General features: G+C 37.1%; 6 protein-coding genes, 1 long non-coding RNA gene, 1 other non-coding gene and 1 pseudogene across 9 annotated transcripts in view; 6 read left to right on the top strand and 3 right to left on the bottom strand.

Annotated features, from left to right (window-relative positions):
- LOC122318143 (kinesin-like protein KIN-7C) overlaps nucleotides 1–1,893 on the bottom strand; it is a 7,264-nt gene extending 5,371 nt beyond the window's left edge. Inside the window, exons 1-7 of the mRNA XM_043135323.1 lie at nucleotides 1,442–1,893; nucleotides 836–925; nucleotides 651–751; nucleotides 455–568; nucleotides 284–365; nucleotides 97–164; nucleotides 1–8 (exon numbers count right to left, since the gene is read on the bottom strand). The exon at nucleotides 1–8 is cut by the window's left edge and continues 58 nt beyond it. Coding sequence (XP_042991257.1) covers nucleotides 1–8; nucleotides 97–164; nucleotides 284–365; nucleotides 455–568; nucleotides 651–751; nucleotides 836–925; nucleotides 1,442–1,631 — 653 coding nt within the window. The 5' untranslated portion in view covers nucleotides 1,632–1,893. The remainder of the gene's footprint in view (nucleotides 9–96; nucleotides 165–283; nucleotides 366–454; nucleotides 569–650; nucleotides 752–835; nucleotides 926–1,441) is intronic.
- Nucleotides 1,894–12,765: 10,872 nt separating this feature from the next.
- LOC122318974 lies at nucleotides 12,766–20,857 on the top strand (annotated as a pseudogene).
- LOC122274343 lies at nucleotides 15,339–16,460 on the top strand. Its single transcript, XM_043083391.1, has 3 exons — nucleotides 15,339–15,716; nucleotides 15,840–16,034; nucleotides 16,188–16,460. The coding sequence occupies exons 1-3, from the start codon at nucleotides 15,339–15,341 to the stop codon at nucleotides 16,458–16,460; spliced, it is 846 nt and encodes a 281-aa protein (XP_042939325.1).
- A 20,074-nt stretch (nucleotides 20,858–40,931) lies between the features above and the next one.
- LOC122318556 (uncharacterized TPR repeat-containing protein At1g05150-like) lies at nucleotides 40,932–44,031 on the top strand. The gene is made up of 2 exons (XM_043136019.1): nucleotides 40,932–41,132; nucleotides 41,264–44,031. Exon 2 carries the CDS (start codon nucleotides 41,320–41,322, stop codon nucleotides 43,711–43,713), a length of 2,394 nt encoding a protein of 797 aa, XP_042991953.1. The 5' UTR covers nucleotides 40,932–41,132; nucleotides 41,264–41,319; the 3' UTR covers nucleotides 43,714–44,031.
- A 1,209-nt stretch (nucleotides 44,032–45,240) lies between these two features.
- TRNAE-CUC lies at nucleotides 45,241–45,313 on the top strand. Its single transcript has one exon. It is a non-coding gene; the product is annotated as a tRNA-Glu (tRNA).
- Nucleotides 45,314–46,767: 1,454 nt separating this feature from the next.
- On the bottom strand, nucleotides 46,768–51,455 carry LOC122318821 (protein LTV1 homolog). Of its 2 annotated transcripts, none has more exons than XM_043136467.1 (5): nucleotides 50,889–51,455; nucleotides 50,248–50,679; nucleotides 48,417–49,022; nucleotides 47,992–48,128; nucleotides 46,768–47,013 (listed from the first exon to the last, which is right to left on the bottom strand). In XM_043136467.1, exons 1-4 carry the CDS (start codon nucleotides 51,339–51,341, stop codon nucleotides 47,997–47,999), a joined length of 1,623 nt encoding a protein of 540 aa, XP_042992401.1. In that variant the 5' UTR covers nucleotides 51,342–51,455; the 3' UTR covers nucleotides 46,768–47,013; nucleotides 47,992–47,996. The 2 variants fall into 2 exon arrangements, with proteins under 2 accessions (XP_042992401.1, XP_042992402.1); XM_043136468.1 differs by having other exon boundaries at nucleotides 48,001–48,128.
- Nucleotides 51,456–54,108: 2,653 nt separating this feature from the next.
- Nucleotides 54,109–59,873, top strand: LOC122317858. The gene is made up of 4 exons (XR_006244674.1): nucleotides 54,109–54,486; nucleotides 57,544–57,646; nucleotides 58,848–58,960; nucleotides 59,770–59,873. It is a non-coding gene; the product is annotated as an uncharacterized LOC122317858 (long non-coding RNA).
- Nucleotides 59,874–61,554: 1,681 nt separating this feature from the next.
- LOC122274342 (protein FAM98B-like) lies at nucleotides 61,555–62,190 on the top strand. Its single transcript, XM_043083390.1, has one exon. The coding sequence runs from the start codon at nucleotides 61,555–61,557 to the stop codon at nucleotides 62,188–62,190; it is 636 nt and encodes a 211-aa protein (XP_042939324.1).
- A 4,054-nt stretch (nucleotides 62,191–66,244) lies between these two features.
- On the bottom strand, nucleotides 66,245–67,895 carry LOC122318283 (B-box zinc finger protein 21-like). The gene is made up of 3 exons (XM_043135512.1): nucleotides 67,440–67,895; nucleotides 66,887–67,342; nucleotides 66,245–66,773 (listed from the first exon to the last, which is right to left on the bottom strand). Exons 1-3 carry the CDS (start codon nucleotides 67,623–67,625, stop codon nucleotides 66,516–66,518), a joined length of 900 nt encoding a protein of 299 aa, XP_042991446.1. The 5' UTR covers nucleotides 67,626–67,895; the 3' UTR covers nucleotides 66,245–66,515.
- Nucleotides 67,896–71,287: the final 3,392 nt, after the last annotated feature.

The following is a 71,287-nucleotide window of genomic DNA, read 5'->3' as shown; positions in this document are numbered from 1 at the left end:
TCAATTGTCTGTGGAAGAGATATAGAATCCAGCAATATCGTTTAGGATAAAAAATATTGGAAAAGAAAACAACTAAGAGTAATTTGCCGCGTATACCAGTCGCAAAATTTGATGGGATCTGGAACTAGTTTCATTCAGAAAGGTTTCTCCTACCTTCCTTTCAGCTGCAAGCAAGCAATGGCCAGGTAACAGCATGAAAATACATATTATGGAAACATTATGTGAGATAGGAAAAACTTCATTCTGATAAAAAAAAAAAAAAAATACAACATAAGCTCATCACCTTCACACATGGAAAGGAGTTCATGCAGATGGTTCCGGTCTTTCAAAGTGATCTCTGCGAGTCTCTCAACAACAGTACCTTTCTGTTGAAGTGAAAATCGTCTTGATCATTCAATTAAAATTATCTTCAATATGATTGTAACAGAAGGAAAACAAAACGTGAAATAGTCACCTCTGGATCATCTAGAAGTCGAAGTGGAGCACTGTCTGACCTCAGAAGGTCTCTGACGGCCTCATTATAGATCTCCATGCCAGAGAACTTCAACACAAATTCTCTTTCTTTATGCTATAAGATGAGAAAACATGTGAAACTTATGATACTTTGCGATCGAAAATAGATAACTTGTATGTTATGCATTTGTACTCACCATATGCATGTAGTTGTATATATCTGCTATTGCATATTCAGTGATTCCAGTCATAGTGTATGTCTTTCCACTGCCGGTTTGCCCATATGCAAAAATGCTTGCTGTGCATATTCAATAACTTGTATATTATCAATCATACGAATCCCCGGATTGAAATTGAAGATGAGGTCAAAAAAGCTACTCACAGTTAATACCACCGAGTGCAGAAAGGGCAATCTCCTTGGCTCCTTCTTCGTACACCTGCTTTGTGAGGCTGTCACTCCCAAATACTCGATCTATTCCCGCGGCATTGATTGTCGAAAGTAAGAACAAAAAGGAAAACGGGAGATAATTAATAAGAACAAATTAAAGCTGATTGGAGAGATTCTATAATACGGAATATTTAAAAAAAAAAACCTTCATGTTATTAGAAAAGCCTATCCAAGTCTTGCATGAGCTTGGCAACCCTTTCAAGCTATTGAGTTGGCAAAATATTCCAGCCTAAGCACTCTCATTAGGTTCTGGCCTTCGTCTGTTATATGGAAACTTATACATATTACACAAATGGCTCATTAAAGACACCTTCGGGCTTCGGTTCTACAATTTAAGGCATTCGACATGATAAATCTCAAGACCATATAATGTTATATTATCATTCTATTTCTATCACATATCCTGTGATAATCATCAAACATTGGACTCGATGATTCACACTGATCACCCGTATATATTCCTACACAATCATATATACGAGAGAAGAAAAGGCAGTCAAAACTAACAGATAAAAGCGTGAATAATATGAATTTAATTACCGAAAGTATAAGTAGTGGGACCCATGGCCCGGTCCGGCAGGGCTTGCTTGAATCGGATGGTGTTGCCATCGACGCATTCCCAGTCGGAAACATTGTTCGCCGCGATTTCTTTCTCATTCAAAGGCCTCACCCTCACCGAAACGAAAATTCTCTCTTCTTGTCCACTCCAGCTCGAAAATTCCCCTTGCATTAGTACTTGCTCCTCCTCCTCCTCCCAAATGATCAATTGTGAAAGAAGAATACATTCACCTCCAGAATTTATTCTTCGTAGCTTAGAATCGAGTTCTCTCCTCACGAGAAAAGAAGCCTAAAATGGAGAGATGCAAAGGAAGACTTTGAAAATCAAATTGAACCGACATTAAAGAAATGAAAGATCCGCGGCCATTTTGCGATCAAACCGTCTTCTCGTCTCAGAGGAGCTCTGGACATGAAGACGGCCAGATGGGTGGGAATAGAACCGATCTTTGAAATAAAACGGCCGCCGACTTTACCATTTTAACCTCCACTTTTCTGTGTATTAACGAGATTTCTATTTGAATGGATTTATTCTCAAACATTATTGGCGTGGATGGTGTGGTATAACATAACTACCTTTTTAAGATACAATTGACAAACAACATTTTTGTACAGTTTCTTATAATAAAATGATTTTAGTAACAACCAACTATCCAATGTTGAGGATTTCTTTGCAAGATCAAGATCTTGAGAAATTTTATTTTTTAAATATTTAAAATCTAAATGAAAAATAAACATATCAAGTAAGTCTTATAATATCTATTAAGCGTTAAATATTATTATTTTATATATATTTCGTATAGAATGGATCCAAATCCTCTTTTGATGGAACCTTCTTAAAGCCACTTTTTTATTTTTGTTTTTAGTGTTTTTTTGCATGAGAAATACCTGTAAAAACAAAACATGACCTTTTCTTTTTCTCTATATATGAGGGTTAAAATTTGACATGCGTTTTGTTATTTTTCCCCTTTGTTTAATTAAGGTTTGACAATCTTCAATTTTCTTTTGCACTAATTAAAAAAGAGAAATGATAATTACAGTTGTTAATACATAAATGCTGCATAATTATTTTAAAAAATATGAATAAATACAGAATCTATATTAAAAAATTAATTTTTTAATTGTAGCCTCTACTATTTTTTAAAATGACAATATGGTGCTTGTCCATTTAACGATTATATGTAACGATAGTTGGAAAATATTGTACGGAATAACACAAGCATTTGCATGGTTTTGATCGTAGACGTTGTACATGTACAGAAGAATGTACTTGCTAAGCTACAATCTTGACCGAATCAAAAGGCAAATAATGCCCAAGAGGCCAAGACAGAGTGCGCCAATAAATTAGTACAAATATAGAGAAACTAATATTAAAAATTAAAACTCCTATTTAAAGTAAAGACTAATTCCAATTTCGAGATTAATGGCTTTATGATCAGCAGAAAAGTCTGCTACAATTTCTATGAAAAAAAACTACTTAAGGTAAAGATTAGAGTTGCCAAGCCAACAAGGCATGCATGAGTATCAACAATAGAGTACTGCTAAAGTCATCCGAATTGTTACCGAATGTGTATAATTTTTTTTTTTTGATTTTTGATTTTTTTTATATTCTTAAATATATTTGTAACATCACTTAAAAAAATTTACTTAATCACTAAATAAAAAAAAAAAAAATCAATTCGGTAGAATTTTGTGGTCCGAATTGACCCAAGCATTTCTCTATCAACAAATGCCAGATATGGTACATGATCTACCTGTTGGCAAACACCAATATTCCTGTGCCCAAAGTCATGCGTGGCGTCGTATCCGCAACATTAGTTGTACAACTGTGTCTCGTGATCTCTATCTTCCCACCACTTCCGACGTGAAGCTGAATGATGCATTAATTATTGCAATCCCTGCAACTCCTTCGGTTCTTGAAAACCCTCACTCATGTGGTGTTTAGACAGCTAGCAAGCTAGCTTCATAAGCCCAAAAACAATTGCATGCATGCGAGCTGCTTCTCAGTTCTCACTGCGAGTAGTCAAGACAGACTCGTCATGTTCATATTAATCCATATCATGCAGACATGATATCGATCATGTGTATGTTTAAATAGAAGGATAAAAATGATAAATTACATGTTAATGTGTGGTATAGAAGATGATAAGTATGATTTTTTTTATTAATGCTTCAACCATGTCATTAACCGCATGAACATGCACTAAAGCTCAACATCTTATCCTTCTGCTCCTCCTGCGCTGCCTCAAAGGTATGAGGATGCACTACCATGATGACATGGTTTGACGTTGTTTTTTACAGCCATGAACAAGTTATGAGGAACCATCCAACAGAGGATAAGCAACGAGAAGTTGAACCAGTTGATGGTGGATTTCGGGTGTGGATCCCAGGTGTACTGATGCAGTACTTCTACCTTAAGATTGTGGGGATCAAAGTATAAGCTTCATTGGATATTCTCATTGATCTCGACCAAATCGAAGCAAGCATTTTCATACAATTGGATTGAATATTAATGTTGGTTAACTTGGTTTATTTTTTTAAGCTTCATTGAATATTGCTGCTTCTTCATTTTGAATTGCTGGCCAGCACACCGTTGGTATTGAAGTTTTCCACATCAACAATGCTAAAAAATCGTTAGTGTTTTGATTTTTTTTTTTAATTATAACAAGTCTCATTTTAAGTAGTTTGCTAACACATCGACTTATGTATAGCATCTTCCCGAATTACATTTACAAAGTATAGTAAATTCTTCCCTCGAAAGATCAGTACCTATCATTCTTGGAAGATTGTATAAAGTATAAACCAAACTCATCTATTAAGTGGGTTGGAGAATTGAAAGAGGCCCTAGTTAAGGAACTTGAATCACAATATCATGGCAACGAATCTCTGACGAAAAAAGCTGTGCTGAGTGTCATGCACCTCTGTCATGTTGACTGCAGCACAAAAACCAGCAGCCACAAGAGATTGTGGGTTTAAACTTTCACGTGGGTCTCCAAGGACGTACGTTTCCCTCTGGCAGTTGCCCTACAATATGTGTGCATCTCAGTAGAATATTCTCAGGAGGCATCTAACATCTTGCCATCTTGGCATAGAAGACGTGAAGTTAAAAAATTTTATCCTGATTACTAATTTCATGTGCACATTTATATTTTAAATTTCCTAAACTACCCATCCACTAGAAACCAAGCAAAGAGGACAAACATCACTCGCCAATTAAAAGGAGAATTAACTAGAAGGAAATGAGATTATACTCACCAATCCAAATGCAATAAAATCCCCAAAAGTAAATATGTGCATGTTTAGGCATTGCATTTGCATGTGCATGTGTATTTGTAGGAATGAAGCACCAAAGTAGGAGGACAGTCTTTCAGTATTCGAACCAAATTCAAGAACAATTTTTTCCATTTTTTTTCCCTTTTATAAGTAGACAAGACAATCCATACATGAAATTCACGACACTTTGATTTGTAAAATCAAAGACAATCATACTCCTTATAAATCGCATGTCCAATAAGCCATTAACAAAATTCTTCATATCTGTCAACCCCAAAAGTTATAAGCAAATCTGCCTCTAGCCATTATAATTCGAGCACAAGTGGTAGTCTGAAATTTCTTTGCACAACATTTGAAGAGAGTAAAGTCCACACCAAAATGCCTTATGATGTTTTATGGTTGTATAAATTCTAAGTAATTTCTTCTCGAATGGGTAAGCATCTAAAACCTTTGGTTCAAGGCATATCATTTGAAAAATTGCAATTTTGGAAGAAATGATCTGTTATTAAAGGAAAAGTTACTACCTGTTCCAAACTCCAACACAAAATGGCGCACAAACTTCCCAATACTTGAACGCAATGACATCTAAAAGTGGCGTCTTTAATTGTGAATTTCTACAATGAGGAATGTGATTTCAAATAAATAAGGCTAACCATTGCTGAGCTTTCAAGACAGGTTCAACTCAATAATAATAAATTACAAGAAGAAAACTTGGTGATATTAAGAAAATGGAGTGTGCACAAACGGGAATATTGTAATGACAAGTTTACAAAAGACAAGTTATTGATCATAAGATCAAGCACCCTATGTTGCGCCTCTAGCCTGTCCAAAAATCACACAAGACAATAAAAATATAATATTTAAATGGTCGGCAACTTGCCTACGTCCATTGGAGGCAAATTTACTAAATTTGTATAAGTTTACAAACATTTAACAAATCCTATTACGGAAGATCAAGATAAAGATCAAGATCAAGATAAAGATCAAGATCAAGATTAAATTCTTTTCTTTGTAGGCAACGGCTATAATCTGTATTTATCATCATATGCATGTAAACTTACACTATAAATATTCACGTACACCACCCGAAGCATTAACGGTGGTTTTTACAGAACCTTATCATGCTTGGGTTTGTTTTTCCAATATTGTTGTTGGGTCTCAAAGCGAGTCGATTGAGGTTCACATCATTTGGAATTTCTTAGAAGTATTGTTTCTGATAGGGATGTTAAATTCCTTAGCTACTTTTGGAAGGTGTTGTGGGGGAAATTGGGTACCAAGCTCTTATTTTCCACTACTTTTTTTGGATTAACATCCTCAATCCCATGGCCTCCGTCCACCCCACTCTGCCTTTCTCCACCATGGTTCATCTTCTCACCATCAAGTTATCATCCTCCAACTATCTTCTTTGGCGTAGTCAAGTTCTGCCGCTGCTGCAATCTCAGACTCTCCTCGGCTATATTGATGGTACACTTGCCGAGCCCCCTGCAACCATTGTTTCCGATTCCTCTGTTTTACCGAATCCCAAGCTGGCTGAGTGGCAACGCACCGATCAACTTGTGCTTAGTCTCCTTCTCTCCACTTTAACCGAGGAAGCCATGTCTGCTGTCGTTGGATTGCCCACGTCCCGTGCTGTTTGGTCTCGGCTGGAAACTACATTCAGCCATCGATCGAAGTCTCGTGAACTTCGGCTGAAAGATGATCTTCAGACCATGAAAAAGCATGATAAAACTGTACCTGAGTTCTCCCGAGATTTCAAAGCCATCTGCGATCAGCTTGCTGCCATGGGGCGTCCGGTTGATGATCTTGACAAAATCCACTGGTATTTACGTGGTCTTGGTTCATCTTTTTCAATCTTTTCAACTACTCAATTGTCTCTCTCTCCTCTCCCTACTTTTGATGATATTGTGCCCAAAGCCGAGAGCTATGAGATTTTTGTCCGTTCCTTGGAGTCAACTTCTCCTTCGGGCCCCCCTGCTGCTGCCTTTACTGCTTCTCAAAACATCAAGACTGTTCCCCATAACGGTGGACGACGAGAAGGCCGTTTCTTTCGTGGAGGACGTGGTCGTGGTGCCCGCAATCATAGAGATCGAAATCGACAAATCCGGTGTCAAATTTGCCGTGGAGAAGGTCACTATGCCTCCTCATGCCGAGATCGTTATACTCGGTTTTCCCCTGCTGCCAACTTAGCCGAGGCTTTCACTTCTTGTTCTCTTAATGACGTACCAGATTCCGATTGGTATACGGACACCGGCGCTACCGCCCATATGACTCATGATGCTGCGCAGTTGGACAACGCAAATACATATTCTGGTAAGGACTGTGTTGTAGTTGGAAATGGTGCCTCTCTTCCAATTTCTCACACTGGTACCTTCTCTCCCACATCCTCTCTTCATTTAAAAGATGTTTTAGTTGTGCCGGGCCTCACTAAAAATCTCATCTCCATTAGTAAACTCACTTCTGATTTTCCCTTCTCTATTACTTTTACTAATGATCGCTTTACTGTGCAGACTCGCGACACAAGAAGAGTGGTGGCAACCGGTCGACGTGAAAATGGCCTCTATGTGCTTGAACGTGGCCATAAATCCTTTCTTTCTGTTTTTCCTAATAATTGTCCACGTGCATCCTTTGATGACTGGCATGCTCGTTTGGGTCACGTTTCTCATAATATCATTTCTCTTTTGAATAAAAATCGTCAACTATGTGTCACTTCTTTACTTCCAAATCCTACTGTATGCTCTAGTTGTCAACTTGCCAAAAGTAAAAGACTTCCTTTTTCTCTAAATACCAAACGTGCTTCGCATGTTTTGGATCTTGTGCATTGTGATTTGTGGGGACCATCACCTATCACTTCCAATCTTGGATTTCGATATTATGTTATCTTTATTGACGATTATTCCAGGTTTACTTGGCTCTATCCTCTGAAACATAAATCTGACTTCTTTCGCATTTTTCTCCAATTTCAGAAATTTGTTGAAAATCAATTTTCGACTAAAATCAAGATTTTCCAAAGTGATGGAGGAACTGAATTTACTAATCATCAATTTCAAAATCACTTAATTTCCTCAGGCATCCGTCATCAAATGTCATGTCCATACACTCCCTCTCAAAATGGTCGTGCCGAACGTAAACATAGACATATAACTGAAACCGGTCTTGCTATGCTTTTTCACTCTCATGTCCCTCTTAAATTTTGGGTTGACGCGTTCAGCACTGCCACTTTCATTATTAACCGCTTGCCCACACCTCTTCTTGATCGTCGCTCTCCTTTTGAGATTCTCTTCGGTAAGCCTCCTTCTTACTCTCATTTTCATCCTTTTGGTTGTCTTGTTTTTCCCTATTTACGTGATTATGCCCCTCACAAATTAGCTCCCCGTAGTCGTTCTTGTGTTTTTCTTGGCTATAGTATGTCTCATCATGGTTTTCGCTGTCTTGATCGCCTTACAAATCAAATATTTATTTCTCGACATGTTGTCTTTGATGATCATGGCTACCCGTACAAAAATAACAATTGCTCTGGGCCTTTACCTTCTACCCCAATTTCTACCTTTCTAGAGCCCACTGCACCCCCCTCTTCACCACCGGTCCCATCAGAAGCTTCTTTACCTTCTCAGCCCGGTCCTTTCCCGAATTTGTGTGGCCCATGTTTAACTGATCCATCTTGTAGTTCTGTGTCACCTTCAGTTTTGCAGGAATCCACTGTTGATGGGCCAAGCTCCTCCTTTGCACCCATCTCTAGCGCTCCATCTCTGCTCCGGCTCCAGCACCTGTCCTTGGCACTCACCCGATGCAAACACGGGCCAAATCTGGGATTTTTAAGCCATCTACTCGGGCCCTTTATACATGCACAGCTCCAAATTCCAAACTCATTCACTCTTTACTCACCATGCGCGAGCCCAAAGGCTTCAAGTCCGCTGCCAAGCATCCCGAATGGATTGCTGCCATGGATGAGGAGCTTCAAGCCTTGCATCATAATCACACTTGGGATTTAGTGCCCCGACCTTCAAATACAAATATTGTGGGATCCAAATGGGTCTTTCGCATCAAGTATCTTGCAAATGGTTCTGTTGATCGTCTTAAGGCCCGGCTTGTTGCTAAAGGCTACACCCAACAACCAGGTCTTGATTTCAATGATACTTTCAGCCCAGTCGTCAAAGCCTCCACTGTTCGAGTTGTTCTTTCCTTGGCAGTCTCTAATCACTGGCCACTTCGTCAACTTGATGTGAAAAATGCTTTCTTGAATGGCATTCTTCAGGAGGAAGTTTATATGGAGCAACCTCCGGGTTATGTTGATTCGAGATATCCCTCTCATGTTTGCCGGTTACGTCGAGCTTTATATGGGCTCAAACAAGCTCCACGGGCCTGGTTTCATCGGTTCAGTACTTTTCTTCTTGCTACTGGGTTTTCTTGCAGTCGGGCTGACTCATCCTTGTTTGTGTTTTCCAAGGGTGCTGACCTAATTTATCTACTCTTGTACGTTGATGATATTGTCGTAACCAGCAATAACTCCACTCTTCTTGATGCTTTTATTGGCCAATTATCCAAGGAATTTTCCACCAAGGATATGGGCTCATTGAGTTATTTTTTAGGCCTTGAAGCACATCGGACTTCCTCTGGCCTTTTTCTCAGTCAGGCAAAATATGCTCATGAAATTTTGCAGCGTGCCAAACTAATTGATAGCAAGCCTGTGAGCACTCCCATGGTTGTTGCACGTCATCTGTCTACTGATGGTCCTGACTTTGATGACCCCTCACTCTATCGGTCCCTTGTTGGTGCTCTTCAATATCTTACTATCACTCGGCCGGACCTTGCTCATGCTGTCTCTGCCGTAAGTCAATATATGCACAAGCCTTCTCTTTGCCACTTTCAAGCTGTTAAACGAATCCTCCGTTACATCAAGGGCACCTTACGATATGGCCTATCTTTTACTCCATCTTCTTCCTGCAATATTCTTGCTTACTCAGATGCTGATTGGGCCGGCTGCCCTGATACACGCCGATCTATCTCTGGCTATGCTATTTACCTTGGTGATAACCTTGTCTCTTGGCGTTCCAAGAAACAACCTACTGTGTCTCGTTCAAGCTGTGAATCTGAATACCGAGCGCTTGCTAGCACCGCTGCCGAAGTAAAGTGGCTTGGTCATCTTCTTCGTGATCTCAAAGTGACATCTTCATCTTCTCCGATTCTCCTTTGTGATAATAAAAGCTCCATCTTTCTTGCCACAAATCCAGTCTCCCACAATCGCTCCAAACATATTGAGCTTGACTATCATTTTGTGCGTGAATTGGTGGCTTCCGGAGAACTTCGGCTTCAATATGTCCCTACTAATCTTCAGCTTGCTGACATACTTACCAAGAGCCTTGGTCGTCCTGCATTTATATTCTTTCGTTCCAAGCTTTGCGTTCGAGACTCTCAAACGCTAGGCTTGCGGGGGGGTATTACGGAAGATCAAGATAAAGATCAAGATCAAGATAAAGATCAAGATCAAGATAAAGATCAAGATCAAGATTAAATTCTTTTCTTTGTAGGCAACGGCTATAATCTGTATTTATCATCATATGCATGTAAACTTACACTATAAATATTCACGTACACCACCCGAAGCATTAACGGTGGTTTTTACAGAACCTTATCAAATCCTCCCTCACATCCTTTATCTTTCTAATTTTTGCCCACACCGGTTTACACATATAAGCTCTCCTTTTATATGAAAAGTCATGGGAGACAAACACCAATAATTCTTGATCAAGAGGATCGATGCAGCTGCCAGAAAATTATGATGTCTTAATATAGATAAGGGACTTTCAGTGAATGGGTGGGTACACATGAGAATGTAATTGTGCATAAGCATGCATACTTGGGGGGATTCCAACACCCTACACTACATTTCATGAAACATACACGAATACAGCCGCATGCATCCACAAACAGGTGAAAACACATGAAAAGTGAAAGAAAGATCCTGGTCACAATATTTCCTACCAAGGGAAGTGTTTTGCACGTGGAACGAATGCACAAGATTTGCACCGGACTGTTCATGCACAGTGCATCAAAAGTTCTTAACCACTAACCAATAAATAGAGCAATGCTACTTAACCTCCCACCCCCCCCCACACACCATTTTTTTTTCAAACTTTCCAAATTTTTAATTTTTTTTAGTTTATTCTTCTTAAATTAATTTAATTCTTCTATTCACTATTCATATATTAAATATTTGATAAAAAAAAATTAAAAAAAATGTGGTGTGTGGAGATTGTCTGAATAGTAGGAAGTTGTGTAGATTTTTTCCATAATATCATAAATGCCCCTATTCACTGTGTTATAACCAAGTGTTTCTAAACAATATTAGAAGACAAGAAAAAAAGAATTAAAATAACGAACTTATAATAAGTTGAAATTTCGAGCAAAAAAAGCCTTGTGTGTACTGGAATGAAACGACTATATATATATATATATTCACTGCCATCAATAGCACTCGAATGAAACGAGCAATCGATCATTTAGAAAATTCACATGCAAATAATTTCCTAAAACTACTCGGAATGCACTAGTCAATGTTTCTCAATTACCGATCTGAAATTTATAGTTTGATAATTTTTAGCACCTCATCTGTGGCATACACAAAGTAGACAAAAAACAGAGTAACGCAATCCATACACAAATATGAGTCAGCAAAATTCCAAATTCCACAGAAAATTGAATCAGCAATGGAAATGTATACAAAGGTGACAACTATGCATTGCATGCATGTTAATCAAGGATTCAACACATAGTAAATGATAATGATCCTGAAATGCAACGAAATATGAAAAGAAATCAATTGTGAGAAAGTTGAGGCTTTTACCTGATGAGATATCGCACTGCAAAGTTCCCTAAAGTTCCTCTCATCTGCATAAAAATGCCTCCGATACAATATTCGAGAGCACTCGAACACACTCAAACCATATTTTTGACGAAAAAGAAAAGAACCTAGAACAGACCAAATGTGCAGAGCATATTTGTAATAACCAGAAATGTTGCACTACAAAATACAAATTATTCTGTGAAATAAAGATGATTAAAATTAAAAAAAAAAAAAAAAAACCGTTTATCAAATAGTTTAAGCTAGCCTGTTTTCCTACGGATGGGAAGCGAACAACACGATCATTTTTACGGTATTTTTAATAATTAAATAAAATAACTTATAAAAATAATATATTCTTACATAAAGATATTTAATTTAAAATATGATTATGAAATGTGTAGTAAACGTGTCATTTTTTAAGAAATAAAAATTTAAAAGAAAATTAGTTTCTTATTACTATTTTCTTTTTATACAAAAGGGTGGAGATTTTGAAATTCAGATTTTTCATTTATAGAACCGTGTGATCATATGCTTTCATACCATCAAATTTTTGGCATTTTAAAAATACTTGAATTCTATTATTATTTTTTTTTTTAAAGATGACACCAAAATAACCAGATTTTATAAAAATGAATTGATAAACTAAACAAAACTAACAAAAACGTCATATATCTACGAATGCCAATTAATTCTTCCATCTTTGAGATACCAGCAATTTCAAGCGGTCTAGAAATTTCTATATCAACAAAGTGGTTAATCAGCATGAGTTTTGATGAGAAATATTGGATTTATAAAAGATTTTATAAAAATAGATTTATAAAATAATACCTTTTAATACGATACATTAAAATTTACTTTATAATAAAAAGAATTTTATAATCTAATATATTACCTAAGTCATTTCCGTTTAATAAATTTTCTTTTATAACATCTATGTATAAATTAGATATTTATTTCGTAATATCCATAAATTGGGGGGAAGATTCAATTAATTGAAATGAGAATTTCAAAAAAAGAAAAAAAAGAAAAATTGGCATGAGTTAATAAATAATGTCATTAAAGTATTTATGCAGACATTAATGGTATAGACATACCAAAATCAACTACGTAATAATAACTGTACGAAATTATTACGACTTTTTAATTTTTAATCACAAGATATACGGTTCCCTTTTGTCCAACGCCAACGGTCACAAATTTCAAATTCAAACATCCTCAAAGCAAACACCACAAAGGAAGGAACGCAAGAACGTTCTCAACACCCTTTCTAATTTCTATCCTCCAAATTACTTTCTTGCCGCAAGAAAAGCTATTCGCCACAGAAACTCAAGGTTTTCCCTGTTCCCAGACTCACAAAAGTCCAATTTCCAAGGAAGAGACTCGATTCGATACTTATCACCAAGACTTAGAAACCCTAGTTCCAAATTCTTCAGTCTCCGAGGCCTTCGATTGAGAAAAAGTTGAACCCTTGAATCAAGAACCAAAATATTCTGCCGTTAATGACGCGGGCGATGAGTCTTGGCGCATTCGATGCTTTGTGACTTTGATTCAAGGCTAATCCCTTATGGGTTTACCAAATCCAATTGTACAGGTTAGTGTTATTAATTTATTATTTGTCTAGGATTAATTTATTATTTGTCTGCTTGAACCAGAAGAATCTGTGATGTCTATAAATGCCGGAGGTGAGGCTGCAAACGAGGTAAATTCCCGCATAAAATTTGTCGGTGACACACATTACGAGGGGGCAAATGTTTTCTGAACTAATGAGTCAATAACTGAGGGCGGAGATTTTCCATTCATCTCTCAGTCTGCACGATTGGGAATTTTATTTTATTTTATCATTTCAATGATCTTCCTCGTAGAGACTATTTTGTTGACCTTCATTTTGCAGAGATCATAAACACAAACGGAACTAAAGGAATGAGGGTATTCAATATATATGTCCAGGACGAAAAGGCAAGTAAATTTAAGAAAAGCTCTCAATGCGTAAATGTTTATATATAGTAATTGAACTGACCATGGTGCGATTTCGGGGTCATTGTTTGTTTGTCAATGTGGCAGGTCCTATCCGAGCTAGATATTTTCTCTGTAGTTGGAGCTAATAAGCCATTGCAGTTGGTTGACTTGAGGGTCTCTATGAAGGAGATGGAGTAATTGTGATAAGATTTGAAGGGGTCAATGGAAGCCCAGTAGTTAGTGGAATTGGTATTAGGAAAGCGCCAAAGGTGTCAGGTAATATCCTTGCATTTCTTTTTCTTGCTTTGTTTTAGTGGTTAATGACTGTCATATATGAATATTTTTTCAGAAAATTTTTATGTACTTTATGATTTGGGTGCAGTTCCTCAAGTGACACATGAATATCTTAAATGCAAAACTGTGCTGCTATGATAGAAGTTCCTTCAGCTCAGGTTACACAAAACTTACTTGAACAGTTGAACCATCGAGGCTTCTTAATTGCTGCTTGCGTGGGCTCTTAATTTGGGGTTTTCTGAAGAAACTACTGGAAACGAAATCCACCATGAAATATGAGAAGAGGATAGAAGAATTGACCATGCAGTGTCAACGAAAGACAAAAGAATGCTACGAGGCTTGGATGTCATTGACTGCGGCAAATGAACAGCTGGACAAGGTCACGATGGAACTTGACAATGTGATGTTTAACACGCTTTCTAAAGGTGAGCTTCAAATATTTTGTTTCTATGAATGTTGTGATAGAAGGGGAGTCTTTCAGAAAAATCAATGCATATTATAATAGTATATAATGGAAGTTGAATGGTTCAATTATGTCAATATATTTTACGTCAATGCAACACGTGTTTGAACATGTGTTTTAACATGTGGTTCAACATGTGTTTTAACATGAGTTTGAACGTCATTGCACAACAATTAGTCTTTCAATTACAAAATTTTTTTGGCCGAAGTTTCCTTAAGGATGATGGTGATTCTAGATTTTCTATGAAGTATTTCTCATATTCTTCGCAGAGACTGACCTGGGTAATGTTAATTATTTAATCCATCACAAGAAAGATGAAAGGAAAGAAAAAAGGATCTATTGCATTAGTGGGTAGTGTTTTTAAGTCAGTTTTGCCTCATAATCGCTTTTAAAAGCCTCTTTGAGTTCAACCATAATTCATCCAAGGTTTTGTACTCGCTTAAGACAGTAACCTTCCTGATCTTCTATTTTTTCCTTGTTAGATCAAACTATGGAGAAACAAGCCGAAAATCTGAGGAATATCTCCGGCAGGTATGAGCAAGATAAGATATATTGGGCAGCTTCAATCAATAATTTACATGAAAAAATAAAGGTAACTGATAGAAATTGCTCTTACAGCTTACAGGTCACAATCATTCTAGAAATATTTTTAATACATAACCCACTATCAAGTTGTTAAGCATTTCTGCAAATGGTTTGAATTCAGGTGATGAAAAAAGAGCATCTTCAGCTTTCGTGTGAAGCACATGATTGTGTTGATTCAATTCCTGAGTTGAATAAAATGGTTTTTGCAGTTCAGGCCTTAGGTATGTCTGAGTTACAAACCCCTTCAGTGAAGAGTATTTCCTTTAGTTAGACTTAACATTGAAGGTTCATACGTTGATGTTTTGACTGTGATGTCCCATTGAACTGTTCTGCAGTTGCCCAGTGTGAAGATTTCAAAGTGAAGTACAGCGAGGAGCAAGCTAAGCGAAAGAAACTTTTAATGAATTTCAGGAGGCCAAAGGCATGTTCACTTTTATAGGGGATTGGCGGTTCAACCGGTGATTTTAGCGATGGCTAGTCCGCGATTGGTTTTTGTAAGGATGTCAAACGGAGAAGATTTTATTAAAGGCTTCTCTCGGGAGGCTTATGAAATTGATGGAGTCCAATATCGTGTGTTCCAGTGGTCGACCGATTACGTTGAAGATCAGGAACCGTCTGTGGTTCCGATATGGATTTTCTTACCTGGACTGCCCCCGAATTATTATCATGAATCGTTTTTATGGAATATTACTTTACCTCTGGGTCAGTATATTCGACGGGATAATTGTACATGTTGCGCTACGAAGACCGATGGAGCACGAGTTTGCATTAAAATGGATATTTCTAAACCACCGATGGAAGAGTTCTGGATTGGTGTTTCTAATCAGCAGTTGAGCTGGGTACAACAGGTAGTGTTTGAAACGCTTCCTCGGTTTTGTACAAGATGTTGCATGCAAGGGCATAACTTGAACACGTGTATAAGGGAAGTCAAGAAAATTAAAGGTTGGGAGGGCAAAATGAAAACGAGCTAGGAAAGGAAGGAGAAACAACTGGATGGAGGGGCTGGAAGCAGTAAAGAGGTGGGACTGATTGTTGTGAAGCCGAATTCAGAGCCTCTGAAGGAGAATGATAATAAGTTGGTAGAGGGGGATAATAACACACATCAGGTTTCAGTCGGGGGAGAGAAACAGTTTGTGGTGTCTGATGGAGAGGGACAGGCAGAACAGGTACAGTTGGATAAGTTCTTACCTGCGGTGGAGGCAGAGGTGGGGAATTAGGGAGGAGTCCTGCTGGTGGAAGGTGATACGGGGCAGATTGTATTGGAGAAGGAGAGTGCAGGGCTGCATGGTTTGGAGGAGAATGTTTTGGTGTAACCTAAGGATGGAAAGGAGGAGGGTGAACTGGACGTAGTGCGTGAGGCTGGAGGAGAGGACTGGGATGATATGGGAGTAGAAGTGCAATTGGAGGGGGAGGATTTTCACTTGAGGCAAGCAGGGGAACATGTGAATAAGGATGTGGTGGAGGATGGGGAACTGGTTATTGAGTTGCGTGGGCAGTCTGATTCTGAATTGTACACGGGGATTGATAATCTCGCTAAAGGAAAAGCATGCAGCTCGGATTCTGAAAACGTGAGTCCAAAGTCTGTCAAATGAGATGTTCGGAGATCGACAAGGGTGGTTAGTAAGCCCTTGAAAATTAATTTGTGATGCATAACGTCTTTTTCTGGAATCTGAGGGGTGTTAACACATCCCAAAAGAGATTGAGTGTATTAGTTAAAAAGTTCTTACCAAGTATAGTAGCTGTTGCGGAGCCATTTGTTTCAATGAATTGTATGCGGATGTTATAGAGCATATTAAATATGGCTGGTAGTGTATCGAATGAAGCGTTGGGAGGAAAATTATGGGTTATGTGGATGACTGGGATGCAGGTCTCGATGCTGGATATATCAAACCAACATATTACTATGAGTATTTGTGATGGAGATAAAAGTATGTGTTGTTCTATGGTTTATGCAAAGTGTATGACCAGTGAGAGGAGGGCGTTATGGCAAAGTCTAGTAGAGAGTGCGGATGATACGATGCCTTGGATAGTAGTGGGGGATTTCAATGTTATTAGATATGATTTTGAGAGGTGAGGAGGGAGTGCTAGACCGACTGTAGCGATGGATGAGTTTAATGTGTTTATTGAGTCTACTAGGTTAATGGAACTGAGGTCTAAAGGGAATCATTTTTCTTGGTGCAATGGACAAGAGGGACTGGCTCGTAGATGGTCTCGACTGGACCGGTCGCTAGTTAATGCTGCCTTCCTGGAGTTATTTCCGAACGCCAGTATGCAGTATCTTTCACGTCGAACATCGGATCACTCACCGCTTCTAATTCGGTTGGAGGAGTTTCATAGCTCTTATGGGTTCCCTCCGTTTAAATTCCATCAAATGTGGGTGACTCATGAATCCTTCTTGAGTTGTATTGCTGGGGCATGGGAAGATGATATTGAAGATTTCGATATGGTGAGGTTAGCTCAGAAGCTTAAACGTCTAAAGCCTATTCTACGGGTGTGGAATCGTGATGTGTTTGGAAATATTAAAACACAGATGGGCTATTTAGAGGAGAGGTTGGCCAAGTTAGAGAACAAGTTGCAAGTTGAGTTTCATGCGGAAGATGAACAAGACTATCTGGTCACCAAGGCAGAACTGGATGTGTGGTCACAGCAGGAGGAAATCTGTCTTTGCCAACAAGCAAAACAAAGCTGGCTTTCACATGGGGAAGCTTTGGCTCAATTTTTTCGGTCGTTCAAAAATATAAATAGTAAGGTGGTGCGTGAAATGAAGCTTCAAAATGGTACCTGGCTTAAGAGTCCGGAAGAAGTGCATAAGGGTGCGGTTGAGTATTTCACAAAATTTCTGGTGCATAATCAGGTGGAGGAGGTGCCAAATTTAGTTGGTTTAATTCAACCAAGTATCACAGACGAGGAAAATAATATGTTGGGGTTGCTCCCTTCAATCCAAAATGTAAAAAAGGCATCGTTTGCAATTCCAGTGGATAGTAGTCCGGGACTGGATGGATTCGGGTCTAGATTTTATCAAGCTTGTTAGCATATTGTTAGCAAGGACCTTGTTGGGGCGGTGCAAGAATTTTTTTCAAGTGCTGTTCTTCCAAGAGATTTTTCAGCCTCTTTTTTGGTGTTGATACCGAAAGTGGCTGCTCCTACTGGTTTTGATAAATTTCGGCCCATTAGCTTGTGCTCGATTTTTTACAAAATTTGCACTAAAATTTTGGTTAGTAGGCTTTCTACTCTACTTCCAAGGTTGGTGTCTTTGGAGCAAGGAGCTTTTATTTCAGGTAGGAGCATCTTTGATAATATTAGCCTAACTTAAAAGTTAGTACATAGTCTGCATAAACCTGCTCGGAGAGGAAATATTATTTTGAAGATTGATATGGAAAAAAGCATATGATAGTGTAGCTTGGAGTTTTTTGCTGAATGTTCTTCATCACTTTGGGTTTTCTGTGAGTTTCTGTGGTTTGATTAATAGATGTATATCCCAAAACTGGTTCTCGATTGTGATGAATGGGGTTCCTAAAGGTTATTTTCATGGTGGGCGGGGGTTAGGACATGGTGATCCATTGTCACCATATCTTTTCATTCTTGTCGAAGAAGTTCTTTCTCGGTTGCTCAGACAAAAATTCATGGAAAAGAAGATTGACGCTTTCTCTCTTCCAAGGCAAGCCCCATTGATTTCTCATTTTTTATATGCCGATGATATTGTTATTTTTGCTAATGGGGGTTCTGCTTCGGTGTGGGAAATTTCAAAGTCTCTTCAGCTCTATGAACGATGGTCTGGGCAAAAGGTTAGTTTCTCAAAGTCTTCTATCATTTTTTCGAAGCACATTGCGATTAACCAAAGGCGGAGGTTATTGAGAATTTCGGGTTTTGTGGAAGGAAAACTTCCGTTTAAATATTTAGGAGTGCCAATTTTAGATGGTAGATTGAAGGCATTGCATCTTGATGACATTGTTGGTAAAATTAAAAATAGAATCGAGGGATGACAAAACAAAATACTATACAATGGATCGAGGGTGATACTTTTGCGCTAGGTACTTATGAGTTTACCGATCCACTTGCTGTCTATGGTCCACGCACCAATATCTGTGTTGAGAAAAATTAATAGGAGTTTCAGTAATTTTTTTGGGGTGTGAAGGATGGGAAACCAAGAAAACATTGGAAGTCTTGGAAACAATTGTGTCTCCCAACGTCCAAAGGCGGCATGGGCTTTCGTAATTTGCAGGACGTGCAAAAAGCTTTATTTATGAAGTTCGCATGGAAATTACTAACGGAAGATTCGCTTTGGTCACAATTTTTCAAAGCGAAGTATATGTGGGATCGGCATGTTTCTTTGTTACAGCAGGGGAAAGGTACGAGATTCTGGAAGAAGGTGCATTGTATCTCCTAGAGGTTCTGAGCAGGTCCAAGTGGAAACTACGTAGGGGAAATGTCTCCTTTTGGTGGGATAGATGGATGGATGATGGGCCAATCGGTGAGTCGCATGGAAATGTAGTTAGTCCGGATATGAAGGTGAAAGAATGCTGGGTAGAGAATGAATGGGATGAGGATATGTTGATCCGATTAATTGGGGAGGAAAAAAACTCGTGAGGTTATAAGGGTATTACATAAACGACCTGAGGGGGATGATGTGTTAGTATGGTTAGAGAATAAGATAGGGCAATTCACGGCACAGAGTGCATGGAATTGTGTAAGAGTTCGGGCTCCTGAAGTCAGGTGGGCGGGTTGGATATGGCATTCTTGTTTGCCCAAAAATATGTCGGTTGTCACGTGGAAGGCATTAAATAATGCTTTGAGTGTCGATGCAAAGCTGAGATTAATGGGTATACCAATAGTCTCGAAATGCAACTGCTGCTTGAAGGGTGGGTTTGAGGACTTGAAATCATGTCCTTGCATTTGGTAACTTTGCAAAAGAAGTGTGGAGAAAGTTGCAGAGCAGGTGGGGCTTGGCAGTGTAACGACATCTACTTGGAGAACTCTGTTTGACATATGGTTTCGAAAGGCTAAGAAAGGATCACAGATGGGGTAGCTTTTGGGTTTACTTCCTACGATAATTACGTGGTTGCTCTGGTTGAGAAGATGTCGTGCTCGGGCAAAAGGGAAAAGTGAGTCTGTTAGTCAGATATGGATGCAGCTAAAGTACTAGGTTGTAAAAATTGGAGAGAAATTAAAGGCAACAAAACAACAGTCGGCCAGAGATATACAAATTCTGCAGGAACTGCAGGTTCCAATTTCTGTTCCGAAGAGGAGTTGTCCTCACTTGGTTCGTTGGTCTCGACCGGATGAAGGAAGATGGAAGCTGAATGTTGATGGAGCGTCGAGGGGAAATCCAAGGCCAGCGGGAGCAGGGGGAGTTTTGAGGGATTCGGCTGGGAACGTGAAGATGGCTTTTTTCATAAATCTGGGATATGGTACGAATAATTATGTCGAATTATTGGGGTTATTACATGGTATTCAACTGGTGAAGGAAGAAGGCATAGTGGATTTTGAGGTTGAATTGACTCTTGGTTGGTGGTTCATTGGATAACTAAAAACAGATGCAATACCTGGTATCTGAAGGATTTTTGGGAAGATGTAATGGAAACTTTACAGGGGATTAATGTTCGTATATTTCATATATTCAGGGAAGGGAATAAAGCGGCAGACTTCCTAGCTCATTTAGGGGTGGAAGGCCGGAATGAGAAGTGGTGGTCGTCACAGGAGGTACCTACTCTGCTGAGAGGGATTTTAAGGCTTGATAAAATTGGCTTCCCTTCTATCTGTAGGTAGTAGTATGGGTAAAGGGGTTTTTTTAGTTACACGGTTTTTTTTTTTTTTGTTGGTATTGTTTTTGAGTGGGTGATTTGTAGTGTGTTCATTTATGTTTTTTCTTCGGTTTTCCTCCGCCAAAAGTGAGGGTGAATAAAAGTGGGAGGAAATCACTCTTGGACATGTGATTTCCTCTCTTTAAAAAAAGAAAAAGAAAAAAGCATACAAGTGTGTTGTTTCTTCATTTTAGTAAATGTCTCACTTTCAAATTCACTATTTGTCTTTGTATGTATTGTTTTTTATTTTTTAGTAAAGCTTTGTTTAGGTGTACGTGCACCGTGCGTTATTGTGTGCATGCGTGTCTGTGCATGTGCGCTTGTGTGTGTATGTTTGGGTGTGTTGTTGTGCAGGGTGTGTGCTTGTGTGCATGTGTTCTTGTGTGAGTGTGTTTGGGTGTGCGGTTGTGTAGGTTGTGTGTGTGCGTGTGTGTGTGCAGGGTGTTTAGGTGTGTGTAGATGTGCGTGTGTGCATCTTTGGGTGAGTGGTTTATGTGTGTTTGTGTGGGTGTGCATGTGTGTGCATGTGTGCTTATTTGTGTTTGAATGTGTGGGTGTGTAGGGTTCGTGCGGATGTGAATTCGTGTGTTTGCATGTTTGCTTGTGTGTGTGTTTGGGTGTATGTGTGTGCTTATGTGTGTGCAAGGTGCTTGGGTTTGTACAGATGTGCTTGCATGCGTGTTTGGGTGTGTGCATGTGCATGTATGTAGGTGTTTGGGTTTGTGGGTGTGTGCGTGCTTTTTGGTGTGCAAGTGTGTGCGAGTGTGTATGCGCGTGTGCAGGTGTGTTGTGATACCCTGTTTTTACGTGTATTTTCACTGAATGAGTATTTTAATTTAATTAAAATATTAGTTCTTTTATTTTAAATTATTGTATTTTAATTGGATTTATTTAGTTGTAATATTTATTTTCTGGAGCTTTCTTTATATTAATTGTCGTTTTGAATTTAAATTGCTGTGTAATTTAATTTAGTTTGTTTTTGGATTGAAAATTTAGTTCTTAGTTTTTACTAGTTATTTATTATATTTTCGTTTGATGTGGTGTTTAAATTATTTTAGTTGTTTTATAGTTTTTTTTTAAATTGTTTTCGTCGGATCAGTTTCTGGACTCCAGATGTGAGGATTGGACCTCATTTCTTTTCCACATCTTTTCTTTTTTCTTTTTCTTTTTCTTTTTCTCTTTTCCTTTTCTTTTCCTTTTCCTTCTTTTCCTTTTTTTTCTTTTTTCTTTCTTCCTTCCGGTTCCCTCCTGTGCCCCACGCTCTCTCTCTCTCTCTCTCTCTCTCTCTCTCTCTCTCTCTCTCTCTCTCTCTCTCTCTCTCTCTCTCTCTCTCTCTCTCTCTCTCTCTCTCTCTCTCTCTCTCTCTCTCTCTCTCTCGTCGTTCAGCTTCTGCCGCCTAGAACCGCCGCTCGCTGGCGACGTGGTCGCCACCACCCACCCAGTTCTCTTCCTCTCCAGCCGGCGCACCTCCCCACCGAATTTCACCTCCATCCGAGCCGTCGTTTGCCGCCGAGAGCCCCTCCAAGCCACAAGGTTTTTGTGCATTTCCGCCGCTGTCGTTCCACCTCCGACCACCATCTTTTCACCACTTCATCACCTACCTCTTGCCGTCCTAAACCACCAATTTCGAGCCTCGATCCGTTGTCGGAGCAGTTCCCACGAGCTCAACTCCGTTTTGCTGTTTTTTCACTTCCACATCCACCCACGGCCAAATCTCACTTCCATTAGCTTCATAAACATCTCTAGGCCATTTTCCATCAATTCCAAGTCTTGATTTGTCCCCGTTCGAAAGTGGGTATTTTACAACCCACGGCCACAGTATATTTTACACTATTATGTTACTTTTTCTCCACCATTTGCAACTCCTTAATCCTTCAAAAATTATTATATAGCGCTGTAAGTATTTTCCAAACTCTATTTTAGTTTTAAATATATTATTGCTTTTACAATAAATTCATTGATTGGTTGGTTAATTCCGGATTGAGTCCGAGGAGTCGGAGGTCGGATGGATTGAGGACAGAGTTGTTTGTTATTGTTGATTTTGTTATTTATTGGATGGATTATGTCTTGGGGTGTGCATTGCATGGTGCGTTCATGTGCATTTATTAAATTGAGAAAAACTGGTTTTATTTGTGTAAATGGATTTTCGGGTACGTGTATATCACGACCCCAAGCCGGGATGAGGTATTATTTCGGTGGAGCTCCTTTGGTCACTCGGGAGTGGATAATACTGAGTGACATCCCCTGGGTTGTCACTGGGCGATGACCGGATCGCACGATACGGTAATGCTGTCGTGTCGACTCTGTGGTTCCTAGGCTGGCGAAGACTAGAAAATGGCCTGGTCCAGGTACGCGCTGGGCGCGAGACTGGACATCGCTCGTTTAGGTGTCACATGCGTAGTCGTTACCTGCGTTGTGGCACATGAGCCAGAGTGTGCGGATGATCCCTAGGGGAGATCATGGTGCATGCGATAATTGGAACGAGTTTTGGATATTGGATACGGGCCATTTTCTGGAAAAATGGCGAGGTTATGTTTGAGGTTTTTGTGATCCATTTTCTGGGAAAATGATGGTTTTCTTGATTTGGGTCATTATCTGGGGTAATGACAAGAATTTGTTTAAAGGATATGTTTTGGGCCAAAATGGAATTTTTTTTTTGCGTGTGTAGAAAAATGTGGATTTATGGGATATGTGCATTTAGCATTCTTTCATGCATATTGTTGAGTTTAATATGTTTTTATCTTGTGGCGTTTGGATTTTTACTTACCTGCGGCACCATTTTGATACCGTAGACTTTGATGCAGATGTGGAGAAAGAGGAGGAGGCTGAGCCCGAGGAAGCGGTTCCGCCAGAGTTTTGACATGAAGTCTTTGGTGTTTAAAATTATCTCTATCAGTTTTATGGCTTGTAATGTGGTTTGAAACAATATTTGAGACTTGTAATATTTTATTATGTATGTTTTAATCGGGTTTGTATTAAACAAAAAAATTTTGATACTTAGTTATAAGGCTTTTATTATCCGCTGCGTGTTTTTATTTGCACACTTGTTGCATGTACACCCACTTGGTACTTGGCGATAGGGTGGTGACCCGCTGCTAGTGCTCTTGTAGCCATCTTTCTGGATGACTAGTTGGTCGTCTTTTTGGATAGTGAGCGTCATCCGGTCAAATCGTAACCCCAGGCCTCTTGTAGGAGCTTCCTCTCTCCTGTCGTCTCATGGTCATTTTTCCAACTTCTCGCGTGCCTTGCTTTTGGTTAGTGCCTTCCCTTTCTTGTCCGCTTGCTTCAGCTCTTTCTTCCTTAGTTCGGTCAGGGCCTAGAATATTTTTTCGACGTTGATGAAGTTGTCGGCTTGATCTGTAAATTTTTGCTGCATGACTGGAGTTCTCTTTGCCAATTCCGCCATGAACTGGGATCAAGGCTATACCCCTTCTAAAAGCGCCGCCAAAGTTATCTTCTCATCTTGGTCGTCCGTAGTCATGTGCTCTTTGTTGAACTTGGATAGGCATGCTTTCAAACATTCGTCTTCCCCCTTCTTGATGGTAAGGAGATACGCTGTGGGGCGTCTCTCCTGCTTTTACTTACCATAAACTGTGTGAGAAACAGACATGCTAAATCTCTAAAACTGTCTATGGATCCAGGCACCAAGGACTTGAACCATACTCTTATCGGTTCCTTCAAGGCTAGCGGGAAAGGTCTACAAGCCACTTCTCCTGTGAATCCATGCAAGCTCATGTGGGCTTTGAAGGTCTCTAGGTGTTTAAAGGGGTCCCTAGTCCTATCGTACATGTCCATGAGGGGAACTTGAAACTTCGGTGGCAGGGGCACGGCCATCACCTCCACATTGTAGGGTAGGCCCGTGCTTGTGAGCAGTTGTCTACTGATGACGACGTGCCCATCTTTTTTTTTCCATCTCTTCATATTTTTCTTTGAGGTTATGTAGCTTGTTCTGCATTTTTCTTCTTTCTTCCTCCACGTCACCTCTCATTCCTGCATTTTTGGATTCTACGTGCTCATTATTGCTTGGCCCTACGTCATTTTCTGGTCCGTTTGTGGCTACTTTGAGTGTCTCGTTCTCTTTTTAGAGGGTCTCTACTTCGGTAGTTAGCTTTCCCACCAGTTGTTCCATTGCCGCCAGCCTTGCTTCCATGTTTGTTGATGCTTCTTCTTGTTCCCGAGTTGTCTGGGAACATGTTGTCGCAAGTATACGAAGGACACGTGAAGTCTATAGAGATCCCACATATGGCGCCACTGTTAACGCCGTGCTTTGTACACCTTTGAGCCGAGTTCCAACAACTTGAGTCTTGGTCCTCGCACCTGCACACTTGAGAGAGAGAGAGAGAGAGAGAGAGAGAGAGAGAGAGAGAGAGAGAGAGAGAGAGAGAGAGAGAGAGAGAGAGAGAGAGAGAGAGAGAGAGAGAGAGAGAGAGAGAGAGGCCTTGTAGAGGCCGGGAGTCTCTGATCCTTAAGTTAGTATATCTCCTTAGTAGTTTGTGAGAGAGTTTCAAGAAATTAAAGAGAGTTTTTCATACCTGGGAGTCAAATTTTATACTAGGTTTTTGGACAGGGACAACCCATACCTTGCCTTAAGGAGCTCGTGTCACTCCAATTGTTTGTCTAGTCAGAATCTTTTAATGCAGCATGGCTCTTGGGGTGGCCCCATTAATACGGCTTAGAGCCCGGGGAGTGATGCCCATTAATGCGGCATGCCTCCCTAACTATACTTTAGCCTGCAGACGATCATTGTTAAGCCTCTCCATGCTTGCTGTCAAGAAATCGAGGGTCCTCCACATCTCTCACCCACTTACTTGTACAAGTTCTCGGGGGCTGGGCATTATCGAGGTGTGTCAAGGTAGCAAGTCCTGCCTGTCCTCATCATTCGTCTTTCCCACATGAAGGTTGCTCCAGGGGTTGGTCTCGCTCATGGGCCAAGTGCCCTGTGGAGGCCCAGTGACCTTTCTTAAAGGAGGGTCGCTGGGCTAGTTTGGGCTTTTCCTCTGCTTTCTCAAAACATCAAATTTGTCCTGATTTGTTATTAACAAGCTACTTGATTAAACTCAATAAAAGATTCTTTCTTATGCTATAAATTAGAACCTAACATGCTATTCTAATACTTGGCCAAAGATTAAGCAAGAATACTTACAAAAGCCATGGCCCTTAAAGCTCTCAAGCACACCTCACTCAAGAACTTCACACAACTTACTCGGTTTCCACTCTCTTGCACACTAAAGGGAGGAGCTCTCAAGAGCATCAAGAGAAGGCTAGGGTGTGGAGAAATGAGAAAGTGAGGAAGGTATTTTTAATGTTCAATGGAGGGGTGGGGGGAGAGAGGCACGGCAATGGTGAGGCTTGAGAGTGGTGGAAATGTGCAGTGGTGCGTCATCTTTGTGTAGGTGTGAATAGTGCCCTATGCCCCCATGATCTCATCAAGGTTAGGTGTTGCAAGGAGGCTAAGGGTGCAGGGCTACCGTGGTGCAGAAAGAAGAGAAAAGAAAAATGAAAATAAGGCATGAAGTCATGCCAAGATGTCGCTGGGCATAAGTTTGAAAATCTGGACAGATTTTCACTTCATTGCTTACATCACCTTTGTTTTCTCTCTATGGCTGAAATGCACGACTATAATGACACTCTTTGATGCCCTTTTCAGGTGGTGGAAGGCAGGGGGATTGGTTGCTAATTGATGATGATTGTGCAGCCCATGGAAGAGGGTGAAGTAGGGTGGTTGCAGAGTAATGTTTTGCACAAAAGCCAATCAATTTTTGCTCTACTTATGGTGGCTTGAGTCAAGACTCACCATGATGACTTGAGGGGCTCTTGGGGATTTGAATAGGAGGGAGGTGGCTTGTGGTGTTGGTGGTTTAGCCAAGTGCAGAAATCTAAACAACCACAAAGCCATTCGGTTTGGCTTTAACTGAACTTCTAATGGAATATGTTGGTTCTTTATGGTTTGGTTCATTGGAGCCAATTCGACCAACACTCAAACTAAACTAAGATGGATAATGTGAGGGATTAAAAGACGAAAATTCCCTTGAGAAAAAGGTGTAATTGGTGTGGGCTAGGGGCTAAATTGGTATAATGCACTAAGTGATGCATCAAGGTGCCAATTGTGGTGTTTTGGTCAATCTCCCACTTCTGTATACGATAAGTGTTAAATCGAACGAAAATGTCTACGTGCTTCTCACATGCATTTCCTTCAATGCAAAGATAAAACTACCCCTCACTTCATCGGCAATGTCGCCATTTGCATTTCCCTCGAAGACAGAATGGGTCGGTTGGCCTCCTTTCCTATTTTGCCCATCCTCACGGAAAACTGCTATTTTCACTTTGTCTTCAAATCTTTCCCATGCATCTTGCAAGTCCAACGAAAGCAGGTTTCAATGTAGCACCACCACTCCTCCATAGACTAGCAATCTCGCCACTGCCCAGCTCATGCAACACCTTGCACCAAACTATGTAAACATCCATGCATGCACCACGGCAATTCCACGCTGCACATCGTCCACACGTACAACCTATACCACCTTCTTGAAGCCAAGCCTCATGTAAAACACGCAAACCGTAGGCCCACATCCGCAACATGCATGCTAGACCTCCATGTCGTCACCATCGGCAAACTTCAAGCAGCAGCCCATGCAACCCCATGCACAGTAGTTCAGCTAGTCCCACCTCCAGTCCGCGTCCTCACCGCCGCACATGAACCAAGCACCTCCACGCCATCAACCATGCACCATCAACATACACATACAGCCTCCCACGGCAGAAGCCACCACTGTTCGCCACCCTCTTTGCAAAATTATCACGGTGAGCCCCTGTTTTAGTCCCTGAAAAATAGAGAATTTTCGTGAGCCGCAGCTAGTCAGCCAGCCACGGCGCTAGCTCTCTCTCTCTCTCTGAGTTATCATTACCTGCCTAGAAAATGCCGGTTGTCGCACCCATTCCCTCAGGTTAGCTATTGCCGTCACACCCTACCTCCTCTCCCTCTATGTTACTCTCATTTTCCTCCCACAATCTTTCATCATGCTCTCTCTCTCTCTCTCTCTCTCTCTCTCTCTCTCTCTCTCTCTCTCTCTCTCTCTCTCTCTCTCTCTCTCTCTCTCTCTCTCTCTCCCTACATAGTGCTCAGCCTGCCATTGGTACAACCACCCCCCATCTCCGCTGCTTTCCCTTCCCTCAGGACGAGTATCTCACGCCGATTGGATGTAGGGATGTTTGAAAGGGTGTTGTCCATCTGAAGAAGATGAAGTGCAAGGTGAGGTTTAGGTATTAACCAGATGAAAGGGATGCAGAGATGTTTGAAAGTGAAGAGATTTACTAAAGGGATTTTCGGATATCAACGAAACTAATGAAGTGAGGGGTAGTTTTGTCTTTGCATTGAAGGAGATGCATGTGAGAAACACGCGGATGACATTTCCGTTCGATTTAACGCTTATTGTAGATGAAAGGAGGGGATTGTGACATTTTGAAAGTAAGAGAGGGCACTTTGATGCAATCAATAGTTTTGGGTGCACGTTGTGAATTGAGTGATAGTTGGAAGGGGCAAAGTGTATTTAACCCATAATAAAAATAGTAGAGTTCAGAATCAAAACTGTGAGAAATAATCAAAAATAGAATTAAACTTAAAACATAATTTAGAGATCACTAATCATGTATAAGTTGATTAATGCTCTTAACTCAAGTTGAAAACTTAATTTAGGTCCAAGGAAATGTTAGGGGAGTGGGTTACAATATGGGCTTGAGGGAAAATAAAGGTATGGTGCATGTGGGCTTCAAAATAGAAGTACAAAAATTGGAAGGCAAGGTCTTTGGGCCTTGTTGGGCTTGAGGGGCCTTTTGTGGTAATTGCTTTGATGTGGGCTTTTGGTGTGGGTTAAAGAGTGGGTCTTAGGTCCAGATTTGAGGCCTTAATAAGGGCTTCAAAGATCAACCAATATTGGGCCCACAAAGCATGTTTTTCCAAGGTTGGGCCTAAGGTCTTCACTATAACCAAGTTAGGCCCAAAAGCTTCAAGTCCTTCTCACAATTGGGCCTATTTCCTAAGGCTCTTCAAGAAATGCTTATTCCTCCAAAAATCTTAATGAGTCTAGGTTTAGGTTTCTATTCTTGGCCCAACACAACCTTCTTTAACACTCTTTGGGCTCAAACCTAAAACTATCCACAATTAACCTTTTTGCTTAGCCCACAAGGATGCCAAGTGTCAATCTCTTATTGGTTCTTGACAATTATTCTAAAAATAACATACTAAAACTCTCCCACTAAACCCAAAGTGTGGTTATCAAACAAAAAAAAAAAATAACTCTAAAAATAAAAATTGCAATTCTATGCTAATTAGAATTAAGGGAGTTAATGGCTAAGTCTTAACGGGCATTTTAGGGGTGTTACAGTGTGCTCAAGCATATGCTGTTGGTTAAACTGTACATTTCTACAAGCATACAAGGGTGTTGTTTCTCATTTTGAGTAATGTCACTTATCTTAAACTAACTATTTGTCTTTATGCGTATTGTTTCTTGTTTTTTAATAAAGCTTTATTTGTGTGTAGGTGCATCTTGCGTGTGGGTGTGCATGTGAGTGTGTGCGTGTCCGTGCGCATGTGTGCTTGTGTCTGTGTGTGTTTGGGTGTGCATGTGTGCAGTGTGTGTGCAGATGTCCGTTCGTGCGTGAGTGTGTACAAGTGTGGGTGTGCGTGTATATGTACAGGTATACGTGTATGTGGGTGTGTGCATATTTGCATGTGTGCATGCATTTTTGGGTGTGTGTGCCTATGTGTGCGTGCATGGGTGTGCAGTTGTGCGTGCGCATGTGTGTTTGGTTGTGTGGGTTTGTGTGTTTGCGTACGCTTGTGCATGAGTATGTGAGCATGTGTGTGTGCATATGCGCACGTGAGCATGCGTGTGTGTGTGGTATTTGTTGAAGCTGTACCTTCTTACAATCATGCAAAGATGATGTTTCTTACTTATAAGTAAATGTCTCACTTTCAATCTCGCTATTCGCCTTGTGTATATTGTTTCTTATTTTTTTAGTAGACTTGTGTTTGTCTATGCATGTGTGCGTGCATGTGTCTGTGTTTATGTGTACGTGTGGGTGGCTAGGTGTGCAGGTTTGAGTGTGTACATTTGGGATACATGTGCATGGTATTGATTGGAGCTATACAAGTTCTTCAAGCATGCAAATATATTGTTTCTAACTTTTCAATACAACTCTATCACTCATAATCTGGTATTAGTTGAAGTTGTACAAGTTCTTCATTGCAATAAGCACTACAGAAGATGTAATTGCTGTTGAGTACTGTGAAGTCTGGTCCACACCGCTTGAGCAGAGGTATTGGCCGCTCGAGCGGAGACATTGGCCGCTCGAGCGGAGGCATTGGCCGCTTGAGCGAATTCAGACAAAGTCGAACACTCAATGTTAGCTCGACAGTGAGCTTGGTTAGGAAGCCTTCGCTCGATTGAAGGCATTGGTCGCTCGAGCGAAGTCAGGCAGAGTCGAACGCTCAATGTCAGCTCGACAGTGAGCTCGAGCAGGATGCGGAAGGGAAGTTCGCTCGACGCCCACTCGACACGCCACTCGAGCGAACATACATTTTTGTAGGGTTTCCGCCGTGTAACTATATATATGATGTTTTAAATCATATGGCTGTACGATTACTGTATGAGTGAACACTGTGGATGTACAGTATTGAGATCCATCTTGTAGTGTGATATTCCTCAATAATAAAATTCTCTGCAACTCTCGTGGATGTAGGCAATTTGCCGAACCACGTACATCCTGTGTCGTGTGTGATTACGTGTGTGTTTTTTTTTTCTCGTTCGATATTATCTTTCAATTCATTGTCATCGTTTTTCATAACAATTGCTCCTTGCAAATGAATAATCATTCGCATGCAGGGCTTGCAAGGCCTCCATTCTCATTTGGTTGAACAGATGCAAACCTTCTTGAAGGAAACCACGACTTTGCTTCGTCGATGCGCCCTGCTTTCACGTATGCAGAGAGTTTAGTAGTCACGTGGCCATCCTGGTTTTGTCAAATAGGTGGTGAGCGTACGTAACGTAACATTTCATTATTTACAGTAGCTATTGATCGAATGGCCGAGGACATCCAATGCATTGTCGATTTCAAAATGCTTGAAAGTCGTGACCGACTTTTCTGAAAGAAGATTACTGTAGAATTAACCAAATTATCACAAGGAGGTTTTAGGAGCTCAAGAGCATTTATCCAAGGATTAAGGCTAGGTTTGGATATAAAGAAAGTTTTAACTCATCTTAATTTATTTTATCTCATTATTATAATTTTTATAAATTTTTATATAAAATATAATAAATAATTTGACTTTTTTAAATCTTAAAATAATAATAATATTAAAAATAATATTATAACAATATTTTATTTAACTTTCATATAAAATTATTTCATCTCATCTCATCTCATTATTCAAAACTCACGTATGAGAAAATGTAACGTATACCGAAGAATTTAATTATTTGGCAATGGTAAAATTTTCTCAATTCCTCTTCTAGTTAGAAATTTTTTATTTTATTTTTTCACTTTTTGTGTTTTGTTTCAAAAAAATGGGCAGGTAGAAAAGTTATTAAGATAATTTTTTAAAGCTGTATTTTTCGTACCGAGTGCTAGAAATAAGTGAAATTAAAAGATTGTCTGAATCAAAATTTTGATCTGAAGTGCGTTTTTTCGTTTGTGAAAATTTTGAATTATGTGTTTTCCTTTTGAATAGAAATTCAGGTAATAATCAGAAGTGGTTTTTTTTTTTTTTTTTTTTCAATAAGAAATCAGACGTTGTTTAAAGGTCAAAAGTGTTTTGGTATTGATTACCCACTCTTAAGAACATCGAATTCCAATGAGCACGTAGCCTAGCTATAATACACATAGGATGTATGGGATAAGTAAATCCTAGTAGAAATGAGAAAATGGTTTATAATTAGATATAAATGAATGGTCTTTTTTTTTTTAAAATAAAAATTTATTTTTAATGAAGTCATTAAATCTAAAATAAATAGTAAAAGAATTGCATGTGTTAAGTTACCAGTAGGACTGTAAAAATTAAATGAAAAATTAAAAAACCAGATCGGACTAGCCCGAACAAGTGGAATCAGTCCGGGATTAGTTCTTTAGTTCCAAAACCGGCTAGTATTGGTCTGGTTCCAATTCTATGCTTTTTAGGACCGAACCGGACCGGATCGGTTTGCTATATTATATATTTTAAATTAAGTTTTTTAATATTATAAATTTATATATAATATATATAATAATATAAATTATAATTATATATAAGATAATGTTATTATAATTTATAATATAAAATTTTAATCTTAAACATGAAAATTTATTTGATCATATGCTTTAATCATAAAATATATATATTAATAACATTTTATGGCCTAATACTAATAGTCTAATACTATATTACTATTAGTAATATATTTTAAGTCTATTTATAAATTACTATATAAATCACTATACTAAATTATTATATAGGAAATAATGATATAGTAATACTAATACTATCACTATCAATGATATAGTTATTATAAATTAAAATCACTATAACAAATACTAATTTATAGTTATTCTAATCATTATCACTAATACTAATATATATATATATATATATATTAATACTATTAAAACTTGAAAACTGGACTGAATCAGGTCGAAATCGATAAAACCGGAGGTACCGATTTAGAAGAGTAATCAATTTTCAAAAATACAAAACCGGTACATACTGATTTAGTCTCAAATCTTGTTCAAAATTGGACTGGTTACACTCTTAGTTACTAGCAACTCTAAACATTAGGGGTGAAAACCGACATATCGGTGCAATTTTTTGTCCAAAACCAAAACCGCATCGATACCCTTAAATGATGCACATCTTGACCGAAACCAGCCGGTGAATGGGTAGGAAACCGTCGTCCTTGGTCTTGGCGTAATTCTGGTTAGTTGGTCAGCGTCTTTGGTGGCTGCGTGAGCAGAGAGAGAGAGTGCGATGAAGGCTAAAGTTGCGGTGACTGAGATTTTTGAGAGAAAGAGATAACCAACTGTACTGTGAGATTAGAGAGAGAGGGAGCTGGCGATGGAGGTGGCCCTGCATGGCTGCGTGTGCCTTGAGAGGGAGAGAGAGGAGGCGAGAGGCGGCGATGAAAGTGAAAAAAAGAAATGAGGAAGAAGAGGAACGGGCCGTGTTAACCCTAGAGTTAAAACGGTGCCGTTCCTTTTATATTTTTTTTCAAATACTATGTTCTAAAAAGACGCTGCTTCACTTCAGTTTAAGTGAAATGGTTTCGTTTCATATATGTATAATTAAAAAAAAAAAATTTTAAACCATCGATATGTTTAGCGGTCCGACCCAGGTTCAAACCAGGACTGAACCGCTTGACATCGGTTTTGAATAAATTCCATTGCGTGTCGACCAGTTCAACTCCAGTTCCGGCCCGTTCCAATCTTCCCCGACTGGTCTGAGTCGGTTCCGGTCAATTTTTCGGTATTTTGTACAGCCCTACTAAACATAACAATCTAAACCTAAAATAATAGTGTGATTGTACTTTCTGCTAGGATAAATTGACCAAATTTATAATTGGTTTATTCTCAAATAAAAATTTTATGTGTAGCCATTTTTGTGTACTTTTTATACACTCTATTAATGTGATTGCTGCATTAGGGCTGAAAACCGACTGGCCGGTTTCGGTTTTAGGCCTAAATCGAAATCGACCTGTCCTTAAAAAAACAATGTATCAACCGGTCGAAACCGACCGTGCTGGGGGAAGAAAACCAGCCGGTTCCTTTGCCGGCCGGTTCCGGTCGGTTCCCCCTATATGGGCCATGGGTTTTGGGCCTAGTTTTAGGCCCTGTTTTGGCCCTTTTATCCAATATGTTTGGGGTTTTTTTTTTTTGTTATAAATATATTTTTCCTGAATTCATCATCCAATATCTTTTTAATTTTTTGTTGTTAACTAATAATTCATCATTCATCATAATTCATATTATAAATAAATAAAAATAATAAATAACCAAAGCATTCATCATATTAACTAACTAATTACTATATTACTTACTACATAATTAAAAATAAATAAAAACAACTTCACTAGATATTTAGTATTACATATTACAAATTTGAAAAACAAACCAAATTGTCTTAAGCATAGCAAAAATACAAGCACAACAAATAACATAAATAAATGAAAAATATTGCTTCAAGTCTTCAATCTTCAATCGTCAATATTTGTCACGTTCGATTGTGCGGTCAACTCTATAAGAATAAATAATAATAAAATATCAAATGTTAGTGAATTCATATTATGAAAATATATGCAAAATTAAATTACAATGAAAATTTGAAAACATTACCCGATTCTACTACAAAGCTCTCGACATTATCTATAGACTCTCAGATATCAATGTGTGTTGCTGGATGCCTTAACTAATTTTGAGTGCAAATAAGTGCCTCAACAGTTCTCGAAGCCAACGAACTCCGAAAAGGATCAAGCACACGACCTCCCGTGCTAAATGCTGACTCGGATGCAACTGTGGAAACAGGCATGGCTAATAAGTCTCGTACAATTCTCACAAGTATAGGTTAATTAGCTTCATTTATTTTCCACCAAGTCAACAAGTCAAATGATTCGCTGAGTGCCTCACAACCATATGATAAATATTGATCCACTTCAGTTTTGGTAATATTAGATCCCATGGTGGAAGATGCCCTATACCACTCCTTGAACCATTTGGTCTCACGTTTTCCATCACTAACATTCATGGATCTAGATATTAGAGGGGGTTGAGAAACTGGAGTACTTGTGGTGGAACCAAATGTAGCATTATACTCTGCATACAAATATGCTAATACCTGTCTCACATTCGAAACCAACTCCTCAGCACGAAACTCATCATGGATTTTCTTCAAATGAAAAGAAAGAAGTCCTAACTTGCTTCATGGATCAAGCACAACAGCAATTAACATGAACAAGTTCATCCTATCTAATGACCCCCAATACTTATCATATTTGGTTATCATGTTTATGGCCATACTCCCCAAACAAGTATTAGTACTCTCACTCAACATAATCAATTCTGTTTGAAGATCACAAATCTCTAAAAAACTGGTGTTAGCTGTCGCATATAAAGATCCAGAAAATCTAGTAGTGACTTCATAAAACATCTCTAAAAACTTGACAAACATCGCACTGTCTCCTATTCTGTAGCTTTAGGAGGTCCCATGTGCCCATCATCAAAATAAGAGAGGAAATTATAATCCTCACTCTCCATCCGCCTGAAAGCCTTCTCAAACTTCTCAGCTGCCTCCAACATCAAATAGGTTGAGTTCCATCGTGTCTGTACATCAAGACACAACATTTTTTTATAATCAATTTTTTCTTTTTCTGCATATCTCTTAAACTTCTCTAATCTTGCTGGGGATGAACACACATATCTCACTGCATTTCTAACCATTGTAATTGCATCATTGCACTCCTTCAAACTCTCACTCACAATAAGATTCAATATGTGAACACAACATCTCATGTGCATATACTTACCCCCAACAAATTTCCTGTCAAAAACTGTTTCAAATAGGAAATTGCAGTATCATTCGAACTTGCATTATCAACAGTTACAGTAAATATTCTATCAATACCCCAATCAAGCAAGCACGACTCAACATATCTTCCAATGTTATCCCCTCGATGATTAGGGATTAAACAAAAATTAATTATTTTTTTCTGCAATTTCCAATTCTTATCAATGAAATATGCAATCAGACACATAATTCAAATTCTGTATTGATGTCCATGTATCTGTCGTCAAGGAAATCCTCATGCCACCATCTCTAAAAACTTTTTTAAGCTTCCCCTTTTCTACTTCATATAACTTCATACAATTTCTTACAACTGTGACATGACATGGAACTTTAAACTGGGGTTCAAGAGACCAAGCAAATTTTCTAAATCTCTGTCCTTCAACAACCCTAAATGACATTTCATCAACAATTACCATTTTTGCAATAGCCAACCTCACAATCTCTTCACTAAATTTGTGGGTTACAAGAGTCCTTAATGCACTACCATCACTCTCTGCAATCCCCTCCTCAGGTGATGCCTCACCTGTCAATGTTTTTTTATACCTATCCAAAAGTCTACGTTTATGAGGATTTTTACGACATGAAGGCAAATAATTTTGCATCGTTGAAGTTCTGTTCCTCTTTGAGTGGCAAACATACATCTTGCCACAATAATTACATTTAGCTTTTGGATCATCTACACGACAACCATCCACCTTCGTAAAATGATCCCATACAATCGACTTGTCCGTCCCTTTCCGTTTCTTAGGTAATGGACAAGTACTACTAGTAGGGGCACTAAGGGGTTTTGAAATATTGGTCTCTCTCACATCTTCTTCCAAATTAATGGTTGGTTGAGTTTCATTTGTATCAACATCAATAAGAGACGAAGAAGAATCCATCTAAATTATAAAACAAAATATAAATGTTATACAACATCACAAATTTAAAAATTGACAAACATAACACAAAATATTCTAGCAGCTAGTTTGCAACATGGCAAACATCACAAGTCTAAGACTCTAATCTAAGTTGTTAATTCATTTTCTCTCAATTTATATAAATATTTAACAAGTTATATATACACACATTACACAACAAATTATATAAGTTAATATATAACAAAGTATATATATATATATATATATAACAAAATAGATACGATTTATATACATAATATATATACATTACATATATAATATATATAACAGATTAAAATTTATAATTATATATATATAAAACAGATTATATATATAATATATATAACTGTTTATATGCATTATAACATATTATATATATACATTATACAATATATATACATTACAATAGATTCAATATTAGATACGATTTATATATATAAAATATATACATTATATATATAATATATATAACAGATTATAATCATATATAATCATATAATTATATACAACAGATATATAATTATATATAACATATATATATAATGGATATATAACAGATATATAATCATATATAACAGATATATAATCATATATAACAGATATATATAATATATATAACATAACAAAAAATCACAAGAATACTTACAGAGGCCGGCTTGCGAGGGAGTCACGGAGTGCTGCAACGGTTCACCGGTTCAGCCTGCGGCGACGTTCAACTGAGACCGTCACGGAGTGAGAGAATCGGAGAGAGAGAGAGAGAGAGAATCGGGGAGGGGGGCGGCAGAAGAGAATAAGGAGAGGGAATGGGAGAAGGGGGGAACGGGAAGGGTAATAACCCTAACCCGTTCTCAACCAAACGACGCCGTTTGGTTGAGACCAAACGACGCAGTTTCATATGAAATGACGTCGTTTTTATATAAGATATATATTTTAAAAAATATATATATAAATTCAGTTGGTTTACCGGTTTTCTGTGTGGGCGAACCGGGACCGAACCGACCGACATTGGTTCCTATTTATTTCTATCGCCGGTTGATGGTTCTTCGCCGGTTCCGGTGTCCGGCAGTCGGTTGCCGTCGGAGGAGGTCGGTTGGCCGGTTTCTTGTACACCCCTAGGCTGCATCATTTTTTTAATATAAAATAAATACTTTGATCGATCATATCAATGAAGTGCATAAGAAATATGTGAAAATGATTGTACATAACAGAATATTATGATAAATGTACTAACACTCTCCAAAGTTCTAACTACGATTTCATTCTCTATCATCCTCAATTCAAAATAATAATAATTGCAATCGTCCCTACTCTATCAATTTTGGTAATTACCCACTCTAATAAAACCAAAAAAAATTGTTATATGCCACCTCTATGAAAAATATTACATGGATATTACTGATAAAAAAAATAAAAATAAAAACTCAAAATTAAAATAAATAAAGGGTTAATCACACTTTGTCCCATCTAGCTTTCACTCAATTTATAATTTGCCCCCGAAACTAATAATTACAACAAATTAGACGCGTTTACTTTCAAAACTTATCAATTTCCGCTTTCCGTCTATCAATAGTGTCAAATGCAATAAAAAGTGCCTCCACGTGCTGCTTTTGTGTATAACATTCACTACAAAGACAAAAGCATTTCTTACTATATTGAAATTATTTATTTAGGGAGCACATTATAAATTATGCGAAAGTTTGAGGGAGTAAAGTAAAATTAACCGTAATTAATAAGTCTAATATAAAAAAGAAATATCAATTTGATGCAAAATAATTAAGAGAAACATATGGTCTAAAGTATGTTGGTTAAATATATGTAGATTTCTATCAATGTGAAAGAAACAATAGTGCTTCAATTTTACTAAGAATTATGCTGCATACAATCATTTTTGCATATTTTTTAAGCACTCTATTGATGTGATTGTCCAAAATAATTATTTTATATTAAAAAAGTGACATAATTAATCACATTACTAGAGTATAAAAAATACGCAAAAATGCTTGCAAATAAGATTTTTGTTAATTAACCAATTTTTAACAATAATAGAAAACATCAATTACAAATAATTTTATTAATATTTTAGGAAATATTTATAAATACATATGAGTGACGTGTATTCTATCGATTTGTTATTATTAGAATTATCAAGAATATATTTAAACAGAATAATTTTTTTATTCAAATAATACAGATAAATTTATACAGAATAGTATATTCTTGTGTATTTTTAAATAGTATAAAAATTTATAAAATACAAATGCACTTTCTCGTTGCCTCATCGAACTTTCACGCAATTCACAATGTACCCCTCAAACTAATTTCGATAAAGTCAAGGGTGTTTTTATTTTTGCAGTGATTGTTATGCATGTGGAGGAAATTTCCGTTACATTTGACGATGCTGGTAGATGAAGGGAGAGATTGATAAATTTTAAAAGTAAGTGGGTCTACTTTATTACAATTATTAGTTTCGGTGGTATATTGTGAATTGAGTAAAAGTTCAAGAGTGTAAAGTGTGATTAACCCATAAATAAAAGATAATACAAAAATTAAAATATTAGGACAAGATTAAAAACATAATTGAAAAAATAAAGTTGGAAAACATAAAAGTGAGTTTTTTAGTTTTTAACTTTTATTTTCTTATAAATGTTTTCAATAAACATATTTTGTCATATTTTAGAATTGTTTGAGTAAACATTACAATTTCTAATAGTTTGAAGGTGATTGTCAATATTAGCAAAGAGGGATGATTATAAATGAAGTAATAATTAGAAAAGTTTTTTTGTGTTAAAGTGGGAAGCGAGGGTTATGAAATAGAATGTGATTATTTTGGCAGGCTAACCGAAAGAGTGAGACCAAAAAAAAAAAAAGTACTCTTTAGACTAAATATAATTAGAGGAGCTTTGTGTATTTTTCACTATAATATTTTTTTTAAAACCAATAATACATTAAATTAAAACAAAGATACAATAGGAGGAGGGGGTGAGTGCACCATATAAAAGACTCGTGACGATAATTGCAATGTTTGGGAAAAAGAGAGTAAACATAAATGACAAATAATAACCACAGGTTCAAATTCATGTTCCTTGGTTGAGCCAGGAGAATCGGAGATGACTCCCAAAAGGCAATTTGCATTAATTCAACAAATGGATCGGCCGGTTGTGGTGGTAGAAAGACGCTGAAGTCTTATGTATTTTGTAAGAGAATTCAACTTTTACCATTTTCATATTCTCGTTTAGGGAAAGTATGAACATAATTGGTTAATAGAGTGGAAAAAACACCATTGTCAAAGACATCAAATGAGCACCGATCACTGTACAAGTGTGTGGAAACAAAAATGGTAGATGGAAAGTAAAGGGAAGGGAGAAGAGAGGACGCTTCCCATGTAATATTCTTGGAGGGGATATCTTCATTCCCTCTGGGTCGGGGCGTAACCTAGATATTAAGTTCCTTCCAACCTAAATTGCATCCCTCTAATGCATCCAGAAATCATCAACACAGTCAGCCCATGAGCGGTACAAGACCCATTTGCCCATGAGCTCCTGAGCTAGCAAGCCTGCGTCAACATGGGCAGACAAGACCCACCAACTTTGACACTCCTCTGTCGGAACATCTCGCATTTAAGGATTGTATCTAACAAACAGACGAGAACCACACTCCTGCCTTTGACAAAGTGCAAGGGAAGTGACCGCTACGCCTACATGCCATCAAAGCACTACCTAGGATACCACGTTGCATTAAAGACTACATTCTGGTACTTGTGCTTGAGATGCCAACCCTTGATACATGGTACATAATGTCTCTCTAATATCTAATATAAAAACTAGACACTAGATAACAATGAACTCTCTCAAATTTTAGAAGAAAATACTCTAAAGAAAATATATAAACTTTGATATCGGAGGTTAGTCAAAACAACCTCAAATGAATGGTAAATATATAGAATTAAATATAACTTTTCATTACTATTAAATAATAATTTCTTTCATGTGATTACGTGACAGAAAACAATTTATTTACAAGCTTTTTTTTATACACCAAAGAAACTGTTGAAGTGTGGTCTTACCTCATAATCATGAATCTTATAGTAAGTAAAATATTGATAAAGTTATTTTATTTTAAAGTTGGTATATATATTATATCATCTACATCATTTAAATTATAATATTTAATTTATAAAATATAAATTTTTAAATATATTTATCAAATCAAATCAAAGTATTCTATATAATATAAACACTTTAGTATATGTTATCCATACAGGTCCTACCGGCTTATAAATATAAATTATACACCAGATTTACAAGCAACTATAACTCTTATTAGATCTTAAAAATTTATCCCTCCAACCACAGCTAAACTATAGAACATAACTATTAAAATAACAAAGGGATTCTAGTCAAAATGCTTTAACTAGAAGTAAATAAACGGTCCAAATGATAGTTGGACGGTTGAAACATATGATTTCTTTAACAGAAGACTTCGGATACCGTTAAAAATCATCGCAATAACACCAAACCCACGCCTCCCACCTGAACCCGCCATGCCAGCTGGCTAAAGTCCAAACATCTACTAACGAACTACTATTACCCTTTTGTTTATTGTTTTTACTCGTACCAGCCAAATGCCAACGGGCAAAGCAATAACGTTATAACGGAATTAAATTAAAATAAATAAAGAGAAATAGGGACTGAAAACAAGCAAAAAAAAAAGAAAAAAAGAAAAAAAAGGAAAGTAAAAACGACATTGCTTTGTCGAGTACTGCTGCGAGGCTGGTATCGCACCCATCATCACCGTCAGAGGGAAAAAAATGGAAAAAATTAGAGAGAGATAGAGTCAGAAAAAGAGAGAGTTCGGTCTCTCTCTCTCTATCCCTATATCTCCTTTTCTGCTTTATCTTTGCAGATCCAATGAGACGAGAGCACAGTCCCCACATGAATTCAAAATTATGCTTTCAATCAAGAGACTGATTGATCCCTTAATGTAATTAGCCTTCCTCACTTTACACGTTAAATCTCGAAATTTTCAAATTTCACTTACAGAGCTCTCTCTCTCTCTCTATGTATATATGTGTGTATGATTATCTGCTTCTATTTATTTTTTCTATCTTCCAGAGAGTGTCGTCTTTCTCAAAGTTGATCCAAACCCTAAAAGGAAAAGGAGAGGAGAAATGGCGACGAGGGGTAGCAGATCAGAGAAGGTGAAGAGGATTTTCCAGCAATTCGATGCGAATCGAGACGGAGGTCTCAACAGGGACGAAATGGAGGCTCTCGTCGTGGCGGTGAACCCTAGGGTTAAGTTCAGCGAAGAGCAAATCAACGCCATTCTCGACGAGGTGTTTAGGACATACGGCGAGTTCATCGACGGCGAGAAGGGCTTGACCTACGAGGGGCTTTTGCGGACTTATGACGACGGTGCTGGCGACGTGGACCGTGACTTCGACGCGCTGGAGCTCGAGCTCAATTTGGAGGAGAATATTAAGGGTATTTCTGGAGCGTCCTCGTCTTCCATAGCGGATGAGCGCGCAATCGAGTCCCAAAAGAAGCAGAGGACCGCGGCATGGGCGGTCTCGCCCAACCACGGCATAGTATTCGATGACACGTGGAAAATCGTCGACGATTTGGAGATTCTGATCAAGAGGTTGAAGGCTAAGCAAGCGAAAGATGGCAAATTGAAAGGGGATAATTTCGACGCGTACTCGGACGCAGGGTGGTCGAGAGAATTGGGTCCTTCGACGGAGATTTCGGACAAAAGGGTATTCTGGGAAGAGTCTGGGCATGACTACGCGCTGTTTGTAAAGGAATTGGGGGTTCTGAGAAGCCGAGCCGACGGGGCGAGGTCGAGAGAGGAGGCCTTTGATGGCCATATGGCGATTGGTCGAGCTTTGTATGAGCACCAGCTGTTTAGGGAGGCTTTGGTTAGTTTCAAGAGGGCTTGTGAGTTGCAACCTGTGGATGTGAGGCCTCATTTCAGAACTGGGAACTGCTATTACGTACTTGGCAAGTATATGGAGGCCAAGGAGGAGTTTTTGTTGGCGCAGGAGGCAGCTGAAGCGGGCGGGAACCAGTGGGCCTATTTGCTTCCGCAGATTTATGTGAATCTCGGTATTGCCCTGGAAGGCGAAGGTATGGTTCTAAGTGCTTGTGAGTATTACAGGGAAGCTGCAATTCTTTGTCCCACGCATTTTAGAGCTTTGAAACTTTTGGGTAGTGCTTTATTTGGAGTCGGGGAATATAGGGCGGCCGTGAAGGCCTTAGAAGAGGCTATATTTATGAAAGCAGATTACGCTGATGCATATTGTGATTTGGGTTCGGCTTTGCACGCTATTTGTGAGGATGAGAGGGCAATCGAGGTGTTTCAGAAGGCTATTGATTTGAAACCTGGTCATGTTGATGCTCTGTACAATTTGGGTGGGCTTTATATGGACTTGGGCAGGTTTCCAAGAGCTTCTGAGATGTATACTAGGGTCTTAGCTGTGTGGCCGAATCATTGGAGGGCACAGCTCAACAAAGCTGTATCCTTGTTGGGGGCTGGGGAAACTGAAGATGCTAAGAAAGCCTTGAAGGAAGCCTTGAAAATGACAAACAGGGTTGAGCTGCATGATGCAATATCCCATTTGAAGCAACTGCAGAAGAAGAAGGTGAAGTCTAATGGGGGCAATGGGGAGGAGGCATTTGTAACTGTGGAGCCCTCAAAATTTAAGACTGTGGGGGAGAACACCATGTTGAGACCAGACTTGGCCAATGCTCTCCAAATTAGGGCTTTCCAGAGGATTACTAGGTTGGGTCGCTGTCATATAGATCTTCTGATGAAGGAAATGCTTGATGGTGACGTGCCAGTGTCCTATTCTGGTAGTGGCGTTCCTGAGAAATCCATTCGCAAGCCTAAATTGGAAGAAGTTCTTCGTCGTTTACTCAGTTTTCTAAAGCCCGAGACCTTCCAAGGAGCCGTCAAAGCCATAAATGAGAGGATACTCTCTGTTCTGGATGAAGCAGGCTCAGGCAGAGTGGATTTGGGCATGTTTTTTGCAGTCGTGGCCCCCATTTGTGGTGGCCCTCCAGATAAGCGTAAACGTGTTGCTTTTGATGCACTTTTGTGGCGTCCTGTGAATGAAGGCATTTCACAGATTAAAAAGGTTGATGCTGCTAGATACATCAATTTGTTGAGGGTTATTTATGTCCCTTCTCATGGGGTTAGTGAGATGATGGAGGTCCATGGAGAAATGGATGCCTCCAATTCATTGGTGTCTTACACCGAGTTTCTTGTAATGTTTGATGATCCTGACTGGGGGTTTGGTATCATGCCCACTCTGTTGAAGCTTGAAACCAGGGATAGGAACCGGCATGGCCAGCATGTTTGTTCAGTTTGCCGCTATCCAATTATTGGGTCCCGCTTCAAGGAGATGAAGTCTTATTTTAGTCTATGTAATCAATGTTACAGCGAGGGAAAGGTGCCTTCTACCTACAAGCAGGAAGAGTACAGATTCAAAGAGTATGGAAGTGAGGCTGAAGCAATGAGAGATAAGTGCATGTGCTTTAATATGCAATCCCGTAAAGGTCCTTAGCTAGGATACTTGGGTAGTTCTTCTGTATTATTCCATCAGGTTGTTCTAGCTGCCAAGTGTGAGATATATAGTCATCAATGTGTTCAGCAAGCATCATGCCTTTGTATGATTAAATGTAGTGGTTGAGCTGATACTGCTGTTCTCTAATAGCTACCAAAGAAACTCCCTTCCTTTCCCTATTTTCATCCCCAAACACTTGAGAGGTGTAGATTATTACCTTTATGGCTTGTGATTCTTTTTGTAGAGTTTATTTTGAATTGATTAAGTTCAGATATGGATGCCGGTGGCTCTGTCAAGAGTACTGTTATAAGCCGAAAATTCTACTAGCAAATGGAGGTGCAAATGTCTGTATTTTGGCACTTACGAGTTAGGGGGTGATTCTCTTTGATAATTTAATTACTCTCACTATCGTTTTTGCATTTGAACATAAATTGACATGATTGCAGTTCTAGGTCTTTGTCCATAGATACTAAGCGAATCGGATCTTTATAATGACATATCAATGAGCATTGTCATTCATTATGAGGATTAGCATAACCTTTCATATTTTCACTACAACACGAGAATAAGTAGTCTCTAGAGGGATGAGTATGCTCTGTAGTGGAGGGCTTAGGAACGTGAACTAAAGCTTGTAAATCTTATCACGTTAGTATTGGAGAATCCAATGATGGCCAATGTTGTGGATCACTAGGTTACTTGCAATTTGTCTCATCCCTTTCCTCTAAAAAGTTGGTTTTCTGAGGTTATATGCTAATTGCTGTCTTATTTGGTTCAAGATGAAGTTTTTGTCTACATGTAAAAAAAAAAAAAGGTGAAGTTTTTGTCTGGTTAGTGGACCTATCTATCATCTGCAGGAAGCATTTTTTCTGATCTGTTCAGGGTAGTCATGACTATAATCAATCAAGCAATTGCTTTAGTTTTTACTTTGCTTTAAAACACTAGAACAAGGAATTTCTTTTTGGTATACAAAGAACACGCAGAATTCCTATGGGATCTCATTGCATACATAGTCGTCTCCGCTTACGATTGACTGTGTTTTGTTGCCTTCTTGCTGCAGCAGGAGGATCCCCTGACAATTCTGGAATGTAGTAACTTATGAGACTCAACAGTAATGCAATTTTAGTCATGTAAAATCCTTCCAAAGACAGGAAAACCAACCGGAAAGTGAAAAATGAAAAATAAAGAGAGTGGGGAGTGGGAAGGTAAAAGGTTAGAAAATTATAATGATGCTTGGTTTGTAATAATCTTTTCAAACAAGACAAAAGGTTGTTATGATCTAATCATGGGGTCAGACAACGGAAATCATTATCAATATCAGTTTGGCTAAAACTAATTTTGACTTTTTTTTTTTAGTTTGTTCCATGCGACTTAGATCGTGGTACCATATCATTTAAATCCACAAAAATGTGTCTTTTCTTCACGAAACTGGGCCAGTTGTGCAATTTCAACTCCAATCGTTTTATAGTTCATATAGGAAAGACGTGTATTAATAGGTTTAATATGTTTTCAGCGAGTTCAACGCCAAGATCCGTTGTAGTCTAGTTGGTTAGGATACTCGGCTCTCACCCGAGAGACCCGGGTTCAAGTCCCGGCAACGGAATTACTTGTTTTTTCGACAGTGTTTTTCAAAACAGGGCCACCAAGCTTAGTTTTGTATCCACTTTGTCCCACTTACACAGGGCAGGAGGCTTTTAAATTGAACCATTTCATATTCATGTGTTGGATTCCCATTCAATTCGATTAAGAACCCACGATCCAAATCTATGGCTATTGTTTCTACTCTCTTGGGTATGTGTACAGTAATTTTTTAAAATTCTCAATGCTGATGTAGTTTCAAAAGAACAGAAAAAAGGAAAAAGAACACGTCACGTGTTCAAGTTGCATGCGTATAGGTTTGCTATTTTATCATATTACTAGTAAGCTTAAGCTGCCTCTTCTAAAATGCAGGCAAGAAACATGCTTTGTCATCCATTAGGTGTGAGAAGATAAATACACTTTAACTTAAACACTGCTTTCAGTTCATGAGAACTCACAATTAACATATATACATGAGCTATAAATCATGATAAATAGTTGCTAAATGCTTTTCCAATGGCTAAAAGAACGTGAATGAAGAGGACGAGGTTATATATGCAGCCAAAAATAATGCCAACCCGAACTCTAGGGTTGGTTATAGGCATGTTATGCATGATAATGGTTATTATGATGCCCATGGTAGCAACTTCGTCATGGCCGTCATCAGTACCTCCATTATCACTAGCACCATCAACGGAATCTTTACCATCTCACCCCCTAAAGGATCAAGTTCAGAGAGGTGAGGAACAATATCAGGCTGAACCAGAAGTACTGCTGGAAGACTATGGCATGTGGAACCCCACACCCTACGATGGTGGAGGTGATGCCGCTCCTATTCCACACTGAGGAAGAGTTTTGCTGTGGTTCTACTTTCCAGATTTAATTTCGAAAGCAAGAAGAAACTAAGTATTGTGATTCATTCTCTTGAGGAGTAATTTTGTATTTGTATACTTTTAACACCGATTTCCCATAAAGTTGTTTTGGTACGTGTTTCCTTCAGTCCAGGGGACAATTATTACATCCATCTTTGTAGTTACATAAAAAATAAAAATAAAAATCTTTGCAGTATTTCTGAATGACAAACCAAGCCAATGTTTATGAAATCTTAAAATTTAAATGCATGGCTATATCCTCCTAGTCGCATCCTGACTAACAGTCTCTCCTCGCTGTATTAACCATTTTTTCATTTTCAAACCATGAAGGGAAAAGCGAAGGACGAAGGCAGTCTAAACCTTCCAAATTCTAGCCGAAGGTGTTCCCAATTTAAGGACATTTGCTAGAGCGGTAGAGGGACCCCGTTTCTCATTTAGTATCAACAGGAGCTAAGAATGATACAAAAACCCCGACCAACTGAAAAAAGGAAAATAAGATCGTGGCTATAGCCTGCATAAAAGGGGGTGACGACACACAATAACTGCATCCTGAATCCCGATAAACCAAAGATTTTCAGGTTTATTTGTTTCGCAGGCAAGACAAATATGTAATGAACCATAAACTTAATTTCATTGCATTCATTAGTACATCCACTCACCCCCAAGAACAAGGAAAAAATAAACCAAAATAAGTAACAAACTTCTGATAATCTATGCGGCCAAAAAATCATGGCAATGAAGGTTAAGATGAGCATTCAACCCCTTCTCCGGTAGCACATGACTGTAGGTAACTCAAATTCCACAGGAATCCAGAACAGAACCCCCCTAAGGGACACTTGAGTGTAGATTTTACCTATTGAACATGAGAGAAAACAGTCATTAGAACACAAGGTCGAGGAAAACTAAAGGAAGGAATGCCTGCATGTCCAAGGCAGCTGAAGGCAAAATTTGAGTTAAGACCATAATGCCATTTATAGTATTGCTCTATAAATTGTACAAGGCAATAAAAGAAAATGTGAGTCAAGTATGTCTGAATTACCTATTCAAAACCGCAAAAAGTCTCTATAACAGGAAAGGTTTAAAAAAGAACTGGGCGTAGGAAGATGAATCAAAAGTTTCGCATAACTAAGCAAAGAAAAATAAGATAACTTTATCTTCTATTGTGGGAAGGGAACAAGGTGGAGTGCCTTGTTTATTCTCCAAACCAACGCATGAGCATGTTGCCTGCTGCCTCTGACAAATTCCCCACCAAGGATGTGCCAAGCAAACACGGTATGTCTGTATATTTAACTTGTATTCTGTATGGAAAGATGAGCTCTCTCCTGTTGGGGAATGAATTAGAAATTAATCTAACCTGGTAACTTCTTGAGCGGATCCCACATTAGCCCTGATTCGTTGGTCTCTAACTAGAGAAGTAAATGCTTGAGGTCAAGTGGGAAAGGCCTGGCTGGAGTTAGCATGCCAGGCTGATGTTATTTTCTTATTCGGGTTAATACAGTTTATGGAGAAAACTGAGAATTGTCACTTCTTATACTAAATAGTTGAATGAAGATTTCTTCGCAAATAGTTGAGGTGGCTTTCTACACCCATCTAGTTGTTCAACTCTTCCTCTTATGTTATTAGCTTGAGATATTTATCCCTTCTAGTTATCTCTTCCTCAACTCTTATAAAAAAAAAAAAAAAAAAAAAGTTATCTCTTCCTCAGCTCCTACATCTCTTCTTTGTATACATATAGTTGATAAAACCTCGAACAATATAAAATAGGGTGCATCTAAAATCTTATAAATGAGATTGTAATTCCAACTAGCTGAAAACATAATTATACACTTACCATACTCACATAAGATGTATAGATGATGGGCCAGCAATGGCAGCAACTTTCTGAGCACGCTGTGCTTCACCCCTATAAAGCCCTTTCATTTCTTTTTTTGCACGCCGTGCTTCACGCCTTTCCTCCTTTACAGCAGCCTGCAAACAGAAAGTTTTGGTGTCATTAAAAAAGACATTGGAGTAGACCAACCGAAAAAACTAAGCCCATGCATGATTTCTTATAATAACAAATGCTCAAACCAGTATCTCCTCGGATAACCAACAGCAACTTATTTCCTCTAAATCATCCTTAATGATGACAGTTAGCAAACAGACAATGGGACCTTTATTCTGATCTTCCTCAGTCCAATAATGATGGTAATTCAATAGTTGTAGCACTAACTGTTCAAGAAATGGAATAATCAGAAATAAGCAGCAAGGAGATACCTTCCGTTCTTTCTTCTCCTCCTTTGACTCCTGACCATGTTGTTTCCTCTTCTGCTGCTCAGCTTTATTACTACCCACATCCTTCACCTTTTCTTCAGCAGGTTTTTTACTATGAGGTAGAAAGTCCACAGGAAGCCTCTCTTTTCCTCGAAGGGATATTACATGACTGGTGACACCCAAGGCTCCAGATACGGTTTCAGCCAACTTCTTTCTCCTCGCTATTTCTGGAGCCCCAATCTTACCAGGGTGGTTATCAAGATTTGAATACGTTGAAACTATGGTCTCACAGTCCCACACTTCTGATTCATCACTGCTTTCTTCTACGAAAACAACAGGTTTGTCGTCATTTTCATTTTCATACTTCTCAGCATATTCCACACAGCGACGAATCATGTCAGCAGCAGAGTCTGATAGCTCCTTCCTCTTTGATATCTCATTATCATGCAATAAATCAGCGGGAGCCTTATATTTATCATCGAGTTCCAAGTCATCCATTAAATGATCACCAATGGCTTGATTAAGCTTCTTGGCAAGGGATTCATCTTCTTCAGCTACGTAATCATAATCACCATCATCGTCGTCAGTGCCATATTCTTGACATTCAAGCTGAAAACAATAAGCTGCCGTCAGACAGAAGAAATTTAATGTGACAAAAAAACAGCCATCTAACAAATCAAGATGGGGGTGCAGACATATGATATGGCTTAAAAGAGTAAGTCACTTTCTTTTAAATTTGGAATCAAACATGCAGCAAACCACTCAATCAGAAATGAATAGGCTACATCGGCAAGCACAACAAGAACTGTGGTAGAACAGTCGAAAGCTTTCTCAAGGCCTCCTAAACGTCCATGAAACTTGTAGTATGAGATCAAGACAAGTTGGATACAACATAGGCTGTTGAAACTCATGTACTATCCAACATAAAGGAACTGGTGATATCAAAAGCTTAAATCATCAAGTAAAAAATTAACTTGTAAAAACATATGTGTCAATACACTTTCTGTAATTTGTATCCTCTACAATCAAGTATAAGGCAAGAGGATTTCTTCAAGCAAACATCATGCACTATACGTTTATATCCAAAATAATACACTAAGTAGCATAGACCAATAGGGTTTAAAGCATACAATAACACATGGCAGTCCTACAAGGGGCAGAGCTTCTATTCCCAGACACAATCTTCATTTCATAGGTATTTTAGTACTATAAATATCATGTTCAATTTCTAGGTGTTTTCTCTTGTATACATCCAGTGTACTTGGCTACTCCTGATATTAATACTTTTTGCTTACAAGCAAAAATCTATTTTCAATCAGAATCAGCCTTATTTAGTTTGAAAATTAAGTGATTTATCATCAAAACCAAAGAAATTTTGGACTCTCAAGTTGTAGATGAGGAGAATTACATGGACCAGCAATAACGAGATCCTAAATATGTTTTTCAAACAACGATCATAAAAGCAATTTAAAGAACAAATACTTAAAAAGGAGGGACAAAAAGGAATTTAAAAAAAAAAAAAAACCCATAGGAATTCGGAAAAACAAAAACAAAGTCTCAGCCAATTGGCAACAATTGAATCGGATCCGAAAACTACATTTGGGGAGGGCCACGTAGGGGCAGTAGACTATTTTGTTCCATGTATAATAGCTTTTTAATTCGTGTGTCAGCTCTACACGGTATGATAGATTAAGACTAAAGTCCTGACTAAGTCTAATAACAAAAATGGGATTCTCGATATTTCATCATGAAGCAGTTATGCAAGCATACTCTTTAAAGACGACAAAATTAAAAACTACGGTAACAGAACAATAAAACGGGGAAAGAAACTCACCAAATCAAATTGCTCATCCAGAAGGCGACGAACTCGTGGCTTATTGTCAACACATTCATCTACACCTTCCACCAGGTGATTTCCAATTCCACTCTGAAAGACAAGGCCATCCACGGTTGGTTGTTGGTCATAATTATCTGCTTTATCAACCTCTTTTCCAGTTACCCCAAATTCTTCTACCCTATTTAACCTCTTATCCACCTCTACATCCTTCTCTTCAAGAAGGTTTGCCCGAACAACAAAATCCTCTTCTAAGTCCTCAACATCAGAACCAAACCGCGATAAATCACTATCATCGAGCAATGCAGCTACATCAGGATCAACCGCTTTCTGTACCCGCACACCAACTGTTTTCGTTGCAACACTGAAAATGGACCTCCCATTGGGATCATCATCCACTTCAGAAATCTGTACTCTTGATGCATCATATGCCTAGAGACAAAGCGCAATACAGCTTGTTTTAGTCCCAAGAAAACAACCAAACACAAATTCTAGACGTTCACATCAGGCTCATTCTAATTCAGAAGAAATTATTAGAAAGGTAAAAGATAGAAATTTTCATTCCCATCATTTTCGTTTGCTTTCCAAGAATAATTTTCCAGAAACCAAACAAAGAAAAAAGCAATCAAAAGCTAACCAACCTTGACGTCACGTGGAAGCTGATCGAGCCTCGCCTTCGGATTATTATAGAACGAGGAACCACCGCCAGTGTGCTTAATCTCCCTCAAATGAATCAAATAATCGTAACCGTCATCCGGAAACCCGAGTTCCAAAATCTGCCTCCTCACATTCTCCGGCAACGCCTTCCCCGCCCGCACCGAGTTCACGGGAATCCTAACATCGCCCTCTTCGTTTTCATCGTTGTCCTCAGGCGCATCGGCGAATATAGAATCGGGATCTTCGTCGTAGTGGCCGGAGCCGGAGACTCCAGTGGGGTCTTCATCGGAGAAGAAGGAGACGGGGTTGTTGTCGACGCGGACGAAGACTCGGTCGCCACCCGGTGTGTTGTCGTAATTGGGGTCGGACGAGTCGCGAGCAAGTAATTGGAACGTTGCGGATTTCTTCCTGTCGATGAATTTCTTCTTCTTCCCCATCTTAGGCAAAAATTGCTCTGGGAGTTATGGGTTACTGTGGGGAGCTCAAACTGATTGGAGTCTCAATGAGTAGACGAAGAAAGAGAGAGGCTAGGGCAAGAAGTGACCTGCGAAGGCTGAAAAGCGGAAAATTGTAAGTGTTAAACGGTGCGGTTTGGAAGGGGGTGCTACGGTGTCGTTGGGTCAGTAGTCAAGAAGGGTCTTAAACGGTGTAGTCTTTTATTACTTTTCCATGAAACACTGTTTTAAGAGCTGTAATGTAAGGGGTATTTTGGGTCTTTTACCTTTTATCTGTTAAGAGTCATGGGGCGCGGAGAGGGGCAGAGGGATTATTCTAGAATCTGGAGAAAATTGTAGTTTCTGTTTTGGGAGGAGTTTGACTCCTCGAAAATTCAAGTTTATGCAATTTCAGTGAATTTCTTCCATCGTCCTCTTAGTTCAGAGTCCATTTACATTCATCCTTATACACATATCCATTACAGTATTACCCTATCAAAATTCATAACAAGCTATGGTCAACGAGAGTGAAGCAGGAAATAAGATGAAAAAATATAGTTGCAAGTATAATTATGTATTAATTTATGTATTAATGTGATGTGATTGGTCAAAAAGTAGATTTTATTAAAAACAGTGTTAATTTAAAATTTAAGTATGAATAAATCAGTATTGGTACACAGATTAGTGCGCGACTGTACCTGTATATAGCAAAACTCAAACAAAATTTCTATGTGAACCCTAAACCAGAGGTTATTATCTGTAGGGAATAAAGTATAAGGGTGTGGCTACTATGCCGCCTACGTCATACCGCTGGATGAGCTGTCCAGTGGTTTTTTTTTTAATTTTTTTTAATTTTTTTAATTATTTTCTTAATTATTAAGTAAAAAAATACATCAATATACATTTAAAATTATTAAATAAAAAAAAATTAACCAACGGTCAAAATGGGCAGTCAACCCTAAGTGGCAGAATAGCTTTTTCCTAAAGTTAAACCCTCGAGAAAAAACCCTAGGTTGGTGCCTGTGAAGGGTTGGGCACTAGTGGCCCAAGATTTGGCCCGTCCATTGATTGTCCGATTTACAGGAAAACGGGCGTAAGATCCGTCTGTTAACGGGTCATTGGGCCTTGTCTTGACTTTTTTTCAAAAGATAAATGATAGTTGTCCTGAATACGTAAGCGTTACAATTATTTTTTTAAAAATAAATAAATATAAAATTTATATAAAAAAATTAATTTTTTAATAATGAATCTTACTATTTTTTAAAATGATTATATAATATTTATACACTTTATAATTATATGTAATATTATTTTACTAAAAAATCATGAAATAAGTAACCCACTTGAACACATATATCTCAATAATAGTTGAGTAATTTAACTAACTAGACCAATTAACTTAGTGTTGGGGTTCTATGTGTGGAGGGACTGATTGTACTTGTGGGGCTTGGTTTAATAATTTGACTAGATAAGGATCAATTGTGATTGTTTTTATGAATTTTTAATGAGTTTTGGGCTTCATTGTGGTTCAAGGGCTTCATTCCGAGAAAAGTTTTTGACCTGTTTCGGCTCTTAGTCCGATACGATCTGATCCGCTAATTAATATTTATTATATATTATATTAAATTCTTGTACAGCTACCGCACTGTATATTTAATTATCAACTTAATTTTACTTTTTATTTTATCATATCTAACATTTAGATCCAGAAAGAAATTATTTTTTAATAATAAACACCAATATTTTTCAGTAAAACTTGCCCACCCGAACTTCAATTTGACATTACTCTTCCAAATTAATCCCCGGTAGAGAAAAGCTCTCTATTCACGTAATTCTCGCATCTTTGCTTTACTCTTACGCTTGTCTATTTTTCCCCATCGTTATTTTCGTTGCTTAATCTGTAATTCATCACTCACTGATCTCTGCAATTAGCTTCTAAGTTATATAAGCCAATTCCCACAGACAACTAATCAATATGATTCCAGCAATTAATTTGCAGTTTTTTAATATTATTATTATTTTATGTTTTAATTAGAATCTTTATGCTTCAATATTGCTTTGAGTGGGTGGAATGATGCAAGGAAACGTCACCTCGTGTGCCAAAGTTGGCTCCTGAAACCTGAACTACACGTACGCGGCCAGCCGTGATATATATGGAGCTTAATTCACATCATTAACTGATGTTTTAATTGTACTTGAACCTTTTGGGACCCCTCTCTTGTCTTTATAGAAGGCGACAAACTCACATGCAAGGATATCTTGCTTCAATGAATGAGCTCTATGAACCCCTTAATTTATGAGGAACTTTTCATAACTAATTTTTTAAAGGTTTCTGCAATCACCTTGTTTTAATGCATGTTTTCTTTCTGCAATCACCTTGTTTTAATGCATGTTTTCTTTCTTCCATTTCCTTTTTACAAGATTGAATAATATCCTAAGATTACCTAAACCAGTACCACTTGAATATTCAGATCATATATACATCTCTTCAAACGATCAAGTTGTAGTACTAGTACTCGTGCCTGCGTACATACACACTACAAGAAATCTGACTTTTTGCAGCGTTTTTTAGAATGTTGCAAATAAATTCGCTGCAATAGATAGCTTTTTGCAACAAAATATACGTCCTTGCAAGTATTCGTTGTAATAGATGAATTTAACAGAGGCGGTCACTTAATTTATTTTTTTGCAGCGTTTTTTTTTTTTATTGAGGCGAAAGTATGCGTTGCAATAGAAAAAATCTTATTACAACGGGCTACCATCGTTGCTAATTGATCGAGGCGCCTACTTACTTACACAAAAATGAAAAGATTTAATTTTCCCCCCAAAATCATACCCACTCTGTTACCGCGTAGCTCCTTCTCCACTTCGTCTTGCTTTTCCATTGCTCGTACCTTCAATGCCCCTGTAACCAACTTGATACACACAGGGTGAAAATCTACCCCCACTGTCGACTACGTCCCGAACCCTAGATTCTCCTCCACTTCAAATTCCATCAGCGGAAGCTACGGTCATGTTTTCCTGAGTAGACGAGCTCTGTTCCTCCATCGTTACTATCGGAGTGATTTCCTAAACGATAGCTTTTTGTATCGGTAGCCAAACGGGAGGACGAGACTCTTGGGTATTTACATACCCAACGTCACCGCAGGTATCTCTGAAACGATTTTGTCCTTGTCTCCCCTTTCATTCGCCCTCGTTGATTTACAAAAATAGAAGCTTTTTTTTTATACTATTGATAGTTGCTAGAATCTGAGTGCCTAAACATTCTTGCACAATTTTATTTTATTATAACTGTATTTTGGCTACGGGTTGATTTGGGTATTTGATGTTCATAATTTTTGGAGTCTAGTTTTAACCTGTGTGTCCTCTGATTTGTATAATTTTTTATTGAAATCAAAATCCCTAATTAGATGACTAATTATCCAATATGAAGTTAGGTTTTGAAAAGCCTAGAAAAACAGTTTCAAGATACATCTGTCCCTGCAACAAAATCTAAAACTTAGACATGATAAGCCTTAGCATAGCACATGCATCTTAGACGATTATCATTGTTCCACAGTAGTTGAGATCAAAATAGTGATCCTATCCAGAATATATTAGGAAAGGAAAAAAGGTGAACAGAACATACAAGGCAGATACTTACTGTAGCAAAACTAGTGGGAAATGAGGTGTGTGTCCAAGAGAGACAAAGCATAGCAATTCTCCTCTGTGATGAAGCGACAATGGTCACCATTGTCATATTGCAGCAGCATCTTGTGTTATTTTGGTTTAGAAATATATATATGATCAGTCTATATATATATCTATAACACATATATTCATAAGGATGTAATTAATGACTAGTTTGGCATGTTAGAAACTGTAGTTCTTTCTCTTTCCTCCTTTGTTTTTTTTTTTCATTAGATAGTTATCCTTTTATAATGGTTCAGGAAAAATTAGCTTTTCGAATGGCATATATATCTGTCAAACATCTTTTCTTTGTGATATACTAAATTTGTTATTTTAGCTTCATGTTCTGTTTCTATTGCATCTTTTCTTCTTGAATGGAAAAACAATACCACTGTGATCCATGGATGCTACTGTGAGCTCATGGAGACTGATATTAGATAGGATTCTGCCTATCAAACTCTCTACATGGCTTTGGATGAATTTTAATCCTTGCTTCTCTTTGCATCACTATTAACTTTATATATTTAAGAGATTAGTTGGCTTTGTTTTAAGATGCAGGGGCATACATTCTAACTTAAATATAATTTCCTTTTTTACCCCCTCTTGCTTTGTTGTCTTATTATTACAGTAATTATAATATGCAGTACTAAGTCAATATAATAATTATACAAATATATATATATATATATATATCCATATATATATATATATATATATATTCAAGGGAGCATTTCTTGAGGAATTACAATTATGGTTTTGTATCTATCATAACATCTTTCAAACAAGTTTTAATGTTTAGGGGTCAAACCAGATTTTGTTTTTCTGATCACTATCCTGGTACTGAAAAATTGCAGAATTCCTTGTAGTTTGGAAGACACTTGAAAGCTTATAGAAAAGGAATTCCTACTACTTTTTGCATTGTCTCCCATATGTAATTCAAGTATTCCAACTCTAGCAGGCAGTAAGTTGGGTACCATTTAAAGCACCAATGATCACATGACTAATTAACACTGCATCCATCCAATATCATGCATTATATTGGATGTTCACTTAACTAATCACTAGGGCCTTATGCTAAGGGAACGTCAGACAAAGATCAGCAAGAAGAATTTCTTTACCACTTCATTTCCCTTGACCATCCTTTCTAAATTCATTTGCTGCTTTGTAGCCTTGTGTCCTCAATTCCCCCCATCATCTTTGGTGCTTTAAATGTTTCTTTATGTGCAAAAAAATGAGGATGGTCCAGATCATATAAATTGTAGCCTATTCATACGTGAATGCTCTTACTCTTGGCATGCATGAAAGTACCATCCTCATGGTCCCTCTAGTGGGACTTTGCACTCAATAACACGGACTGCACAACAAAACTTCAACATGGCAAATGCTACATATTCCATGTATATTGTAGTTTTGTGATAGATAGAAGATAGACAAGTACAGTTGTGATTGCTCTTGTGAGAATATATTAACAAAAAATTACAGAAACTTTGTAATAATGTATACTATTTTTTTTCTTAGAAGTAATAATTTTCTTTTCTGAATAGTCATATAGTTTAGTACACAGGTCTAGTATACAAAGGATAAACCTACAACTTCCAGAAACAAAAGGAAAACAAACCCAGAAAACATATCCAGGTTCAGGAAATCCTACCATTAGTTTAACTTTACCTGACAAACCCAAAGTACTCAAGCAAAAATTCCTAATATCTTCCAAAGAGCTCATCTTGTGCTATCGATATGATCAGCCATTTCTTTTGATCCATAAGCACCACATGAGTTAGGTAAAATCATCTGTTGTTGCCCACGCTGCCTTCTTACAGCCCTTCAAACACTTCCACCCTACCAAAAAAGAGCACCACATCTTTGCATATTACCCTATGTAAACCTGTCCATGTGCAGAACCTATTTAGGAAATAGGTGTGCAGTTTATACAAAGATGGCTTTTAATAAAAGTTAATCTTCCCCCCTAGACAAATAGATCCTTTCCAACCCGCTAATGAAGCATTCCTCCCAAGATACCTACAAAGGCAATTATCAGATTCTTCCACCCCAGTAAATTTCCCAAATCTGATAAATTCTGAACATCACCCACAGGAACAGTTTCAGACTTTGAGGTCTTAACTCCAAACCCAAGAATCAGCTTCAATAATTAACTCCAAAATGAAGCATTATACCATAGAGACCAATGGCTCACTTTGACTTCCATATATTAAATAAAAAGCAGTAAATTTTGAACTTTTTTGTGAAAATTGAAGCTAGTTTGGATTTTCTTGCACCTTTCTTTGAAGAACTACTTTTTATTTAATACTATATTGCCATTGCTTGTAAGGATCAAATATTTAATTCACTTTTACTCAAGGATACATAAAAAAACATTGGATGTTCTTGCATTTGTTCTAACTTCATTCAGTGCTTTTGCATGATCTTTTCATATAATATTGACTTGTTAGATGGAGTTAAGCATTGTTACAAGTTGATATTTCTTTAAAGGATATGGTGACCTTCTAATTGAAATTCATGATCTTTTTGCATCTAGGATTCCAACGTATCTACTCCCTCTACTTGCCATTGAGAACAAGGAAAAGCCTTATGAACATCTAAGGCATACTAGCTTAGGTGCTATCGATTCCTTAGTGAAGGTAATCTTTCTTTCAACCTCTTCAATAGTCTTTAAGCACTTTGTTTTCCCAGGTAAATGGATATATATTTCTCACCCAATTTGATTGTTGATAATTAAAGTTTGTTTAAAAAATTGCACAAAAAATGTATGTTCCAATCAGAACACAAATATTTCCTGTATTATGTACAGAAACAGAGTTTGTGCTTCATGGAAAATATCCATTCTCCGTATAGGCTTGATTGCTTTTTAACTATATGAACCTGTTACCCAAGGTAGCTTCTCTAAAAGTTCCAACATCCTAAACTGCTAAAATAAATAACCATAGGAGGACTTTTGAATATGTTTTCAATAATTAACTCAGTTCTCCTAGTCCATACCCTATGACAGATAACAACCACCAAATCTAAGTCTTAATAGTTCAGTCCATGGACAAATTGTTAGTATTTATTTTTAACCTTTTCCTCAACCTAATAACCTAAGTATACATATAGGTTATTGGCTGTAAAACTCGAATGAAATTTCCAATATGCATTCTGTTTTAGTTCAAATCAGACCATTTTCATTTCTATCTTCCATTTGATCTTCCACTCAACTAAAGTTACTTGCTAATTTCTGTGATGAACTACTTAATATCAAGGGAAAAACTAGCTATCAAGTGATCCTTAGTTCTTAAAACTTTTTGGTTTCAACAAAAATACCAAAAGCTGTCAAACATATACACAGTAAATTGATGGATACAGAGAATGTTTTAGTTGTTGTCATTCCATTTTTTTTTTTATTTTATAAATTGCCTATGCATGTGTTTGTGTATGTATAATGTAACTCTGGCCACTTAGGTATCTAATTCCATGAAGTACTTTAGCTAGCTTTTACATCCTTTGCCTTCCTATAAGATTAGATGTTGTATTTTTTACTTTTGTGTTTGCCATCAAATATATCAATTAGAGATCTGCAATTTGTGATAAAGATAATTTCTTAACTAAATATATAATACAAAATTAAGAACAACTCAGAAGATTATATATAATAGTATCCAATCAGAAGTTCAAATACTCTTTGGATATTCTGCACTTGCCCTCTATGTGAAAACTGTTCAAAGTTTCACACACATACACACTCGTGATGGATGTTGCAAATAAGCGCCCATGCCCCAGATAATTAATAGTTTTTTAATGGGTTGTTGACTAGTTTTACATCTTAGTTTCATTACTTGCAAACAGGGCAACAGGACTTACATTGGTAATTGCATTTGCACTGCTTTTGGATGGTACTTCAACTTTCAATGGTGGCAGAGTAGGTCTCTTTAATCAGCACTTCTTTACTTGCATTTGAGGTAATATGTGAGGTCTCTTCATCCACTGCTCCCCAGTTTGCTCCTCTGATAAAGACTGCCCCTAACACCTTTCAATTTTTGGACATAGGTTATTCATACATGATATATATTCATCATGTCTTCCATTTAAATAGCAAGTTCACCTAAAATCTGTCACATTAATATCATGGTTGTAATTTTTTGGAGTTTGTAATTTTTTTCCTATAATTTGGAGCTATATATATATGTCATTGGGTGTGTGTGTGTTTGTGTGTGTGTGTGTATATATACAACTTATATAAAAAAAGTGTATATATACTCATTTGAATTTGTAATATATACATCTCTTTAGAGAGCTGGTTTAGAACATTGTATATGTTGGTGTTATAAGCAATAGCTAATGCACACGAGAGATAGGAGTACATATATATATATATATATATATATATATATATATATATATACTCTAACTGATTAGGCCCTTCTTGGACAGCAGTCACTACTTTTTTATAAATAAATATCTAAGCAAATTGTTTGTAAATTTGTATAGGAGTTTTGGTTTGGACAGTTATTGATGAGCTTCTAGTGTTAACAATACACATTTTTCCAAAATTTTAATAAAAAGAGGTTTGATTCTAAAGTTGTACTTTACTTGAATGAAGTTCTACTTTGAGATTAGTAAATTAGATTGATGTTGATGTGTTACAACTACTATGAAAGGTTTTCATGCATTCTTTACCTATAATAAGGCTTTCTCCTGTTTGTATGACTTCATGCTCCACTTTCCAGGTTTTTTGTTCTACTAATCAGTTGGTATTGTGTCTTTTCAGAAAACTCATATACAGGTATGCCTTTGAATATGGGAGCAATTACTTTTAGTTGAAAGTGATGAAGTGCACTTAGGATCGACTTGAAGTTTCTGCTTGGCTATGTACTTAACATATTTCTACTTGTTGTATACTGAATGTACTGAACATATTTTTACTTGTTGTATACTAAATGTACTTTGTTGTTATTTTCTATGTACCCTTTGTATTATTAAGTAAAGGGAATTAAATCCTAGCTGATCTACTAACTTTGCTTCTAATACAAGTGAAAAAAATTACTGAAACTGTATGTTTCAGTAGTAATTTTTTTTTTAATTTTGTAATTAAGTATTTGCAGCGATTTTTAGTCGATGCAAATAGGCCAAAATTCGTTGCAAATCATCAGTTTCAGCGATTTTAGTCCTTGAAAAGTATGCAAAATGCAACAAAGGAAGCAAGCGTTGCTTTTGCACATTTGCAGCGCTTTTTGATTTTTTGCAGCGATTTTAAACCTTGCAAAAAGTATCAAAAGCAGCGCTAGAATGGTATGTTGCTTTTGACGTACACAAATTGCAGCGCTTATAAATCAATTGCAGCGATTTTAAGTGTTGCAAAAAATGGCAAAAGCAACGAACCAAATGTAGCGCTGCTGTTGTTGGGAGGCTATTGCAGCGAAATTTAATGATATAGCAAGGATAAATTTCGCTGCAATTGATCAAATGCAGCGCCATGGCAGTCACATGGGGTGGCCTTTTGCAGCGTGAAATTAGTGACTTTGCAGCGGTTCAAAAACGCTGCAAATGAAGTCTTTTGCAGCGTTTATTCAATAACGTTGCTATTGATCAAAAATATCACTTTTATATCAACGAACATGCAAGGAGGGTAATAACGCTGCAATTGATGAATTACAGCGTTTTTTGAATGTATTTGCAACGATTTTAAGCGCTGCAAAAGGGCTAATTTCTTGTAGTGACATAAGATCTAAAGCACTCACTGTAAAACTTATGTTGCTTGTAGCATAATGTCCAAATGTGTAGATGTTCATTATTCAACCCAACTTCTCCATGTTCGATAGATAATTATGTTCTGTACGTACTGCCCAGAAAGTAATCCCTGCACCATGTGCATGCATGGAATGAATGCATATCACTACACTGCATGCCCCCACCATATTATATGCATCCCTGTGCTTGCTAGTTGCTAGCTAGCTGTAACATATCTTCTTAAATTCCCAGACTTCAAGGCCAAGCAAAAGACAATATATATTATTACTCATATGTGTGGCTGGGAGGTACCAGTAGCTATAATGTGCCACTAACGGTACAAGCTAGGGGCAGTAGGCCTGTAGTGTAGTTGGTTCATTTCTAACTGATACATGAGGTATATATGATTTGTTACAAGTAAGAAGAGTGATTATGCGAAATCTGGAATTTCTATCAGATTGAAAGCTTATAACTCAGAGCACACTTTAATTAATACTTTTGATAAAGTGGCAGTACTATCACATTAGCAATTTGCAAAATTGTAAACAATACCGTTATTCAGAATAAGGTAGAGAGGATGTGTGATCCACTGCGCATGCCTTAATAGTGGGCGAGGATCGATTCGTGTGCCTAAAGGAGTTCAGAATGAACAAACATTGATGCTTCCTTAAGGCACTTCAGTCACTGAATTGCAGGGTGGGGACAAAGTAAGACCTAAGGCATGTCTTTTCTTATTGCACTACACTTTTAACTTACGCAGCTATATATATATATATATAAGCCTTGTAGCATATAGCTGCATTTTTAGACATCTACATGAGTTTCCATGGATACAAGATCAAGATTTTCGTGGCTTGTCTTGTTTATTGCCATTCCTATTGTTCGGCTGAAAGGTGATGAAATGGGAAACGGCACAGCGCATTCTCAAAGCGTTAATACTACTTCTTTGGCTCTTCCTAAGCTTCTTCGAGGAAATAAAGATTTAGAAGCTGGCAAAAACAAAACTTCAACTGAAGTTGTGAACAACAGAAAGAATAGAGATAATGGCCCATATTATAGAGGAGGAGGGGGTGGCGGGGGTGGAGGCGGAGGCGGAGGTGGCGGTGGGGGTGGGGGAGGCAGTTATAGATGGGGATGGGGAGGAGGGGGAGGAGGGGGCGGCGGCGGCGGCGGCAGCGGCGGTGGATGGGGATGGGGGGGAGGAGGGGGTAGTCAGTATAAATGGGGATGTGGGAGAAAACCAAAATATGGTATAGGAAAAGGCGTTGGAGGTGTCAGAAATCATCACTCACATAGAAAGAGAATTTTCAGGAAGGATGATGATTTTAAGCTGGGAGAGTTTGCACAATGCATGGGTAGAGGCCGGTGCAGAGGCATGAGATTGGATTGCCCTCTTCACTGCGGTGGACCTTGCTTTTACGATTGCCAACATATGTGCAAGGCTCACTGTCGACGTTCCTGATGATCATTTGCCATTTCTCCTAGCTAGCTAGCTGCATTCGTCAAAGACTATATATTATGCATTGGTTTGGGATTTGGATTTTAGATTTCCAGTGGCGTGTTAAGACTTTTTTGGGATGTTTGTTTGTATGCTAGATTTTATCTTTTCCATCAAGAAACGGATCGACATACTCTGCATTCATGTGGTGTTGACCTTAGGTTTAATTAGCTTGGTGGTTTCTATCATCATATCTTTAGGGAACTGCTGTTTGCAGCCGTAGTATTTTCTTTTTCCCTTAGTGAGTGAGAGATTGATTAAACTCCGCCCCCCCCCCCCCCCCCCCCCCCCCCCCCCCCAAAAAAAAAAAAAGATTTTGATTCGGTTGGAAGATTAGAAGTACTGGAACAGGATAGTGTACCTCATGGAATGTCAAAATTATTCTTTCGCTTACCCTTCTGATTTTTAATATTGATTACTCTTTTCATTGACTTTATTATCTTTAATCATATAGTTGGCGTGACATATTTTAAATAATATTTATTTAGTTGGTCAATATAAAAAATTAATTAAATTATATCGTATCAAGCATTGTGATTAAAAATGACTGAGTATTAATTCTTACAATATCAAACATGTTGGTTCATGGTTTTATATATATATATAAGAGTTTTGATATATACAAACAAAATCGCGTACTAATCTGTATACTAATATTGATTCTTTTATATTTAAAATTTAAATTAACATTATTTTTAATAAAATTTACTTTTTGATCAATAATATTATATTAGCATAAATATTAGTTTGTAATTATCTTTGTAGCTAAATTTTTTTTATATATAAATATAACAGGAGAGGTAGACTGTAGATGTTCATATGATCAGCAACCTGAAAAAGAATCTTATTTTCAGCTGTAAAATAGTTTAAATAACAATGTAATTTGTATAAAATAGTTTAAATCTAAATTCAGATAACACAGAGTATCCGCAGTACTGTTTCCGATGCCGATGATACGTGATCACAAGGATATTGCTGCACCAGAACCCACGCACTGCCCTGCACGAAGCTAAATCCTGCCTCGCCTGCATGCATTGAGACAAAACAATGACCATCCCTCTTCGGCTTATCTACATTATACGCATGATCTCTCTCTTCCTTATCTGATACCAAAGCCGTCATTATCTTCTTCCCAACTTTCCACCAGATTCGGAGACTAAAGTGCTGATCACGAGTTGCCAAAAAAATAAAAATTGCTATGTAGTTTAAAGCTGCTGAGTAGAATAACTGATCTTAATTACATCGTTTTCTGAAGAGTTATCACAAATTCACAATGAATGACTGACGTATTTAGTATTCACATGCATTCATTCGTGCTACAGCGGAGTTTGGGCTGGATTTATATATATAATTTGTTTTTTCTCTGGATCTCTCTCTCTCTCTCTCGTCTATCACGATATTTATTTGACTTAAAACGTTTATATTAATTAATTCGATCGTTGGCTCCGCAATGATAATTTCAACAGGGCAATGCTACTACGTTGTCCAAGTTTAACCATGGGGTGTCTCTACTAGTACAGATTGCAATTTTTTATTTTTTTTACTTTTTCTTTTCAACATTTTTTAAACAGCATTAAACATTTTTAAAAAATAAAAAAATATCAATATATTAATAGTCACTTCCTTAACTATTAAATAAAAAAATTTTAAAAATAAATAAAATATATAAGCAGTTAAATTAAAGGAACAAACTTAGACGCCATAGTATATATCACTTTCCATTACAATATTGGATCCTTCTGTTTGGTGTCCTTAATTGTCCTTTAATTCTTTTTTATTTCAGTGTCATTTTAAGATAAATTAGTATTATATTATATCTGTAGCAGCAACGTTCACTTTTATAAAATTTTTTATTTTATTTAATCTCATTTAATTATTATAATTTTTTTAAAATTTTCATATAAAATAAAATAAACAATTCAATATTTTAAAATCTTAAAATAAAAATAATATTAAAAAAATATATTTTAATAATATTTTATTCAACTTTTAACTTTTATTTCATCTCATTTGCAAAAATAGACGAGGCAAAGCATGTTGATCACGTCGAAACCTTCATTTAATTTTCCTTTTTTGGTTGTGATTTGGAATATTTTTTTAACTTCTTTTTATTTTTATTTTTTAATTTTACACGCACAACTAGCTAGCTAGAGTCACTAGAAACCAATATAAAGGTAGAAGAGATCAGATTTGGGTAGTCGGTCGATGGACTTCGAAGTTCCGACCACGAGGGCTCATGAAGTGAATCCAAGTGCATGGATGCCCTTGTTCTTGGAGCAGTACTCTACCCAGTACTCAACAAAGAATCATGCATGAGGTAGTGAAGAACGTACCATCTCCAGACTTTTTGTTGAAACCAGTGAATTATGCAAACATCGCAAAGCTGACATCAAACTTACCAATTTGGGACCTCTACCATCTACAGTACAACCTTTTTGTAGATTCAGAGTAGACACTACTTTAGAATGTGAAAGTTTTGTGCAATTTTATAAAAAACAAATAACTTCATCATTAAAAATAATTTTTATGAAAATTTTCAATTTATTAATATTTTTTAAAATGAACTCACAAAATTTATATGTCTCAAAATTATAAATATCATTTCTCTTATCTATATATGAATCTATGTTGTTCGTCTATTAAATACCTATAATGCACTTATTGGGACAAATTCTTAAATTAATAAGACTATGTTTGAATATTGAACTAATTTTAGATAATAAAAAAATAATAATAAATAATAAATAATAATTTATAAATAATAATAAATTATTTATAATTAATAATAATGATATAATCTCACTTACTAAAGGATCGGAGAAGCTAGAAAATGAGGATCGACATTAAGTAATATTGAAAAAACTGGATTGAGTTCTGTGTAAAATTTGATAAATATAGTTACAAATATAATTATGTATTAATCTGTATATTAATATAATGTGATTGGTTAAAAAAAAAATTTTATTAAAAATACTGTTAATTTAAATTTTAAATATAAATAAATTAATATTAATATATAAATTAATATGCGATTGTATTTATATTTAATAAAATTTAAAAAATTTATTAGAAGGCTTGACACATGGAACAGGATAAGATACGAGTCCCGATGTACCTGCCCAAAAAGGTCCCGACCTAAATGCTAAAGAGTAGGAAAAGCTAGTGGACCTAAGTACTAGTACAATAAGAAATTAAACCAAGCAAAATTTCCATTTGGTATCGTGAAAACGATGCTGTATGCACTAGCCCCCACGAAGAAAAACTCTGCGCTGAGACAAAATGAGTCCATCCTTTTGGGCGTTTCTCGATTTTTCTCTTCAACCACCACCATTGATTGCCATTTATATGCTTCCAAAGTCTCGAATTTCAAATAAAATGGCCACAAGAAATCAAAATACAAGTATTACTTCACCCGACCAAAAGTGCAGATAAGTTGCGCCTATAGTACTGTCACTTCAGATTTCTCCGAATCCGGAATAAGATCACAATGGAAAATGACACTAAATTTTTTAGAATTCTGAGTTTTTCCAAGCATCTTCATATGAGAAAATTCAAAATTAATAAATTTATAAAAATAAAAGAAGTAATAATTATTTTTATCGTTGGGATTTGAAAAGTTTGTGGGGATTTATATTAAAAGTATATTTGTGAAAAAACTTTTGTACAATGATTTTTTTTTAATTGACGTAGGTTGTTCGTTTTTTATTTATTATAGAAAATGGTAAAATGTTCTGATGAAGATTATTTTATAAATTATTTTCTCCCTTGTTATGGTTTAAGAGCGAGAAAACTATTGTCAAACATAATTAGTAACATATTATGTATGGATATTGAGATCAGTTGAATTGAATTGTAAATAAGTTGAGTTAAGTTGAGAATAATTTAATCTTTTTATAAAAAATTAAAAAAGTAATAATCTTCATTGATATTGATTGAGATGAGTTGAATTGAAAGAAAATATTAATCACAATTAACGCCAAAGGGAAAACTGAAAATATTTCAGCGTATTTACATGATAGACAAGCGAAAAGTTCCGGGAATTGCATTGTTGGTATTTACAAATGATGCATGCGTTCGCAAAAGTACAGGAGGACAACAGACGGAACTACGAAAACTCCTGCGCTGGGTTTATTATAGGCTTATAGCACATTCAAGAAGCGGGAAAGGAAGATAAAACGTTAAAAAACTAACAGAAATGAAGAAAAGAAAACATACAACATTCAAGCCAAATCAGGCAAATATGAACACGAGCCTTGTTCTTGAAAAGATGAGATTTGGAGGCTTTCATTCTACCGAAAAAGTCTGGATCTCTTGGGGCCAGTGGAGGGAGGGCTAATTTGTGGAACAGTGAAACGATCGTCCATGCACCTTGATCGGTTGAGTTTCAAATTCGTGGCTTCCTTCTTCTCTTTGAACCCAGCCAGTTGCGGAGGACACAGAGCAGCAGGTTGTTGAGGTACCCAGATTCCAAAACCAGTATCGGGCGAGAAAGTATCTGTATTGCTCTCAAGATCAGCATCCAGAAACGGCAATACACAATCATCACTCTGCTATCAACAAAGATAATGAATGAATATCATATTTGAGATTAGAAAAAGAAAAAGAAACACGCTTTTCAAGAAGGTGAAAACCAAACGTGTTTGGATTTAGCAATGCAAACCTTACAGAAACCAAAGGGAGCAGAAGTCGAATCAAGAAAATCCTCAACGTGCCACCCCGGAAGAGTCTCTATTAAGTATTCAGATATGCTACTTGTTTGGTCCGTTAAAAAATTCTCACCTCCGTTGTCACTGACTAATGCGGTAGTACTTGTATTTGAAGCTGAGTTTTTGGGCAGCAAAGGTGGCTGTGAAATTGAAATAGGAGCAGCAACGGAGTTCTTGGTATTCACGGGCTGAGACTTGTGAAGATTGGGAACAGAATCATAACTGTTGGTTGAAGCAACGGTCGTTGAGGAGGAGGAGGTATAGACATTAGAGGTAGCAGAGAGCTTAACTCCTGTGAGAAGGAACCTGTTATGCTTCTGGGTGAGGTCGTTGGCCGTGTGAATCGGAAAATCACACTCTCTGCACAGAATCGCTCTGTCCTGCTGACAGAACAGGAAAGCTCGCCTCTCCTGCAAGCGAACCCAAGAAAAAACCAAGGATTAATCAAGAAGGTGACTAGAATGGTTAACCCAGAAAATGGTTTTGAATTTAATTTGTAGGTTATACCTGGCAAACGTCGCAGAGTGGGACTTGTTTGGAAGAAGGATGGAGAAGCGAGAAGCGATGATGCTTGGAGGCGAGCTTGTTGGCGTGGTGGACGCGGTGGTCGCAGGCGTCGCAGAGAGCTGCCTCGTCGGCGGTGCAGAACACCGAGGCCTCGTCTTTGTCACAGACATCACACTGGATCTTCATCTATACGTTGTTTGTGGTAGCCGGCAGGAGAGAAGAAAAGTTACCAGAAATGACGGGTAGGAAGAAACAGGTGCGACTAGATTGACACCTCCAGAGAAGGAACAGAGAAAGTTGCAAAAATAGATGGTAAATATACAGCGGATGGAGATAACGGTATTAAAGTATGCAAAAGGATTTATGCTAAATTAGGGATAAAATTTCAAGCTCTCTCTTTCCGCATCTGCAAGTTTTAAAGGAATGAAAGGAGGAGGGCAGGGAGAGAGATATGGCCTCTTTTTAAAGAGTGTGCACTAGGTTTTTGGTCAAAGCTTTTTATATGTACTTTATTTTTTGGATGAGTAATGATATCAATATAATACATTTTACAACATATTTCATAAAATATATTGTAAAAAATAGTATTTTTATAAAATAGTTTTAAAAGATATTTTATAAAAATACCCATCTTTTTAAAATATTGTAAAAAATAATGTGCATTTATCATTTTGTTTTATAGCTAGGTTTCTAAGCGTTTCCTTCTTATGCTCAAGTTTTACGGCTCGGCAAACTTTGCCTAACCTTCATCAAGTTTGGAATGATAAATACAAAGTCAAAGTTTTACTTTTATTAGAATTTGAAAAGTTCATGCAGAAGATAAAACTTTAGGTGTCACAATACCTGATATTACTGGTAAATCCAACATAAATAGATATAAAATTAATGAGTTTGAATTTGATATAAATGGATTTGAATGAAAACAGGTTGATCAATTAAGATATAATTAATAAATAGGTTAACAAATGATCAACCTACTTAACCAAAAATCAACTTGTAATAACTTGTTCAAATTTTATTTTAAAATTACAATTATACCATTTTAACCCTAAAAACTAAAAAAGCCATCACTTATCACTCATGTCTCATTCTCTTACACCACCTCTACTCCCCAATATGCATATATTTTTGTTGTTGAGATTGTGATTTTGGACTTATACTCATCTCTATTATTGTTGTGCCTGTAATATTAATTTTATTATATGTTAAAATATATAAAATATTGATATTCTTTGTTAGTATGCAATCTTATCGTTTTTTCTAGAGATATTGTAACTGCTAATAAGTGTACATTTTTATTTTTATGTAAAATTATGTTAATGTGGTCAAATGGATTATGTAGGTCAGTTCAATCTATTTATATAAAACAAATTGAAATGGATTGTGTCGTGTTGAGTCATGTCTAATTAACTATTAAACAAGTCAAAACAAGTCGTGTCGTGTCATTCGTTATTTAAATATGTCATGTCAGAATTTGAAAGTTTAGCACATTTAGCTTAACAAATTTAACGGATTGTGTTCGAATTAACTCATATTGTCAGTATCCCTGATTATGAGAAATACACATAGACTATGCCAATATTTATTATAATATCCATACGAATTTTTCTATGCAATCTCAATATTTATTACTCTCTGTTATTTTATTATGTTAAATACTCAATAAATATTATAAATTACTTTAGAATTTCTTAAAAAAAAACACTTTGAATGAATTATTTTCCATTTGAGACTTTTCAAAGAGCAGTGGTAGAGAGGTCCCAAGTAAGTTTCACAATATTTAGGGCTCGTTTTGACAATGAGATCTGTAAATAGTAGTGAAATAATTTTTAAATAGTAATAAAATGTTTGAGTGAATATGTTTTATAGGGTTTTGGTAAATAAGAAAAAAAAAGTTAAATAAAAATATTATAAGTAAAAATATTATCAGAATATTATTTTTTAATATTATTTTTATTTTAAAATTTAAAAAAATTAAATTATTTTTTATACTTTGTTTAAAAATTTAGAAAAGTTGTATTGATTAAGTAATAATTAAATAAAAAAATTGAGGATTTAAAATTAAAAGTATTTGTATTTATAAAATTTATAAAATATTGAGATGTATTTATAAAATTCTTCCCAAACTCAATTAATTGAGTTTGGGAATGAATTTGCTAGCCGGCTTTACGATATGCCTACTACTTCCCTCTGAAGTAAACCATGAAGGTAATTACTTTCTGAACCAAAAAAGAGAGTAAAGGTCGACTGCCAATGGACTATTCTTTTGAGGGTAGGGATGATGAATTATAATGATCTCTCTGACTCTTATATATGGGACCTCTCATTATTCTGCGAGCAAGGGCACATTGGGTTGGCAGCATGGGATGCTTTTAAAATGGCATATTTATGAGCCCCAGCAATTCTTTGCAATAGAATAAAGAATTGGGATCGAACAGCCCAATAGTTAGAGCTTTCTAGAGCGAGGGCTGGTGACTGGCAGGTGTGCATGGAGAGATTTGTCTCAGGTAATGGGCAATGTCGTCCACTCTAACGTAGTGTATGTTAAGAAGAGAATTGCGTTATAACATTGACATTTCTCGTCTAAGAATAAAGTTCATGAGCTTTCAGTCATGATATTCTAGTATTCAACGGCTATGATCGTGGCATTTTCAGTAAAGAGTACCGTTAATTAAGGATCCGGATCTAATGTTGTTGTAGTAATTAATGTTGTAGAATGGCAATTAGCCGACATCTATGGGGAATTATGAGTTGTTCACGATGATGATCTACATCATGCAGATATGAAGTATCCTTTTGGAGAACAAGCCAGTCTTAGATTGATAGATAATGTTCTTCTTGTACTATTGAATTTACTTATATATAATGCATTAAATAATAATTCTTTATACCTAGTTCAAGTCTCACCGTCCTTTTGATATTTTAAACGATCCCTTTACAACACAGCTTGTTAAAAGATAGAATATAATATGGTATTTGTCCTACAAATATCTCCAATAGTAGCTCAATTATTTCTCAGCCCATTCATTATTTAATGGTGACATGATAATACGGATTAATGCAGACAAACTAGCTAGGCAAACACTTTAAGAAAAAATAATTATATTTTCCATCTTTTTATATATATATATATATACCCAATGCATGATCACTACTAATGAACCCCATAATATTGAAAAATATTTATATTTATATTTTATTTTATTTTTTTATAACTATAATGGATCCCACTCGCCATACTTACAGTTTTGTTATCCTAAAATCTTTTGAATTTGATCAACTCTATCTCAGTATCACTGATGCGTGGACTCCCCACGCCGTCGCCTAGGGAGTGAAGAAACTTGGCCAATGGCGGTCCAAGCCAATCTATGCCGATCATCTTACTATGTTTCTATTTTTCTTAAATGAAAATCTTGAAGCAGACAATATCAATCTCTTATGTGAACATTTCAAGACAATAAATTACAATATACTACTATCGTCAATAGCAACTCATGGTGGCAATACAGTTCACACAGTTGTACGAATTGTTAAAAACAAACAAAAACATTTAAGATGACACCATTTTTTAGGGAATGGGTGGGGACAAGGTTGTGGTCTCAAAATCCGATTTCCTCATGTATGTTGATTTTCTTATATTAATGGAATGTTTGTTTGATTTGAAAAAATATAATGGACCTCATAATAAATAATAAATACTTAATAAAATTTTAGATAAATGATATTTATAATTATAGTGTGTAAAATTACAAATAATATATTTTATTCTTTTTTTCAGAAGAATTATACAGTACTTGACTGTATCATTACTCAAAATTTTAACTTGGATGAAAACAATGTGATAGACG

This window comes from Carya illinoinensis, chromosome 8 (assembly GCF_018687715.1).
Source record: "Carya illinoinensis cultivar Pawnee chromosome 8, C.illinoinensisPawnee_v1, whole genome shotgun sequence".
NCBI lineage: Eukaryota > Viridiplantae > Streptophyta > Magnoliopsida > Fagales > Juglandaceae > Carya > Carya illinoinensis.
The sequence above is the reverse complement of the archived record's forward strand: the minus strand, read 5'-3'. Positions and strand labels throughout refer to the sequence as shown.

Bases quoted from the DNA above. Each gene is read 5' to 3' on its own strand.
- LOC122274343 (XM_043083391.1), top strand. From the start codon at position 15,339: ATGGCTAGTCCGCGATTGGTTTTTGTAAGGATGTCAAACGGAGAAGAT. The intron at 15,717-15,839 runs GTAGTGTTTGAA...AAAACGAGCTAG, and splicing joins AGTTGAGCTGGGTACAACAG to GAAAGGAAGGAGAAACAACT. The intron at 16,035-16,187 runs GTACAGTTGGAT...GTGTAACCTAAG, and splicing joins GAGAGGGACAGGCAGAACAG to GATGGAAAGGAGGAGGGTGA.
- LOC122318821 (XM_043136467.1), bottom strand. From the start codon at position 51,341: ATGGGGAAGAAGAAGAAATTCATCGACAGGAAGAAATCCGCAACGTTC. The intron at 49,023-50,247 runs GTGAGTTTCTTT...TATTGTTTTCAG, and splicing joins TGGATGAGCAATTTGATTTG to CTTGAATGTCAAGAATATGG. The intron at 48,129-48,416 runs GTATCTCCTTGC...TTCTGTTTGCAG, and splicing joins AGGAGAAGAAAGAACGGAAG to GCTGCTGTAAAGGAGGAAAG.
- LOC122318283 (XM_043135512.1), bottom strand. From the start codon at position 67,625: ATGAAGATCCAGTGTGATGTCTGTGACAAAGACGAGGCCTCGGTGTTC. The intron at 67,343-67,439 runs GTATAACCTACA...GTTCGCTTGCAG, and splicing joins CACTCTGCGACGTTTGCCAG to GAGAGGCGAGCTTTCCTGTT. The intron at 66,774-66,886 runs GTTTGCATTGCT...TGTTGATAGCAG, and splicing joins CTCCCTTTGGTTTCTGTAAG to AGTGATGATTGTGTATTGCC.
- LOC122318556 (XM_043136019.1), top strand. From the start codon at position 41,320: ATGGCGACGAGGGGTAGCAGATCAGAGAAGGTGAAGAGGATTTTCCAG.
- LOC122274342 (XM_043083390.1), top strand. From the start codon at position 61,555: ATGGATACAAGATCAAGATTTTCGTGGCTTGTCTTGTTTATTGCCATT.